Genomic DNA, 72,089 nt, shown 5'->3' on the forward strand with positions numbered 1-72,089 from the left:
GTGTTCAGCTGTCTTCCATAGATTTTCATGCAGTTAATGGATTTCTGCTTCCCTCTTGGGCTAAATTGAGAATATCTGTCTCTGAGTCTCACTATAGAAGTTCGTGGAAAATGTGACTTCTTTGGAGCCAATGCTTTTTAAATTATTATTTGTGTAAACAAGAACTTGATCAAAATGAGCCTTCTATTTTTTTTTTTTTTTTTTAATTTCACTGCTTGCCATACAAGTTAGTAGCTTACTTTTCTGAACTCTGGTCTGTTATGGTTCCAGGACTTGATGTCCACATTGTGTCTATATAGGCAATAAAATTTGCACCAGTTGCCAGTCCCAGGCAGGCACGATGCATGCGTAGAGAGCGACATGCTGGAGGACTGGTGTCTGCACCAGGGGTGTAAAACTAATGCCCATGTGTGCAACTTCAATCTACTATCGCGAGGCAAAGAGCTTTGCACCAGCAGTGAACTTGAGAGCGCGCCACAAGATGCCAAGTATAGATGCTAAGCAAATTCCCACTAAAAAGAAACCCTCTGCCGTAGCAAATCACTATTGTAGATGCCCTTTGAGGCTGAGACTCTGCCTGACTGTAACACAGCCAAATGAGGGAGTGAGATATTCTGTTAGTGCTGTGCATGGCCACATAAAATCTGGGAGCTGGCAGGAGCAGGTGGGTAATAAGGCACATGAAACTGTTAGGCAATGAAGGGAAAGAGAGATGGGGAATGCACCTTAAAAAAAAAAAAAAGACCTTTTGGTTTCACTTTTGTTGGGCTTGCCAGAGTGTTGAAATAATGCAAAAGAAGAGCCTATTCTCCTGGTTACAATATTCTAGCAAATTGCCTTTCCAGGACCAAGGGAATAGTGTCTTTCATCATAATTCTCCCTCTCAGACCCCTGCGTAAATGAATTGAAAGCTAACTTTAGCTAAAAAAAAGAAAAAAAAAAAAGAAGAGAAGGAAAAAAGAATACAAAGGTTAAGCCCAAGCACTATTATACTGTCCAAAAGCGCTGAAGAGATTGTAGCAGGTGGTCCCACCACCTGTGCTTGTCTACTTCCATTCCAAATAATCTCCTTATCGAATGCAGGGAGGAGCAGACACCCGGGAGGGTCCCACAGGAAGAGCAGTGGCTGAAAACCAAGAGTGACTAACCAGAGAGATAGGAACCTGCAGTACAGGGAATACATAACTTGGGGAAAGCGAAACAGCGCAAAACACTAGAGACAGATCCTTGTTGCATTTACAGCTCGTGTATGTACAGCGATGCTGCTGGCTTCAGGGGCAGCCCTTTGCATTTATGTCATGTTGGTAATGGATGGGAGGTAAGAGATCCTGCAATTCAAATGTATAAGCTACCATCTTCTAATGGCTTGCAGAGAGAAAGGCCAATCAAACAATGCTTTTATAATAGCACCTATTTTCTTTATCCTTCCTCAATTGCTACAGGAAATGCTTTAATTTAATAGAGTAAGCAGATGCATTGCATGAATTCCAAATTGCACGCTAACAACGTAATGATCCCTACCCTCTGCATTGCAGGGAGGACTGTGGTTTGTTTCTCAGTGGGCTGCACCTACAATAGCTTTTTATGACTGTCAGACTTTGACTAAAAGAAAAAAAAGCGCTGGCTGAAAAAGAAATAACAATAAAGACCTCTCCTGTCATGAATCTGAATATTCCCTTTCACTCATTCTTTTCTGTGCATGAAATTTCTTAGGTAAATATAGCTAGAAGGGGAAAGGTACCTCAAAGGAGCCTGCTGTTGCCAGCATGTATCCTGGGATTCAAGGGAGATCTTTTGAAGTGAAAGCGTTCTCAAAGTTGAGGACTTCTGTGTCAAGCTGCCTGCTGGGCATGCCGCACACCCTGGAGCTGACGGCTCTACCTTTTCACAAGCTGTTCTTCAGCAGAGCGAAGTTCTTGCTCTTCACGTGGCAGCCGGTGTTTCCTTTTCATCAGGTCGGCTCACTGTGGTGCAGCATTGCACTGACACGGCTAAATGGCTTCTCAGGTGGGAGCCAGCTTGGTACTGCTTTGCCACCTTCCACTTTGCACCCAGAAGTGATCCCTGAGTTCCTTGCAAATTTTACATCTAGGTCCAAAGGCTTCTAGAGCTTACTGTCTGCACCATGCAGTGCAGAATAATTTGTGATAACCTCTTCTGAGATTGATTGCTACTTTTCTTCCATCTGTTCCTCACTGACAGGGCATTTTTCTGTCCTGGAAGGATCAGCATGGTAACAGCCCTGATGCTAGATTTGCTGTTCTGGGAGGTCCAGCTGTTAGTCCTGGACTTTCCTTAATCCCTTCTCCATTTTAGCAACACAAGAGGACATGGACAAAAGTGAGGCCTATTGAAAACCATCAGAAAGGTTGACTGGCAACCTGGGTAAGGGTGACAGACCCCAGGTTCCACATTTTCCATCTTGATAATTAGCCATAAAAATGGACACTCTATGAGACCTAATCCCAGAACATCCAGCATAGCTTCTGCAAGCTTTCGTGGTTTGTCCTGTTGTAGCATTGCTTTGTATTGTTTTTTCAATGAACGTTCCTTCACTTTGGATTTAACGCTGTAGTCTCAAACTATTGTTCACCTTCATAGTTATTATTTGGCTGGTTCATTTTGAGCAACGGTTTTGAGATCCTCGAGTGAAATATTCTGATTTAAAAGAATAATACTGCAGTTTTCTTTCATGAATCAGAAATACTTCTTTCATTTCTTGCATGATTTTGTCCAAGACAGCAGTGTCCTAACTGCACCTATACTGTTTGCCGCAGTGTTTTGGAGAACCACAATGTTTTGGAACAACTTTTGTTATGGAAATATTTCCAAACCTGAATAGCCCTTTCTAAAAAATGTATTTAAAATCTGTAAGTAAATATTTATTCTTGCGTAGAAATTACTTGACATTTAAGATCTAGAGCAAGAGGCATTTTTTTGTTCATATGACTCTCAGAATACACAGGCTTTGTGCTAACTTTTCAACCAAAAATGCCACATATGCAGAAGAAGGACTAAGGTTCTAGAAGTGTAAAAATCAGGAAATGAAAAGCAATGACTCTCTTCAACTATGATGCCTCAGAAATGTGAGACATTTTCTATTATTCTGTAGGGTGATAACTTTATACCCTCGTATACTTACAAAGTGTGGGCAATTTTATAGTAACGTTTCATTCATCAATTTGGCACTTTTACAGTCTCATCTAGCATTGCACTTAACATGCTTTTTTAATATTTGATTTCCTTGACTAAATCCATAAAACAAAGACAGGAGAGATTAAAATAACAAGAACTATGTTGACCTAAATTCAGGTCAGAGGTTATGCTGGCTTCTGCTGTATACTTTTAGCAGAGAAGCAAGAAGTTTGTTGGTGAATGAAGAAGCAGAAATGCTTGTGTTTTCCCCTCTCGTGAAAGGGTTATGTCAGAACAGGACAGGCCTGGAAAGACTTGCTGTGAAGAGGTGGCAGCAGTGGTGGTGGCAGCTTCTTCAGACCTTCTCCTTCCTGGAAGTGTGTAATCCTGTTGATCAGAAGACTTTTGGTAGGAATACTTAAGGTTCCTGTCAATATGAATTTTCCTTAGGAACTCTGAGCAGGCTTTCAAAACTGGGTGGGAAGAAACAATTCATATGGCTATGAATCTACTTTGAGCACTTTGATAACTGGAGTAATTAACAAAAGCAGCAAAATGCCTGTGGTAAAAATTTAGATCAGGACAGCAATAATTTTTGTTTCAGTGTTGTCATTTCCATATTGATCACAACGCTGGCCAGAAAACAAGGGAAGAAGAACCAACTTTGTATGAAGTTTCTGCCGACTCCACTCCAGGGCCATAGCGATTCTTCCCATTTCAGGAAGAGCATCCTTTTCCAGATGATTCCTAATATTCTTCTTTCTTCCACTCAGGTAAATTGAAAGCTGTTCTGTGGCAATAAAGGCTCTGTAATGATACTAGAATTAATTTTCACCTATATATAAAAGCCATCCAAAGATGTCACCTGCCAGAAATGCTGTGCTAAGGTTGCAAAGCCCAGAACTTAAACGTTAGGAAATGCCTTATTCATAGCTGCCAGTGGAACCTTAATTCAGCTTCTTTCTGTGTTAAGATACAGTCTTTAATTGCATAATCACATACTATTTTTTCCAAAGGGCCTCTGCCTCATTCAGGGCACAGGACCTACAAGAGGGCTGAGTAGAGGTTATGCAGGCACACATAAATCTGCCACTTCCTAATTTAGCTGTCCTTGACTTTGCAACCTAAATAATTTTGCTTTCAGGGAGATACATATTTTTTTTCTTAAATCATACTAGAGGAGCATTTTGTAAATGGTTTCCTTTGGTGGTACTTTGGACATCAGCTTGCGAAGGCTCCTAAAGGAGGCATAGTTAAGAAATGGATAATCCAGTAAACACAGCCTCCATGCGTTTTAAACATGCATAGACTAACACTTCATTTGCTCTCAGTTTGGAGTGTCACATGGTGTTTCAAGTGCTAAAAGATTTACTATGGTTTATGGCTCAAATATTTCTAACTCAATTTGTCGTTTAGCACCAAACTCCCCTGTCCTGCAGCACACTCAAAGGCTAAAGGGCATTGAAGCATTTTCCTGCTTAACTGCCCATGGACTGGAATAGCTCTTGTGACCTTTCTATTGCTCTTGGGATCTTTTATGAAATTAATTATTAAAATGCAAGGCCACAGGTCTATCTGTGATGTAATGCTTGAGGTTTTCAGCCCCAAACCAGATTCCCTCAGTCACAATAACTTTTATACTTTAAACAGTTTCTTCTGCTTGAAAAGAGAGGTCCTTCAGTATAATTCTGATTTTTAAATCAACCTTATTACTATTTTGCTCTTCTGCAAAGCACTATTAAATGAGTGCGTTTCCATTAAATTTCAAAGTACATCTTAGTCTTTATGACTGGATGTTACTTTTAAAACACACAAGTCCTGGCAGGTATGACCTCGGGTGCAAACATAAGTTTATTTGCTAAGAATAAGCTATTTAGCTATGTAGCTTTGATTATGGTTCCATAATTAAAGTGCTTGGACACTACTACAGTCAATGGGCTGAAGCTACAGGTATAATGAGCAGGAAACAGAAACACAGATAAGAATAATGAAGTTTGAGGAGTAGGTTCTCATATCCAATTCTGCTAACCTCGTAAATGGCTGAACATCTTCCCCAGTCATTTTGAGTCAGCCTTCAGACAGGTAAGTGAGGAGGATGTTACCACAGTGGAAGACTTGGAAAGAAGAACAAGAAGGTTGATCAGGGAGGATTTGGGAAATTACCCAACTTTGACTTGCATTGAATGTTAAGTACAGCTTAACAGTTATCAGAAAGAGTCCTTCAGTCCAAGAGGCTTGTGTTTAATAGGTGGCCAACTCAGTGGGTTTGTAATTTGCGGAAAGAATTTGCTAGAGAATTGCATATCAGCCTATCGGAACAACAATTATTGAGTGGCAAACGCATTTTAAGGCCTTTTAGTGGCAGCTCACCAACTGATCCTACAAACAGAGATCTATTACAATCCAGGTTTTCATGCCTTCAGCAAATGCTGGTTTTGAGTGAGAGTTCAGCTGTGAAACACTGAAAACCTTCAATACAGATGAGCAATCTGAGGCAGCACTGAAAGAATCCTTCATTTTTCTCTTTCCAATTTCTCCCCATCTGGGTTTACTAGATTACCCAACAAATATGAACTAATATTCTCATCTACAGAGAGTTATCCTAGTGTTTGGAGGAACTAGGGATTTCATAACAGTTTTATGAGATGAGTTTAGAGTTGCTTTTTGGAAATGTGTTTTTAAACAGAGGATGTATTTTATCTTTCTTCGGAACACATTTTCTTGATTTAACTGGCGGGGGTTCATATTTTTTGAATAAATTTAAGCAGTGTGGATCCAGGGCCCAAATTCTGTTGACCTCAAATATAGTCCTGGTGAAGGGAATGCTGAAATAGTGAAGAGAAGTTCAGTTTTCTGTTGAAGACCAGGGTCTGTGAGAAATATTTCAGATGTTATGCTATCCTGATTTAGAAGGCGAAGGAAAGGCTTCTGTGCATCGTATTGATGTGATGTGACTGAATGAATGCAGATGCATCATGATCTGAAGTCTGCTAAACTTGTGTTTGGAGGGCTGAGAATAAATAAGAGAGAGTCCGTTCCTGGGAGAAGCCAACCACTGGTTCTGGAAAGATCCCAGCAAATCACAGCAAAGTTATGCAACTAATCTTTATTGCTAGGATGTGGTACAAAATAAGTTGATTTATCAGTTTATTCAGAATTTCTGAGCATGACAGACATTAGCGGTTATCACCAGTGTCAGGTCAGGAACAGGGCCCAGGAGCTGCCCTAAAGGCTCAGACAAAAGTGCATATAATTTGTGGCCCCTTGTGGGAGGAGTGTTTTATGTTATGTGGAATATTTGAATTTTCTGTTAGGCTGCTCCTTACGCAGTAGACATAACAGAGAAGCATAGGACCAAACCCAGGCCTAGCAGGGAAGAATGACTACAGTATCTTTCAATACCTAAGACCTTATACTCCTGCAAGACTGGAGATAGTTTCAGGAAAACTGGATTCCCAGGGAAAGCAGAATCTCAAATCTGTTTTTCTATTGATTCAGTTGGGCAAACAGTGAGGAGGTGGCAGCTAACCAGTTGCCTGTTTTCATTCCTGTTCTGAGATGGCCATTCATTTTCTCCATTCATTGCAGGGGGACCTTAGGCTTTCACCCGTAGGTACTCTATACCCAACAGAGGGGCACCTCAAAGATTAGGTATTACGTCCCCCCATCTGTAGCCTCCTGCGTCCTTAAAGGGATGTAGCCCTTAGTGTAGGAATTCTTGAAAGTATAAACATATTACTGTCTCTCAGATAGTTGCTTCTATAATAGGTGGCCAACTTTTGTAGTTACTGCTGGTCAGAGCCCAAGCAACAAAACTTCCAGCCCACAGGAGTTTAAAGGCAAAATGCTGTAGGTCGATCTACAACATACATCTATGCTTCAGGCCAGCTAGCCAGACCCAGCCTAGGTGGTATTTCTACATGACAAGGCATTAACCCAAGCACAGACCCAGGCGTGAGCGTGCTTCTGTGCTTGGGGTAGTTAGCCTCACTCAGCTTAAGCGTTTGGTGTGAAAAATCTGTAGCACAACTGTTTTTTTTAATTGGGTGGAGGGGGAAGGGAAGGCAACGTGTTCCCCATCTGCAGACTGTTATTCGAAATTATTTCTAGTACTTGAAAACTGATTTGACTAATACTTAGATAGTATTACTCATCCATTTCCATCAATTATTGAAAAGGACTCAGCACAAATAATGTTTCTTTTTTCAAGCTGCTCTGCTGCTTGAAATAAAAAATGGATGTAGAGAAATGCCAAGATCTTTGAAAGAGACCTAAGAACAATGGAGTCCTCCCGAAAAAAATAATCAATGGAATTTGTTCAGTTCCTTTAGAAACCTAGCCTCCGCCTTCAGAGCTTTCTCAACAGTCTGTGTTTTTCCCAATCACTAGCAAAACAAGGGCAAAGGCTTTCCCAAGGGAAACCTGCTTAAGCCTGTTGCAACGTCCGTGAGGAGTATGGGTGCTGGTGGAGAGTGATACAGGGAGGAACTGTGCTGTCAACAACAGGAAACTGGTGAAAAACGAGCGCTGCCCCTGGGGAGGTGAATGCAGAGCAGATGGCTCTAATTGTGAGTCACACTGTGACAACTGACAAGAGAAATTCTGCACTCTTGACACTTTAAAGATACCAAAAATACCAGAGAGCGCATTCCATGGCTTCTTGAAGACTTCCATATCGAGGTAGCTGGGGGGGGAGAGCTCCAACTCCTCCTGTTTCCATCACTAAACAGCCCATAAAATTTCCCGTTGATAAGCTTCCAAGCAGCCAAGCATTCTAATACTTAGATAAGTCACTAATGTTAATAAAACCACTGAAGAAATAAGACGGAAGAGGTGCAAAGGGGATTCATGTGCAGGGCAGCACTAGTTGCTTTAAATACTGATCCTTTCAATTAAGGGTGGTTCTGGATAAGAAAGGGGAAAGTAACATCCTTGTTTATAAGCACTGATAGATTTTGAAATTGCCTTTTTTTTTTCTTCTTTTTTTTCTTTCATCCGGAGTGACTCCAAGCATTTTCCTGATGTATTTCAATTATTGCCCGGATACAGGGTTGCAGATTTATATTGTGCCTTCTTTAGCGGAGTTACAAAAAGTCAAGACCAGAAACCATTTATAGTTGGTTGCCTATTTTTTATTTTGGGATGAATGCCTGGCTTGGGTAGGTCTGCAGATGTCAACAGAGCTACCCCAGAAATAAGTTTTCTTTGCTGTATTTGCTTGCTTGGTGCAACTGCTTTAGTACCAGTAGTTTAGTACCATACTCAGGTAGTTTGTCCCTTGAGCATAGCCTGGTTGTTTCACATGCACCCTAATGACATAAATCAGCTCCTTTACTTGAAACTCTGTGACCATTAATATCTGGCTGAGGCATTATTATTCTTCTTCTGGTATCACGCAAAAATTTTCCTTGGATATTTGGGGAGGTTGGGGGGCGGGATTTCATAGGGATAGAAATATTTTTGGGACTGTCTCATTCTGACTGGATTCAGATACCTGATATTTTGTCATGCTCTCCTGCTTTTCAAATTGTTGTTATTTGTGAAAGTTCCTAACAATGGAAAAGTGCATCTAGTCACTTGGGAAGGCAGCTACGCTGCACAACTCTTCCTCCTACAGCTGTTAAGTTGCTGCTCAAAGTTGCAATTTGAAAGTTGTTACTTGAATAAGTGCTCATGCACTGAGGTGGTCGGTTTGCTCAGGCAGGTCACAGTTCAGCACATCTAAGTTCAGTTCAGTATTTCTGAGTTGGAGCTATCCGTATCATTTTCTTTTATTATTATTTTGCTTTATGTTATATAAGTTATCTGGACTCTGCAATTTTTTTCTGTGGGGTAAGTCTGCTATATAGAGATACCCAGGATGAACTGAATAAGTTGCATAGGGTACTAGCAGCAGTATGGCTTTAACGTGGTGCTCTGCTAAGGTTGGCTAATTTGCTCCATTAAGTGTCTCTGTAAATTGCAGTACCTGAGGTAGTCATGGCATTTCGCGTTGCATCAGCTGGATATCCCACTAAATAGCCTTCCCCTCAGTACTGCTGTGTTAACACTCCTAGGGTTACACCAATGGGTACTTTTGTCCAGTTCTTTTATATCACCAATGCAGTCTGAGATGAGAATAGTTCAAATCCTTGGGCATTTTGGAACAAGAATTTCCCTTTGTAACTGCTGTCCCAGACTGACATTTGACTTACTGCTAGCTTACTGCTTACTTACTGCTAGCAGATATTTTATATAAGGTCAGCTGTTACTGCCATTTTTAAGATTTTGTTACCTCTGTGACAGGCCCAGGGTTTACCACTATTTGGAATAAATCTAACAAAATATTTGTGTTGTCATGCTTTAGAATTTGTAAGTTGTATAACACCCATGTACACCAGGCCACATTTTCTAAAATCATGAACCTTTTTTTTTTTTGTATCTAACTCACAAAAAACTATGCATCCCAGGAGTCTCCTAAGATGTGCAAAGCCCTGCCACCATTCTGTGGTATCACCACTGCCAGAGCAGCCAGCGAGCAGGACTCAGGAAGCCCCCTACTCTCATGTTTGGTGTGAATTTCAAAGTTTGTCTCTTGTGGTGTTATTTTTTCTTGCAGACAGTAGTGAAGGGGAAGAGGAGCAAGCACCATGTGATCTTCTCTTCTTGAATCCTTGGCAGGGATTTTGAGACCACAACTCTTCTCTCTTTTTAAATGCTTTTGCTTGGAGAAGTTGTACGATGTGGTGGAATTTCTTTCTTCTTTATATCTGTGTTGGCTAAAGCAAGACAGAGGAGCTTGAAAAGGCTCGCCCTCTTCAAGGAACGCTATCTGATTCGTAAGCATTCCTAGAGGTTAAGGCTGGTGACTATCAAGAAAGAAAATACTTCACGCAAGGGTAAGTCCTCTAATTGTGTTTGTGTTGAATAGCTGCCAGATCCCCATGTCAGGATGTCTGCAGTCACGGCTCTGATCTCACCATTCCTTCCTCGGCTGTTGCACAATTGTGTTGCATGTTTGTGGTAGGGGAGAAAGTTGGAGAGCTGGGCTATGAAACCATCTCAGGGAAGGAAGCCATGTTTTATTTTAGTTGCTTGGTTTGGATAAAAGCCTGTAGGAGATTGAATAACTTAAAAAAACCCATAATGCGGCCCATTCATGGAAACCAAACCTGGTCTTCTATACAGATATGTGAAATACGAGGTTTAATAGCCAGGGTGGAAAAGGAAATGTCAATGAAAATGTGTTTGCTGGTGTGGTAGAAATCCTAATGTACAGACGTGATAAGTCATTACTTGTTCTACCCCAACTCTCACCTGTAGTTGCAGGGTCTGTTGGGCTTAGGCTTGTAGATGCAATGAGGGAGCTTTTGGAAAACTGGTTGTGAATCTGCTCCTCTGATGGATCACTTCAAGGATCTTTTGTGTCAGACAAGTGAGACAAAACAGTGACAAATAACAGGCTGTGAAAGAGGAAAGAAACCCAAAGATACTGCAGGCCATGAGCTTAGCAGAGGAGAGAGAAGGAAAGAACATCTTAACTCCTTCCAGCCACAGCGGAAGAGTTTTGGGGACTCTCAGCACATGTAAGGGTTGAAAGCCACTCTGGTTACAAAAACATTCAATTCCTGAAAGAAGACAGCAGTTGCCTTAGCCACAGAAATGTTGGTTAAAAGTAATATCCTGATTAGTCTCCGTGCCATAAATCTTTCTTAGATGATAAGGTCGTGCATTACTGCTGTTTGGTTAGAAGAAAGCAAATTTCACAGAAGTCTGGTTTTACTACTGAAAAATAGTAAGAGGTTGGGTTAATCTATGACCATCATGTCGTCTCACATAATAAAATGTGATGAGCTGGTAGTGGTGCTCCAGGAGGATGTCAGTTCCACTTCCTAAACCAGGAAGTGGAGAATTATCCAGAGCAATAAAGAGCTTGTACAAATAATACCGGGGAAATCAGAAGTTAATCTGAATACCAGCTCACTCAATCTAATCAGTATGAATAGCTCCCTGCCAACTGCTCCATTACCTGAAACAGGGGTCAACTGATAAACATCAGTCAGTCCTCTCATTAAAAAAACAAAACAAAACAAAACAAAAAACCTAACAACCCCCCTTCATCTCAGAATCTCAAATTCCATCATTCCTGATAAGCACTAACCAGTTCCTCATCTCTCATTTGCAGTTCATATCCTGAGCTACATAGATTTGCTGTTAGAGATAAGGATATGAAAAAGTAAAGTGATATTAATATGCATGTTGCAACCTGTTAGCCTCTCTCAGGCTGCTGTGCCTGACGTTGTAAATGGAGGTGGTCAGTGAGTCTGCACAGGAACTTGGGATCTGGCCATATGCCATTTGTTTAACAACATTAGCCCAGATGAGTATGTTCAGGGAAAACAGTTTGAGTCATCTGAACGGAAAAGCAGATGATTGAAAAAAGAAGGTGGAAGAAGAGAAAGGGAGCAGTAACGCCAGGTTTTTGAAGGATGTCACCCACCTGACATCAAACCAGACAAGTTACAGTTTGATTCTTGCACCATGCTCACCACTGTTAGATATTTGTCAAAGTTGTAGCCGAGACAGTATTTTTCTGCCTTTCCCTTTTAGCATGGGCGAGATTCTGCTGGCCTAAAAACCAGACAGCGCCAATCGATAGTGGCACTAAGACAGCAGTCAGTAAAACATGGTTCCTGAAGCACTATTCTGGTGTTCCAGTCAAACGTTTATCTTCAGCCACTTAGGCAGTATTTTTCTAAATTTTTGGGAAGGTATAGGAACTGACTTTTTTGCTTTTCTTAGGAAGTGAGAGAAAGAAGGGTTGAGTCAGCTGCACTATAATGCAGAATTCTGCTTTACAACAGGTTAGAGGCTTCACGGGGAAAATTGTTCTTTTCTGGTTTACAGACTTTTTTCTTCATGTGTTTTAGATTTACAGATAAACTAATCAAAACTAATAAAAAGTAAAATAGAACATAACCAACATAAAATCCTCAAACATGCTTTCAAAGGTCACTGACACAACTATATTTAGTTTTAATATATTTTTAATTTCATTGTGTAGTAAATAAGCAGAGATTGTTTCCTCAAACCAACCCAGGTTTTCTTAGCTTGTTTTCTTGACTTCAGATTTAGCTAAAAATATTATGAACTGTAAACATCTGAGAACTATACGTCTTTTTAACACTCAAATTGTTATTCACTATCACCTTAGCTGTTAAGGAAAAAAATAAAACCTGTTTGAATGAGCCACAGGTAAATTAAATTTAACTCACTTCTATAATTGCGAGTAGAGGTCTTCTGGAGAAGAGGTGCCTGTAGCAGCTTATATATGCTTCTATTTATGGAAAGTCTACATCCAAATTAGAAGTAAGTCAAAATGATTTCAGTAAATTGTTTTCCTGTGAAGAAATGATATTGTCATTTTTGTCACCATGAAAAATAAAGAGAAACCTATAAAATTGATTAATTTAGGTCATTATTTGTGGAAAACAGATTTACTGTTTCATTTTATGTTTCTCTGTGAGTTATCACTCATTTTTCTTTCCAAGCACACACCCTCCTTCCACTATTTTCTTTTCATTTCAAAGGGGGAAATAATGGGGTGAAGGGGGTTTTATTCCTTTTTTTTTTTTTTATTTGAAATGCCTAGACAGTAATGAAATAAAATATTCTATGCATCCTTAAAAAGCCAGACACCTGCTGTTGAAGGGGAAATAATGCCCCAGCCCCCCCCCAAAAAATAAAGAAGAGAAAGAAAAAGAGAACAGGTGCAGTTAATGGGCCAGACTAAAGTATCATGGGAGATTTTCAAAGCCGCAGATGAATTTAGCTGCACCACTTCCGAGGAATATAAATGAGTGTTGTTTACTTTGGTTTTCTGAAGTTTGAAATTATCCTCTTCAATGTAGGCTTGGGGGGAAGTCCACTTGAAATAATTGTAGACATCTGAATTTAACGTGTTACTGCCACCTCATATGACAAGGATAAATGCCACTCGTGCGCTGATTTTCCACAGACAAACAGTACGCCAGAGAATATTACCAAGCATTGTCAGCGAGGAGGAATAGCCTTGCCCTACATCTCCACTTTTAACTTCATTACTTTTATTTCAAAATTGTGTTTGAGTGGGGAGCAACGTCTGGGCATTTGTCCCAGGCAGGCAACATTATCTCTTTTTTTTCCTCTGGTCTAACAGAACCTTTACTCCTACCTACACTCCCTGTTGCATTTGTTTATCTAAAACTGTGCTGGAAAATTATGAGTTTATAAAAATGTAACACTGTGTCTTGATGCATGAAATCATTATGTTATTAATGAAAAAGTCTTTTAATCACACGTAACCCTACTTCAAATGTATACGTTCGTTGATACACGTACATTGATTGTAATAAAAAGCAACTTTCAGGAAGCTTTGGAATACACAAAAATTAGACAATACTGTACAATTAAAAGCCCATCTAGCTTATTAATGGATAACTCTTGCTCATCTCTGGGCCTAATTCACATGTTGTCCTGATCAAAACACACACACCAAATTAATTTAGTTAGATGACATCTATAATCCTATTCTAAAATCTTAGTTCTTTGTGAAGGCTACCAGTTTGTAAGGTCACTGTGGAAAGACAGTGAAAACTGTTTATTGAAGTGATTGTTGCTTATTCTAATATCCATAATAAGGGAGCTTTTTTTCCCTCATGTATTCTACCCTTAGTAGACCATTATCTTGCTTTATATTCAGTATTTAAAATTGCTTTGGGAAAGTGCCTCTGTAGTCAGAAATGCGAACTGCTTTTGTTGGACTGTTTTGTACTTATTTTTATTTTCCATGCAATACTTCTCATGTGTATTCTTCTGTACAGTGACCCACTGCATGTAAATTCAAAGCAATAACCATGTTATTTCTTTTGTTCCAGTGACTCACTTTAGTTAGGAATAAACTCTGTTGTGTTAGTTGTTACTTCTAAGATAATATCATGCACTGCATTCCAACATAATAATGGATTTTAATTTGAAATTATAGAAAAACAGAATGATTGAAAATAACCCATAGGTGATTGAATGAGCTACATGTAGAGTCATCCTCAGGTCTGGATTCATCTGTCTGTCTTTTCTACAGATCAGGGGTTTTGTTTGTTTGTTTGTTTGTTTGTTTTTTAAAGACAGTTCTTAATGCTTGAACAAATCCCTTTTTCTTCCCCTCGGTAATGTGGTTAACTGTCTGGAATGTGAGCCACTAGAAATTCTTCCCCACAGAAAAATCTCCATTAAGCTTTCAAACAGAGTTACTTCATCCCCACAGCTGCATGGATAGAAGACTTTCTAGTGCCTAAATACTTACTGTATATGTCATCCTTAAATTTAATTATTTTTTTTTTTCCCAGCCAGAGCTTTAGGAGCAGGTGCTAGCCTTTTGCTTCCTTTCTGCTTCCTCTGTGGGGAACGGGCTGGAAAGAGCCAACTAATTAGAAAATTCTACAGGGAAATTAATTCTGCAAACAGCTGAGGAATGGCATTTCAGTATAATGCTCACTTTGTCTGTCAGCAGAGCACTGGTTGGCTTGACAAGTGGCAGTTCTCCCAGATGTTACACATGTTGTGATGAGACCAGAACTGCATCATACGTTGCCCATTTACTGAAAGATGTGGTGCTCTGGAAGAGTAAATACACTAAAACTAACCTCTAGGACATGCTATGTTGCTGTCACAAGGCAACAGCACGGTATTTTTACATATGCTTGAAGTGTAGCAATGAACCAAATTGTTTTTAGCGAGCTTAGTTCCAAATGTTGCCTTTGCTTTCATGTAGGGCTGAGGCACGGGGGAGGAGGGTGAAAAGAGCCATACTAAACTACTGGGGGTGAAAGGGCTGGATTGTCAAAAGTTAGGCTTGCATATTGTACACATCTAAAAATATGTGCAGAACTGTAACATGTCTGAGCAAAACGCTTATTTAAACAGTTGGCTGGTTACGTGCACATGAGGAAAGTCCGATTTGCATCCGCAGGCTTCCCTGTTCAGAGGTGCTGGTGACTGCAAGCTGCAAAGGTGGTTCGCTCTGAAGGAGCCTGTTGTGAGAGATTCATGGAAACAACACTGTCTTAGTGAAGATGATGACAGCCTACTCATTTCTCAGACATCTCGCCAGTACCAGTTGTGTCACCTTAGCACTTCTTGCTTATGGACTAAAACCCCGTTTAGCCACTTACCCTATCTTAAGTGATGTGCCAGGCTCTCACCTCGCTTCTCCTTAGAACAGACCTTTTTAACCCACAAGCCAAGAACAGCGTAAAAACCCCAGCCCTCCTCCCAGCGACATTCCTCATCTGTTCCTTCCCAAACCCCCAAATTCTTCCTCCAGCTAGTTGTAACATGAGGTAACCCTCCGTAGCAGACTTTTCGTGCACACCGTTCCCAGATTGACGTGGCATACCTTGCTTCGGTCCTGCCAGGAGATGGCCCTGGGCTTCGCTTTAGCGTTCAGCTCTGCAGAAGTGTCCCCCAGACACCAGATGTCTGGAAATTTGCCCTGGACTTAACATAGAAAGAGGGACTTGCGAGCGCCCATTGAGTAATATAGAACGGCTTTTCTTATCTTTTAGGTCCAAACATGATGTTGAAGCTTGCAGCATTATGAATACCTCTTTGTGTGGCAGCTGGTTCATTTTTCGAAGTCTTATTCCCGCAGTGGGGCTTGTATTCTTGAGCTCTTTTTTGTATTCTTCATCTCTGTCATGAGTACCTGAATGCTTTTTCCTTCCTGTGTCTAAGAACTAATTTGTCATATCTAAGAATATAAAAAATAGTACATTCATGTAAGTCCTATGGAGATATGTCTCTTTTCTGTAGCTGAAGATTTCCCAATGCATTTTCCTTTTTCTTATATTTGCTCTACTGTAACATTATTGACTTTTTCTTTCTCTCCCCCCCCCCCCCCCCCCCTTCCCTTGTCCTGTACTTCACAAATACAGGAATATTCTATATTCTGTCTCAGTCAAAAATCTCATCACTTCTCATTTGCTTATCAGTCTGTTCTCTCCAGCATAATTACATTACTTAATACATTGCACAGTGTTGGATTCAAGGACTGTTTTTAATGGCAAACAATCTATATCCTATTACCAGTTCAGCGTTACCATGCAGACGTGATTTGAGAATTACTTGGTTATTAACTTTTTTTAATCAAAAAACTTCAAATTTTTGCTATGCTTATGCTGAAGTGTGATCATCTTCCAGCACTACACTAACTAAAGGGCTTTGACTTCGAAAGAGTCATTTACACAGATGAAGATCACGCTTGCAGATGAAAATAATAGCATTCCATTCTTTGTCTTTAAGAAAAATCAAGCCAGTTTCTATACTTTCTAAATTTACTTCACCTGATAGCAATTATAGTTTTCCTAATGAGATGTAATTGCTTAAGAAACCATTGAAGTTAAATCACAGCTAAATATTAACACCTTCCCCTTATCTAATTAATAATTTAAAAAAACTCTTTGCATGTTTTAATTAATTTCTAGAGCTGCATACATTAACAAACTGGAAGGACTAAAAGGCATCTATCTCCAAAAGAGAGGTGCGTGGACTCTTGAATGTAAGCAACTTGATTCTAAAGTCTCTTTGAGCTAGAGACATTCTAATGTCCACATATAGAAGATTTATTCTGCAGTCATGTTTTCTGAATTAATTGACTTCTAAATTTTGAGATCCTAAATGCAACACTACTTGGCAGTTTTCCAAAGTGCATTGTGATTTATCTGATGCATGTATTATGGAAATTTGTCGAGTGGTCCATGTTTAACACAGGCCTGTTAAACATTTAAAACAAGAACACAATTAAATTATTAAATACCATTATCACATATTCTTCCCAGAATTACATCTTTTATTATGGAGTGCTTACTAATTACAGGAACACTGTCAGCTGAAATTTTTAAAGTGATTGTCAAATGGGGAATAAAATGGAAAAAGTGTGCTATTTATTGCAGGTAAATGTCTAGCTAGATTACCTTTATATATTACCTAGATAAAAGTTCTTAGTGATTTAATTTTCTATTTATTGTCATCCAGATGTTCAAAACACTGACCCAGCTGGCATGGAAATTTCATTTTTTCCAGCTTATGATAATGGATTAAATCATAAAAAAGAGGCATATTACGTCCACGGAGATTCACTAGGATGATTTGCACTAAATGGATTTTTATATGGGATAATTTTTTTTCCCCAAAGTTCAACGAGAGTCAAGATTATATCTGTATGTGTTTAGGAGCCAAAAAGCCTAAGTAAGGGAGAAAGACACACCTGTCTGTAGAAGTTATTGAATAATTGCATGTTTGCGCTATTTGCTTAATGGTATAACTGATGAATCTTTATGAGTTCTCCTATAGAGTACAACAGAGTTAGAGCAGCGTGGGTAAGGATGTTTTCATGTGATGTGATGGTCATCAGAAAGACCAGGAGGGGTCAAGCTAGAAGGAAGAGATGTCCTTGTTTGGGGGCATGGAAGTGTGTGCTGATGTAAGTATGGACAGGGAGGTTAGGTGAATCGGGCAGTGAATTTAAAAAAGCCTTACAATTAATTAAAGTGTTTCATTATGTTATAAACACAATCCTTGTTTCCTTTGGAGTAAAGTGAAATGCTTTGTTTTGTCTTTGTGTGTTCAAGAGGACTGAATTTCCATTTTGGTTTCAAGACACCTACCTTCTTAAAAATTTAAATTCTATTTCAAAATGGTAATGCTGGTTTAAGAACTCAAAACTTTTATTTATTTACTTATTCCCACTTCAGAGCAAAGTAGTTCACTTAGTTTCGGGAGAAGTTGATCTGAGTTTGCAAAGGGTTTTAGTATGTCCCAGACTACATTTTTCAATTAATTTTGCGTTCATCAAGAAATTTAATTAATCTCTAGCTATAATGTTTCGTTTTAATGATTTTTTTTTTTTTTTTGGTATGTGTTTGCCACACATTGCAAGAGTTAATAAATAAAACCAATTTGATTTATGACTTGTTTTGCTTGGACAAGTTTATGAATACCAATGCTGTATATGTTTTTAATTAAATTCTTTCTTTCCTCCAAGGATGTCACTATCCAAAATAAATTAAGAATTTTGTTTAGAAAGTTTACTCACACCTTGTATTATTATGTATACTCTTGAGACAAACTTGCATCTGGGGTCAATATTTATAAGAACCATTTCCAAAGTTCAGAATGGAAACTTTTAAACTTTCACGCTGCCCCTAAGTTTTAATATATGCCTGGCTTAATATTGCATTGCAATATTAACATAAATTCTTTATTTTGTGTAATAGACACGTCTCTGCAATCTGTAAGCCTTTTCCTGATACATTTTTGCAACACCTGCAGATAACATTCCTTGTTGAATTTCTAGATTGCTCAGTGAGGTCAACATTCATAAAGCATTTTATCTACTACACTTTAAAAATTTTCTTCTGACTGCTCTAAAAATGCAACTGTTATTCTTTTCTCTGAAATCACATCAATTTGTTATTTGTAGGCATGGCCTGGAAAGGAAGGAAGGGTAAGGAGACAGTGGGAGTGAATCAATATTTTATTGTAGTGACACTCTTGTGTTACTCCAGCTAGTCAGTTTTATGTCTAACCTTCTGACTGCAGTGCTATCCATCGCAGTTGCTCAAAAATGAAAGGCTACATCGTCTTTGCCGCTAGTTCATGTGATGTAGCACAGATGAGAAAATAGGTAGATATTTACATCACCTTTATTCTCTGACCAAAGGCTTTGACAATTTAAAGCTGCGCCGCCTTTCCCAAAGATCAGGCACGTGGGGCGTGGACCTGTGTACAAGGCAAGACATGCCAACCTTCTTCTTATTGTGTCTTTCCTCTTCCTCTTGCAGAAATACTGCATGCCTTGGACATAATGTCTTGGGAGCTCTGGGGACATTAGGCCTTGGAGATTTTATGGGTCTGCTAATCTAAGCTACTGAGAACACTTTTGCAAATGTACCTTGAGATGAGAAACACACAGAGGAAATTCCCTTCAGAACCTCACTGGTGGTTTTAAAATAGCATGAAAGGACACGTGTCAGCGGTACAAGGAAATTAGGTGGAAGTCGAAGAGCTAGGCTACCCTTTTCTGAGTCAGGTAAGCACACCTTAGCAAACACCTCACCAGCCTTACATCAATTCATGGGAAGTATCTGGTGCTACTAATGTCAATGCACATTTGTTAGCCTTGAGAACTCTCTTTAGATACAAGATTTGGCACTCGTAGCTATTAGGGATACATCTCTAAATGTGAACACAAGCAGATACCTTAATATTTAAATGGTGTCTAACTGATAATTAGGTTATGCAAATGGTCATTATCTAAACAGAATATAGAAAAGCAAGAGGATTTTACAGAACGTTTTGTACCTTACTCTCCAATTTTTCTTAATTTTAATTGGTCAACTAATCATTCCATTGTATTAATCAACAGTATCCAGAAAGACAAGAACTTTACTGTGCTAAGGATTAACCTAATGGTGCTATTTAAACATCTGCACATTGTGGCCAGAAAACCATTCTATTAAACTCATCTGAGGGCCTGCAGTTGCTGTAAGACAAGTGTGTTGGGGTGGCTAAGGGTACCAGGCCATGTCCCTCATGGCTGAAAGAAATAAAGTCATGGCATGTGGGTAAAAGCCAGAGATTTCCAGAAAGGAGCACGATTCTTTTGCCATCAGTCAATAAAATTTTTACTGTTGGCTTCCACAGAAGCAATGTTAGGCCAGTACTGACTGCTTCTGAAATCCCACCCTTAATACCAGCCATCCTAAATGTCAGCCTGCTTGCCTGCCTTCCAAATGTTGGAAAAAACCCTGAAATCTCTGCCCCTCAGCCCCAGTGAAATCAAAAGAAAAGAGGTTAGTTGATGGGGTTTTGTTCGGGTTTTTTGTTTGTTTTTGGTTTTGTTTTGGGGTTTTTTTGTGAGCCATCTAGAAAAAAAATGAGTGGAAATCAGATGAACATAAAATGATTTTTGACACATTTGGCAAATGGTAGTGTTTTCAGAAGTTTGCTCACAAAACTGTTGTGTAAGCAGTCACTTGCTCCGTTTGATTAAGAGGGTTTCTTGCCAGGAAGGGGAAAAAAAAAAGATCACCAGTTGGCAATGTTCATCCTTTCCACTCATATTTTCTTTGCCTATGACTCCCAAAGCATTTGGTGGAAATGGCAATGTTGCTTGTATTTTTACAACTAAAGCACAGGAGATTAAAGTGAAGATATGAAAACATGAATGCTTGAAAAGTTATGTTCCTGGAAAAGAGAGACACAGATGAGCTGACAGAGAAACCTGATGCTCAGAAGTATACTAAGAACCTTCAGATGCTGAGCATTTATGAAAATCAAACCACTTATTTAGGAGCCGAAGTTATGCACTAAGTGACAGCCCCAAACTTTCATAACATGCTAGGAAAAGAGTGGAATAAAAAGAATGTAAAATATTCAGTTATCTATCCTAACTACTAGACTGTATATTGCTGTATATATATGTGTGTCTTTAAATTTGGGAAAAAAACTGTATGGCCTGAATTGTTTTTTTTTTTTTTTTTTAATAATCAAAACCCAGAAACATAATCTGAGAAGCAATTTTTATGCCTTTTGTTTGTTTGTTTTTTAAGTGGGTTGTTGCTGAGGGATTAGAAAAAGCTGCAAGTCTCACATTTTGCTTTACATAGTCAATGTTTCAATGACTGACCAATTACTTATTATTCTGTTCCATTCAAAAGATTATGCCATATACAGTCATGTAGGATTTGTCCAGAAGTTGACATGTCCTTTCATTGCTAAAAAATTTGGTTTGGAATGGAATGAAGTCAAATACAGGAAGGAAATTATTATGGAAACTGTAAGAATTTGAGACCTCAGCTATCATCAGACACAACAAAACATACTGACCAGATGAAAATTGCCAAGAAATATTTCAAGAAGGTATTTGGCTTCTGAAAGCTAATTCTACCATCAGAGTACTTGCCAGACATATGCAGAGCATCACATTGTTGTATTTTTTCTTACATGAAGAGTAGTTATAGATGTAAAAAGGGTAGAATTTTGGAACTCAGGCTGTTACTGTCTGTTTCAAGGGACTGAATGTCTTTACACACTCAAAAGCTCCTTTATTAAAAGAAAGATAAACTCCAAAGAACATTGGTAAACTTTTTTTTTTTTTTTTCCATTTAAATGGATAAGATTATGATGGATACACCTGATTACATTATCAGAGTCTAGGAATTTTAAGATAAACTCAGGTTCCAGGAAAATTCAAGCTATTCACAAGTCAAAATAATTTTCAAATATATCGTGTGAAAGACAAATAGAATTACACATGCAGTGCTCATTCAGGGAATTTTCCAAGTTAGTTGGAGACATTTGAGTGTGGCACTGATTGCATGTGTTTAACCTTCACATGATAACAGTGTTGCTTTCAGCTGGAAGTGATGAAGTCATGCATAAAACATTTGCATATCTCAAACATATTAATAAATCAGACTTTAATGAAGCCATTTTCAAAATTTATTGTCATTTTTATTCTAAGTTAAAAAGGTATATTGTACACAAGATTTTCAAAATAACAACAGTATTCTTTTCCTAGTGTGACAGAACAAACTCACATAAGTAAAAAATATGGAGTATTTACTGCACAAAAAGAAGAAAATGTGTTGGCCATGGCTAATAGTTGTTCAGAAAATGTTAGCATAGGGGAAGACTAAGAAATGTTAAGCATCTCGGCTGTTCTTAACTGTGATTTCAGTGAAAGCCACCTTTTTTCTGAATAAAGCTGGTTGTTATTTGTATCTGCATCTTCATATCTTAATATTACTGTACAGAATGTTAAGTGAAAGCTAATTCTAATTAGCTACTATTTAATCAGTTAGTATTTGAAGGGATCAGCTTTGCATGAAGGAAGTACAGGGCTAAATCTGCAAAGAATACAATGCTGGCTAGTGCAACACCTAACTTTAAGGCATCCTGCCAGCTACCAGGAATTTTTGCTTCAAGATTAGTCACATCTATTCCTTAATGAGTGGAGGGGAAGAGCTAAGTCAGCTCAGAGTAATGCCACAGGAGACCAGCAAGCTGAACTCTTTCAGAGAAAAACAGCAAGATGTCAGCTGTGTCCCTTGGAGTAAAGAATTTAACTCTACTTAGGTTTCTCCACTGTGAACCTGGTCTTTGAATTAAACATCTCCAAACTGGCCAAAGGAAGTCCCTTCCCGATATTTAAAGCATTCACCTGAGCAAGGACCTGTTTTCAAAAATCCCTTCTGCTTTAGCTTGAAAACATATTTCTCCAGCTTCCAAGTTCATTTTGCTGATTTTTTTCCTTAGTATATATTGGATACTTTGAGGGATGGGGAAGAGAGTGCAGTTGATCAATCAGCTTGATAGTTAGTTATTCCTTGGCAGAGAAGAGAATGGTATTCAGGTTCCTGGTGCAACGAACGTTTACTTTATTTGTGCAGAGGAGTTCTTCAGCAGGAGGGGCTGGTAGCTGGTAGTCATAAACTGCCAGGATTACTGAGGGACAGCTGTGTCAATCAAGTAAATTAGTGCAATCAGTATTCAAACACAGAATCACATATATATCTATATCTATCTGGAGACAGAATATCAAGCCAGAGACCTATGAATATCATCTTTCTTCATGTACACTACAAAGAAAACTTAGTATATAGGACAAAATAACAGTAAGTACTTTTCTCTTTTTCAGAACTTTGTTATTCTGAAAAATTACGGAAGATGCCATTGTCTAATGAGAAAAACTTTATTAAGATGAATAAAAGGAAAAAGGTAAAACCAGTAAAATCCTTTCCTCTGCATACTTCTTAAGGGAAGCATAGAGAAAGCCACATGCACAAAATGGCAGAGGGATCAGATTGTTTTATCTATCTCTGCAGTGAGTTGAGCTGTAACCACCTGGCAGAGAAAAGAATCACTGCTCAACCAAACACGTATCACATGGAATGGTAGCACTCTCCTGCTATTTCATGAAAGTATGTAGTTTAATGTTTGTGTGAACGTGTGGCTGGAGGGGCACCCTGTTTATGACAGGCTATGGATATCTGTGGAACGTTGCCCTGGAAGAATTTGCAATATTTCCAGCAGGAAACCCAAATGCCAGGCAGATGTATTTTGGTCCAGACCTAAACTACTGGACTCTTCAGTTTTATTCAGACAGGCAGAAAATCTTCACTTTATCCAGTTTAACATTTTTAAGACAACGGTCATGAAACAATGACTTTTCAGCCCTATTGACAAAGTCTGGAAGCCACTGGGAGGGTCATGCAGATCTGTGTTTCCCTGAGGGCACACAGACTGCTCATTAAATCTGCTTGGTCATCTTGCTTATGCATTGAACTTAAAAAATCAAAACAACAACAAAGAAGAAACCCAACCCATAAAAGCATGTAGCACTCCTGCTCAGAGGATGTTTAAGGGAGTTAATCCAACTTGATCTTTCTCCCACATACCCTCTATGGGAGGAAATATTTATGGAGGAAACAAACTGAAAAAGATCACAAAGATCCTGCCACATAGATTTCCTGGTGTTATTCTACAGAGGAAGAGGCAAAAGTTCTTTCCTCAAATTCCTTTCCCCATGTAAACAGGGGGAAGAATATTGTCCTTTGTCAACATTTTGTTTTGCTCATTTACCGTTATCTTCTAAACGTTCTATGAAGATGCAATTTGTTAATCATGACCATGTTGTGTTCTATAACAGAAATGATCCTTTGGGACCATATTTGTAATATGTGCTGAAATGTATTGTTTGCTAAGTGGCCTTATCTATAATTCAGAGAGTCTTTGCGTGCTTTGGAGGACCATTTGGCAAACTCTGTGCAAGGACGTAATTTAGTTATCTGGCTGCATTAAGGATGAAATCAATTTAAGATGAATTAGGACTTCCAGAAAAGTGATATGAAAAAACCCCACCTAAGTTCTTGGCTTTGGAATAAGTAATTAACCAGTACTGGAAGAGCCTCGATGAACATGCAATCGGATATCCTTTAGTGGATCTAGAGGAGCAATTTAAGAAAGTATTGTCCCCAGCTTTCCATTCCTACCTCTCAGCTGGTTGTTACTTTCTCAAAACTTTAGATGTGGTGTCTACCCTAGCAAGTGCTTCTAGCCTGCTTCAGTGACAAAATAGATTAATTTAAATCACTGAGATTATTCAGGGAGCAGAGAGCAAATAACTTTCAAATGATGTGAGACTTATTTCAGTTTGAGTCCCTGTCTCCTCCTCTTATTGCTCCATGGCAATAAAAAGGTTGTAGAGGGGCTGTTGCAACCCAAGTACCCAAACGAAGGCAAAGGTCCAGCTGAGATTGCCTTCAGTTCCAGAAGGTTCAGGTTCATAGCATGAACTTAGAGACTAGTTATTGAGAACACACTGCTAAGTCTTCGCTAAGTGAAGACACAGTTCACAAGCATTTATTTCAAGTCATTTGCAATATAGTGATAAATCTGTGCAATTTTATTTCCAGCTCAACAGGACATTGGACGTTGCTAAACTGTTTAATATACGTAATGTGATACTCTGTGATAAAAATGATCCATTAGTGAGCTGAGTGACAAAAAAGCGTGTCTGAAAAAAGTCCTTAAGGATAAGCCAAGATCGTTTGCATTTATTTTAATGATATCCAAATGGTGTTCTAACTAAAGATGTTAATAATTATGATGAGCAATAAAACTCTAGAAGGAGTTAAACTTACTGGCAGGCTTTATTCTGCTGCAGTGTTCTGTTTGACATAATTCCATAACCTCTTCCCTTCAATAAATGTCAACTACTTTGTTGTATTTTTTTAATTTCTTAAATGTCCTAGCTGTGAAGAGAGACAGAGCATGAAAATTGTCAGAGATATATCACGTTTTGCATTCACATGCTCATGGTTTTGCTAGGGTGAATGAAAGGCCAGAGAAGATGCTGCAGGAAGACTTTCAAGCAACAGTAAATACGGAAGTTGTTTCCAACTCAATGTTCTGAAATGCTTTAAAAGCTTTAATCAAAAGGCCATGGTATGATCAACTCTGGTAGAGGAATAAGAGTAATATTTCCACAATAAATATTTTATTTTTGATGGTACTTTCTCTGAAAACCACCAATGGGGAAGTGGGGGGATTTGATGACAACACAGATTTAAAAAATGCTATAAATTTATCTAATGGCAGAAGTTGATGACAGTTTTCAAAGATAGCCGACCAGTCAAGAACTGCTGCAGCCAGATGAAAAACCTCCATTGCTTTTACTCTGAAGCTTGATTAGTTAATGAAAAGGTCTGTGTGATACAGTAGTATCTGGCACAAGGGAACCAGCCTCAAAAGCCTTTGAAGTCATTTCTTCTCAAATGTCCTTCAGCAGGGAGAACCACATGTTAAAACAAGTTCTTTGTGGTAGCTCCACATCATCTACCCACCACCATCTGGCTTTCAGTGCTCCTCCTTGTGGCTGGTTTGAGAGCATGGTCTTCTGTTTATGTGGTACTAGAGACACTTTTGCAGGCCATGGATTTGTAAGCATTATAAATATCGAATCATAGCGGCCTGATCCATCTCCTACCAAAAAAACTGGAAGACTCTTAAATCTTTTCTGGGGCTGAAACTGAATGAGTTTGTGAACAAGTCACAGAAAGCACTGAGCATGGTCAACACTTGTATCCTGCCTCACAGCGTTTGATACGGGACAAGCAGAAAAAGGCAAAAGAAGAGCTCTCATTTCTGTGGGTACTTACACTGTTACTGACACAGAACCTCTAGATGCAGCTTTGGTCTTGGAAAACTGTTTTTTTCTGGAGCGTAAGAAAGATGGAGGTGGCCCTAAATAATTCTTTACCCTACACATCTTGGAAAAAACTAAGACAATAATAATGTGCCATTTTGCACAAGGATGAACTGGGGTCCATATAGATAATAAATAACAAATGAAGCTCATTGTAATGAGTGAAATTGGGTTAAAGACAAAGCTGTCCCTGAGTGTCTTCCTCCTATGGTCAAGACTGACAGAAATAAGCGAAGCTAATAAACTTAATCCTCAACCCAGCTTTAACAGTATTTCCAAAGGCCGTTTCAGAAAATATAAACACATTAAAGAAGAGCCAGAAACCTAATCGGCTCAGCAATCACAGATTTCTCAGTTGTGTGTTGAAGACATAGCAACCTAAATTACCCTTGAAATGACTCTTTTTCAAGTTATACACTTTTAGTAGTACAAGAACTTATTCCAGACAAGGACTTAGCTTGGGTTTATGTTAACATATAATTTGTAAAAGTTTGTAATAAACATGCCTCACTGAAACTGGCAGAAATTACAGGAAGGAAAACACCACTACTAACTTTGGGCTACTTGCTTTGATTCAGACCTTATTGTGTTATGTTTGTCATGTGAGCTTCAAAACTGCAGAGAAGTGATGAATTGTTGTGTAACCAAGACCAGAATTTCCAAAGCAGCCTCCTCTTTTTAGAAACTCTCTTTTGATTAAGAATTTTGACTTCCAATATAAATATTCACCAGAGGCCTGATGCTTAGATGGGGAAGTGTACTAACAGGCTTTCATTCAGACAGGAAGAAATATGCAATGCATAATTCAAGACCTTAGGCCTGAGCTGGCATCCTGTTATACACCCACTGAAGTCGATGAAATTTTAGGGTGTACAGGAAGCGCCAACTGAAGCCTTACAAATAAACACTTAGTAGTATTTATATAAATGTGGTAAATAGAAAAGAAAAATACCAGTATGCATGCTGGTGGTCAGTCTGAAATTACCACTCTTCTCAGGCCAGTTTTTATATCCTTTAGTATAATAGGGCCATCATTATTTTTCCAATGCTTTTCAACTCGTGGTAAGAGATAGTTTCCCTTCTGTTAGTCACACAAACTAAAAGCAGGTCTGTAATCTCAGTTTAGCTGTATTTGGAAACTAGTCTTGTTTGTAAATGATGAAAGGAAACCAGGCAGGAACCTATTTACCAAGTTTCTCTGTAGAAGCATTCAGTTTTTCCAAGGTCGCTCTTTTCTCCACACTGACCAGCTTCTCTGCACTGGATAAAGTTTTTGAATCCTTCAAAATACGAGTTTACCATTGGTACAATTCAGGAGCTTAAAAATTAAAACATGCATCAATGTCTTTGAAAGTACGTTTTAGAAACTACTGTGATATTGCACTTTGTGTGCACGTGTGTGTGTATGTTCTATTATTTAAAACATGAAGATGGTTTGGTCAAAATTGCTCATGACATTGTTTGAGACACAGAGCAAGCTCAGAATTGGAGAATCCATTGCTCTGAAGAGCCAAGACTTTAAATAATTTAAAACTCTGTTTCTTGTTCTTCCAAAATGAAGCTTAATCTATTAGTTAGCTGTCCAGGAAGCTACTGTTCAGAGGTGATGGACGATCTTGAAAGAAGTGGAAAAAAATTGTTGGTATAAATTAAATAAATATTTAGTTGTAATAAATGGTGGCATTTTAGTAATTAGTGAGAAGTCGTGTGTTTATAGATTTTTCATAACATACTGTGTAAGTAATGAAAACAAAGCATTGATTATTCAACATACAAAAGCCAATTTTAGGGGTATAACAGATGGAGAGTGCCAGAGCCAGAGGAGAGTGAATATTTTTTAAAAGCTATGTGATCACGTAATTAAATTGAGTGGATTAAATATGGGAATTCACAAACATTCAGGTGAGTTAGGTTCTGTTCTCATTGACACTGGAGAAATAATGAAATTTCTGTTTCCCTACATGTACACACTGTTTAGAAAACCATTTATTAATGTTGAAATTAATAGCATCACGACCATGCATTCAGCAAGCCCAAAACCATAACGTGACTTGAATGACGCATAACAAAGTGATTATGGGGGCATACAGAACAGTGCAACTTCTTGCAAACTGCTGAAAAATTACAAGTATTACCTTGTTAACATTTGTCTCGTGGCACGACCAAACCAGTAACACAGAAGAATGGCAGGAAGGAGAGTGGGAAGAAGAGGGAATGACTGACCTTTTCATGATTACAGTGCTTGACAAAGCTGGAAATAGTTCCACCTTCTCCAAGTCATAGTCTGAAAAGACTATATTCTCTCCTTAAAGAAACAAATTCATTTAAAGAGCCCTTAAGAACAGCACCAAGGACTGTGTGTATGGGTACATATATGTGTGTCTATATGTGCCAACCAAATGGCTGTTTCTTTGAGGCATTTCAGCATCCTTGATGCTGGATACTGCTTTGTTTTAAATCATCTCCACCATGAGTTTTTCAATCAAATCAAGACATTTATTTTTAAAGGTGTTTTCTACTAAATGGATAGCCAGACGGAGGCTATGTCACAAGCAGAGCCAGCCAACTCCTGCCTAAAATGTGCAAGGCACAATTTTGTACTGGTGCTTGCTCTTTGATTTGCTTCCTGTAGCTTACTAGATACAGAAGAAGAAAGAGCTGTAATCAGCTTTCCCACCTAAGGTCTGAAACAGATGACTTGATAAATTCAGGGAAAATGAAGTGACCAAGAATCATCTGTCGCGTCTTTTCCAATGATGATAACTGTAGTTAGGCTTTCCATTTTCCCAGAGATACCATACATACCTGTTGAACCTGCTCGAATCTTTTGCCGCACCAATGGAGATAAAGCAGGCACTTGACTGGCTTTATTGATTCCTGGGGTCACACAGTTGCTCTGTTTCCTGTTTTACGGTGGGTTCTTTTTTTTGTATTAAGTTCATATGTAAATGGGACAGCTTTCATGTGGTTTTGGAAGTATGTGACCAGCCATGCAGTCTCAAAGAAACAGCCAGTTTTCTTTCCAGTTTATATTGCTGTAGGTATGTATGGGCTTGAATATCTTCCTCTTTACAAGCACCTTTCTGTCAAAGAAACAGAAGGCAGCTTTCTTACTCCCCAGCCATCCTGCAAAGTCCTGCATGAAATAGTCTCCAGTAGCCTACAGGTCTCACAGCAGTAATTCAGTCAAGTGCACAAATTCCACTCTTACCCCTGTGTCTTACGCTGATGTTGACAATCTCTTTGGGGAATGACAGCGAGGAGACTGGATGGCTCAAAATATTATTGATGGGCTGCTGAAGGTCTGGCTACAGTTTTTGTAGAGTCCTGAGGGAACTGACTATGCACTCTCTGTTAATCTTCTGTTAATTCATCTCGTGGTTGAATCCCACCCCTAATGTTGAAGAATTCAGCCTTCCATTTAGCCAATTTGGTCAAAGGCAGACTGGTGGCAACTGAAAGCTACGACCAGCTGATGGCTATATCCAGTGCTAGTTTGTGAATATTGCTTTAGAGGCCTTGGTCCAAATTTTACCTACAAAATGTCAGTATCTCCGAAAAATTCCTCCAAAATAACTGCTAGCCAAAGGTTCAGGGGCAACCAAGGGTTTGAAGACAAGAACGGTGAACTTGTCTCTTCCCTAGAAGTGTTGCCTGTACGCCAGCAATGAAGTGCAAAGGGGCACATTTATGTTAGCACCACCCAGGCTGTCAATAAAGAACTTCTGTCCTCAGAAATACCAACTCGAGTTCATAGGAATTTCCCACTCTTCCAAAACCACTTTCCCACCAGGCAGAAGGGATCACAAAATCAAACAGCATTCCCTCCTTCTCACATCTCTGCAGTTTGTAAGCACTGTGCCTGTCATAATGTTCCCAGGAGGTTTCCTTAACCATAATGTCTCATCTCTGCAAGCCACTGCTTCCTTTTTGCATAAGAGTTCTTGGAGACTTGCTTCACTTATCAAAACTAAACCACTGAAAAGCTGGTAAATAACTAATTTCTATTGGGAAGGTGAAATCCCACTGCAGATGAACAGATTTGCTTAACCTAGAAAATAATTCTGGAATAACTATTGTTTTGGCAAAATTCTAAAACGTAACAAAGTTTGATTGTTCTTGGCTTCTCCTAATTTGCTTACTTTGGGGTTATAGCTGACCCTTAATATGCACATGTTAGTCCCATTACTGTTAACAGGAGTTAAATATACACACATATCTAAGAGAGGCTTGACCATTTACTCCCAGTGTTCCAAGGTCAGCTGAAGTCTGGACCTTTTACTTTCTCTATGCTCCATTAATTGAGAACAAAGCTTATGCAAGACTTCCTTGGGGAACATGGGGTCTGAGGTTTTTACAGTCCACAAGGCTAAAATTCAAATATGAACCACAGCTGTTTGGATAGGAGTCTTGGACTTCTTTGTTTTGAACTATAGTGACCTGCTCAGCCTTACCAACACGTGAAACTCTGAAATCCCTGCACAGCTAATGACTGGGATGTGAAAATTGCCTGGCAGGCACACCTGGGTAAAGTGACCAATTTACAGGGCTCTGGGATTTGCAGGTGGAAGGGCTGTTCTTTGTCTTCGACTCTCTCCCTGCCCCCCTCATGTTTCTATACGCATCATTTCATGCATATACATCCATGCATATGCGCAGATTTGAATCTATGTTCACCACCCAACCAGCTGACCCAATGTTCTTGTTGCAGGTGGTGAAGTTCCTCCCTTCTTCCAAGTACAGGTATTTTTATGAGTCCCTGGTAAGAGGTAAAATAAAAAGGGAAACGGAGTGTGGGATAAACTAGTCATTCCATTTAAGTAGTGATAGACCTCCAGTGCCCTAACACTTTTAAATGCATTCTATATACCCATGGTAGTGCATGCATTTTGAAGCATATAATACTATAAAAGTGCCAGTTAAACCTTCCCTTTGATTTAACTGCAATTACACAATTATTTAGAATATCCGGAAGGAGTAATTTTGCAGAACTGAGACATGATATGCTGGATAATAGTTAAGCTATTTAAATGGACTGGCAGTCCACCTTCCAGTGGCCGTTGTGGCTTGGATCTGGTGATAATCTCAGGGGAGGCTGCTTGGCTGATTGTGTTTTTCTTGAGGTCAATGATAGATCATCTTATACGACCTTACGTTTAGAATCCAATTCCATTATCTTCTTTGCAAAAATTATATGTATTCTCTATATTAATGTCTGATCACAGCAAGACAAAGCGTATCTTGATCTGTTTTGAGCGTCCGACCTTTCACATTCATTTTGCTGTTGCAAAGCACGTCAAATACGATGGAAAGACTGTGGAAAAAACCCACAAGTCTTTATGTAGTGATATAATGAATATCTTTGTGCATCCAAGATAATAGGAATTCCAGCATTCATGCTTACTATGAAATATAGCAAGCAAAGACTAAGTAAACTCTGTTTGTTTTAATACGGAAATAATTTTGACTGCATCTTTGGCTTTGTATGACATGGAAACTGGTGATTGTTTATGCTTTGCTACTTTTTTTGGTCTGCATTAAAATCCCACATGAGAAACAAATTTTTCTCTAGGAACAAAATGTTACTTTTTTGGGACTGAGTTCTAATTAGTTGGGTAGTACGTCTGTTTCTTTTCAGTTGGGAAAATGCAACGCATATAAAATCCAGATGGATAGCACATGATGCTGGAGCCAGCCCCAGCCAATCAGCCACGTCACTTGATTAAAAGAAACCTATAAGAATTTAAGTAAAAAACCAAACCCAACAAGATAGTCAGAGCAGCAAACTGGCTGCAATATGGGATTTCATCACAGCTCTGAGATTGCTTTTCTTTTGGTTGTTGGCTTCCCCATGCCTTATTGAAAGTTAACCTGCAGTTGTATTTAATTTAAACTTGTGTAGGATTTGTGATTAAGACCCTGAGTACCAATGGTGGAAGGCGTGTGGTAAGCGGGATGGGGAGGAAATTCATCATCAGATTACATCTGGCCACAAGGACCACAGCTTTAGGGCACCAGGCTCTTTGAAGGAACGCAGCTGAGAGAAACGCAACAGAAATCTGCCCCTGCACACACCGTAGTATTGCAGCCCAATTCCTTTTGTATGGATGTTGTCTGTGACTGAGCAGTCTTTCAGTGAGCAAGTAAGCCCGTATTACGGCAATTACTCACAGCCTTGCTGTGTGCAGAAGCTCCCGCGGTTTCACCAAACTTGAGAGTGAGATTTTCGGAGAGGTCTAGGGCGGGCTATGAATTCTGAAGGAGAGGCAGGCAGGCCTTGCGGAGGGATGGAGCAGCATCTGGAATCCCTACGGACAACTGCAGGAATGTTTATTATTCTTTGTTTATTATTTTGAGTGTGTGCTCTCTCCCTCTTCCTCTCTTTGTCTCCCTTTTGTTATTTGTGTAATAAAATTCCTCTAGGCACATAAAGTCAGTCATCTGGAATTGTGCAACTCCTTCTGCCAGGAAGCTGGAAAAGCCCCTCTCCTGTGCAGAGAGAAAAATATGGACTTATCTCAAACATTGAGAAATTACAGAAATGCAGCATTTGTCTTTGGGTTACACTTACATAGCAAAAAGATGTGGCAAATAATTGTGCTTCTTGCTGTTAAAAATTCTGCTTTTATCCTGTCCGAGGTGTTATGTTTATTTAAAGCTTGAGAAATAATTTGTACATTTTAAAATAAAGCATGCAAAATACATTAAAAAGGCTCAGTGTCAAAGTTGTTTCTTCTGCCAGCGGGTGCGGAGAAGGAAAAGGAAATGAGTAAGTAGAGGAGCGTCTTTACAGCCACATGGCTAGTGAAATTTTCTATTTATTCTTTGGGGAAAAAGCAAAGTAGCTGCATAGCTGCTGGTTGGATAGGTGCCGGTACTATTTTTATTGGCAGGCAACTCTGAGTGGCTGAAAGGTGGTCATTAACACCCTGACACAAAGTGCTGACAGGGCGATTATAAGATTAACACCCTATGTTATATTAACAGTGTCAAAACCTCCCCTTACCTGTCAGTGAGAAATAACGGCATGAAGAAAAACATTATAGACGTACAGAAATTTTAACATTAAAATGCCACACAGCTACTAACTTTTTCAAATTGGTTGAAATATCTAGATGACCTACTAAAGTCCAGTAAAATGAAAGAACTCATTTTAAATCATAGTTTCACAGAATAAAAAAAAAACAACAAACAAACCACAAAACCTAAGCCACCAGGCTTACTTCCTCTCTTGTTGCTGACTTTTAGACCTGATCTGTCTGGGTGTGAGTCTTTCACAACTGATGCCACTAGACTTTTGGTTTGAAATCTTGGAAACTCAGGGGTTTCCCTTAGGACTTGCTGAATTTGACAAACAGAACTTTTCTGGAGAATCTTACTGTTGATACGCAAAATTCGACTAGGATCTTCCTACAAGTTCACCGGTTATCCCAGACAGCACTAGAACCTGGTTTAAGCAGTGAAAGCCTCAGGACCCATCCGCATTTGAAAGTGTTACGACTGCTCCCTGTTCACAGGCAAACCCTCTAGCACAGCTTCAGCTAACCTGGTTTATACTGCCCAGTCTTCTGCCAGTTTGATTAAATAAAATACGCTAGGGCAGAAAGCTCTTCCTGTGGCGCTAGACCTACACCTTCATTGGAAAAAGAGTTAATTCATTGCGTTCCTGAATAGTATTACAATTTTAATTTTTAAGAACTAAAATGGCATTATGTTTTACTACCTGGGGAGAAGAAGGGGGAAAGAAAGAAAGAAAGAAAGAAAAATAACGAAAGAGAACCAAATTCAAGCAAAGCCTTTCCAGCTGCAGCCTGCTAGGGGAGTGCCCCTGCATCCATTTTGGCCCTGCATGAGCAGCACCTTTCCAGCAGCGGTGCTGGCAAAGCTGTGAATGGGAGCTCAACTGGATGGAGGCTGTGCCTGCAGAGGAGCCCAGGCCTTTCGCCCCTCTCTGCCAGCATGACTTGGGCTCCGCAAGCTCTGCCGTAATTCCCCGTACCTGCCCAAATATGCTTGGCCACTTGCCTGGCCATTTTTATTCCACAATTGTCCCCCTCCCAGTGTATGTGCTTTGTAACATCAGTGCTACGCCGTATGAGGTGTTTACCTTCAGGTCTCTAGGGTGCCTACCTTCGTATTGTCCAAATTTTGCTAGCTCATGCATTCTCTCAATATAGTTTTTTATTATATTTTCTATTGTATATGATGATAGTATATGCTATATATTTTTGTCTGTAATATCTATAGGTGGAATGCATAATACATATTCTTTATATATATACTTCAGTTTCTAAGCAAGATCAAGATGCAGTCAAAGCACCCAAAATGCCAGGAAGTGTTTATGTGTTGCATAAGAAAAATTCAGTAGTTTCAAGTAAGATTTTGGGGGTTTTCAGAGAGTTGCAATGCCATCGCATCATGGTAGCTTAAAGCTTATTGAAACCCCTTAATGAAGTGTATGTAGTTAACTCGGGACTTGTTACAAATTACTAAAGCACCATCTGAAAAGTTCACATGTCTCGGAAACAGATCCAACAGAAACATTTAATAACTAAACAAGGATAAAGGACGGATTTATGACTGCTGTTTAGTTTGGGGGCTGTTGGAAGACAATGCAAAAAATTCACACTTTCAGAGCTTCTGGTAAGTGAACGCTGTGCCTGCAGAAAATGGAGTATTTATTATAGCAACTGATGAGAATTGCCAAAGGTAGGGAGTTTCCAATAAATAGGATTCTAGTTTTAGGAATAACCTGTTTAAAGTATTTGTATGTGTAATTTTATTCCAGCATCTCTTTTGGCTGAAACCAAGGTCTCCAGGGCAATTCTAAACTTTCAAGTCATCTATAGAGTCGAGTGTTTTCATCTACAGATCTTTTTTTGCTTCAAAAAATGAAAAATATGACATAATTCAGAGAAAATTATGTTTAATCATGTTTTATTAATGATACTCATGCAGTTTTCCATGCTGACAAGAGTCTCAGAATATTTTCTGAAATGTTAGAAATGCCTGTAGAGATTTTGGGCATTTCACAATATTTGAGTGATTTTTCAAAAGAAGGAAGTGTCAACCCTCCCCCCCCCCCCCCCGCCCCCCCCATCAAGATAGTTGGGTATTCAGTTGTCTCGTTTATAATAAGATTGTGTGGCCACTGAAAAGACAGCCAAGTAACGAGATCCTGCATATATTACCATTTTCTGGGAATTTAAGTAGTATATATAGGCTTTGTTTACCAAATGAATGGCATTGTATTACTCTCTATTGACGTTAGTTGTAAAATGCTTGATGACACTGTTTTAGCTGTTCAGCAAAGGTATATTTCACTCTGCTTTATTTTATTTTTATTAACAGCCCTAAGTTACTCTGCAGGAACCCGGTGTCCCGTTTATCTCTCTTTGGAAGTAAGCAAAACTCCTGTTTCATAGGAAAGAGAAGATCGTGTAGCTCTCCTGTCCACTGGCTGAGACGGAGACGAGCTCTTCGAGTGTTGCTTCTGCTGGAAGTATTAAGAAGGGATTATGGGCTTGGTGGAGCTAAAATCAGTGATCAGTACATGCCACAGATTTGCTGGGTATGAATGGGAGCAGAGGAAACAGGCTGTATCTGCTAATCCTTATCCCTTTCTTTCTGCACATCTTCTGTGTGACAAGGAGGGATCATGGGTCACATTCTGCCCCAGCCCCATCCCTTCTTTCACAGTTGCAAATCAAGACACATTTTGGCAAAGCCAGGGTGGCAGTCAACAAAAAAAAGCCACAACACAATGAAAGCCACCAAATAGTCAATAAACTATGAAATCATGTGTAGACATGAAAGTGGGAGGAGAACTACCTAAGACCTTATTTACAAAGGAGTAAAGATATAAAAGATGACCTTCTGTGACCACTAAAGGGATAACTTCATCAGGATATACTTGTGCCAGAACATGAACAGACTCTTACCTGTCAATCATGCTCAAGTGCCAGAAAATTTACTGTAGTCATCTGCAAGGGGTGGGGGGTTTTGTTTGGGTTTTTTTTTTTTCATATTTTGGGTTTTTTTAGCATGTTGTTTGTCTCTGATAGGCAGTTTGTACACACTACAAATTCCTTAAATTTATGTTCCCTAATTTGGATCTCATACCTTTACACACTGGGAAGAAAATTAATACCTACTCATGAGGTAAGGTTCATGGTCCTGCAACCACTGTGCAGGCCAGTCAAAAAAAAAAAAAAAAAAAAAAAAAAAAAAAAAGAAAAAAAGGTAATTTTAAAACGGCCAGTGTAACTGTGCATTGCTTTAGCATTATGTGACAAGCAGTTGATCATCTTAGTGCTTTAAAAAAAAAAATAACCATATATAGTATCTTTGTCTCAGACAAATTGCTGAGTGACTTAAAACCCACTTACATTAAAAACAAAATTCCTCCTTCTCCAGAAGAAGCATGTATTGTTGGGTGCACAGAAATCACATCTTCTGCAATCCCTGCATTATTCTTCACGTGAGGTTTACTTTATCAGCTGTAATATGTGCATATTGTCCACGTTCTCCAAAGGGCAGGATATCAAAGGACACACTAGATTTTTATTTCCAGCAGGCTGGAACATGAAATAGGGAGATATGTTTGATGGGGGCAATTGACACAGAATTTCATATATGCTGGTTTTCCCCAGAAAGGCAGCATGTGAGTGATCAGCATTAGTCCTAGAAGAAATGGAGGGTAAATATTGCTGTAGGTGCGGTAAAGAAGTAGAAATCATGTACTCTGTGTAGCTACTATACATGCATCAGTCTTGATGCAGGGTATAATTTATCAGCTAGTTACATATTGCCCAATGAAAGCATTTAATTAATTCTGATTTATTTAATTTTAGAAAGCTAGTAAAAATGTGCAACTTTGTCCTAGAATGGTTGGCCTGTGTTGTGCAAGGTCACCTATGTGCATTAAGAAAGCAGGGGGAGGAAGTGGAACACAGCCCACAGATAAGCCACATTTTAACACCAAAAACTGTTGCCTACCTATGTGTCTTCTCATCTGCATTGCTTTGCCTTCCTTAACATACGGCTAGGGAAAGACTGCTTTTTAAGGCATTTATATCATGGTATACAGAAAAACACTTCACTTTTTCATCTCTTTCAAAAATACTTCAGTGCACTAAAAATTCGGAGACTCTTTTTTACATAATTGCTTTAGGTGGATCAAATTTATTTTTTTCCTCTTTACTTTCCAGGCTATTTTAAGCACATAAACAGAATGCTCCTGCTGTCCTTTTCATATTAAAAAAAAACCCCAAACCCTTACATGTATCAGTGACATCATGGTGAATTGCAATAGCAACAAGAAAGCAAAAGAATTCCTGCTTAGACTATTGCTGTTTGGAGATGAGTCAAAACAGGACAAAGTATTGAACGGTGACTGCTGTCAGCAGCTGCCTTTTGCCAAAAGCGTATAACCTTCACAGATCCGGAGCGGGAAGCTTCCGTCATCGAAAACATCCCACAAGCATCGATGGATGAAATCCAAGCACTGCCCAGAGGGTTGCTTGGTGGCACGGCACTACTGCCGCCCACCACATCGTTATCAACACAAAATAGCTACATAGATACGTGCCCCGAAGACTTTCCCATCCCTCCTCTGCAAGTTGAAGGCTAGGTTGTTTGTGTATAGCAGGCAAAATACTTCCATACTTGGGGAAAGGAACAAAGTAGAGTGTCTATGGTAGCTCCGTTGGCTTCGTTGCTATTGTTGCTATTTGTTTATTATTGTTTGCCAAGTTTTATGGCTGTTTAGAACAAAACAAGCACTGGTTTTGAAAGGTTGCTTAATGACAGGAACAAGTTTCAACTTTATGCCCTGCTTTCATGCAATCAGAGGTTATGTTTATTTAGAAAGCTAACATTTATAGAGATTATGCACTCTCAGTGGTTCCATGCCAAAAAATACAAGACTAAACTGGGTCTTTCCATCACTCGCTCAGTTTTGACCTGTGATTATTTTTACAGGAACTGGATCTTTTAAGCAATAGCCTCTGGTACAGTAAGGGGAAAGCACGGCACCTTGTGCAATAATTTGCAAATGGTGGCTTGAGCAAAAGGATATGCAAAACGCATTTGAATCACTCAACTGTCCAGACTACCTCAAATGCTATTTGATTAGGATAATTGCCAGTGAGAGTGAGAAGGGTCATCAAGCAAAGCTGGATAATAGGGGGGAAGGTCAGCAGTTTAAGGAAGTCAAATTTTTATGCAATGTGAGATTTTGATTGATTGAGCCATCCAACAAACTTTTTCAATACTTTGAAAATGGTAAAATAAGAATTGTTAGAGTTGGCAAATTGAGCTGGAAGAGTCACTGCATAATTATTCAAGTTGTAAATTTGCTTTGCTTCTGTGTGCTCCTTATCATCCTGCCCTTGAAAATCTTTGAAATATTGCTGTTTTGTAAGTGACCAGGGTCCTAAGAAAGAAATGTTTGTCTCATGTTTGTATGCAAGTGCATATTTAAAACGCTTTTAAAAAATCCACTCACAGCAGAAACGGAAAATTATTGTGCTCAGAAGGATCTACCTGGCCACTGTCTTTCTATTAACAGATTACCTTTAGGCGTAAATATCCAGCCTGGTAAGTGCCCTGTTTATCAGTCAGTGAGTAGAAATGACAGAGAAGCATGTGATTGGAGAGTGCTTGAAAAACTCTGACTTTTCTTGGTTGAATATCTTTCCTAGGAGACAATGGTTTTCCTACGGAACCATTCTAAAAATTAAGAATGTATGAAAAAAGAAACGTCTTTCTGCTTTCCAATATTTTTCCAGCTGAAAAACAGTAACAAAGCTTAAGGATGTGATTCCCCTCTCCCTCCCCCCCCCCTCCACATTCTCACACTTCCTAAATGTTTTCCAACTGGCAAAACAGTCAGTGTTACTTTGTGTTCTTTCCTGCCTTTAGAAAGAAAGTAAGTTTAAAGTACAGGAAAGCCCTGTTGAAAACAGGGCTAATATTTCTCTGTTTTAAACTATTCTTGGAGAAAAGAATGGAATTGAATTATATTTCTTTTCATAAGTACAAAATGAACAATTCACCAGTTCAGAAAACATTCTCCTCTGAAACATCTTCCCGAGCTTACCAGAAGCATATTTTTAACTTGCAGTTATTTTTCACTCACCTTTTTGCAGCAGTCTTCATTTTAGCCAAGTCTATCTTACAGAGTCACACTCTCAACAGATTTTTTGGTATTTTCCTTTAAATAGAGATCTGCAGGCTGATTTGCATCAGCAAAGTGTTCATTAAAAAGGATTAAGCACGGTTAAGTGCCACGGCCCCATGAAAGAAAGCGAGGCTAAACATCATGCACCTTGTCTCCATTGACAGTGACAACCCAAGCGTCCTAATTTGGGGGCTTTTTGCCTCCCATACATCAGGAAACCTAAAACTTTCATAATATAGCACAAATTACCACTTCGGCAGGTGAGTAAATAATCACCGTTGACTTCTTCCCTGCACAGCGTTTACCTCAGGGTTGTGTGTTGGTGGCATAAAATTGTGCTGTAATTGAGGGGCAAGGGGGTTGGGAGGTGGCCAGTCGGTTTTTCCTCCCAGTCAGCCATTCCCATCTTTCCACCATTCCTTCTCCAAGCAAGATTTAAGTGCCTAACTTGCTTTGTCTCGTCCCTTTATGAATGAGTGTATATGTTGTGGACCCACGGCTTCTTTCGGTGGCTGCAGGCACGTAACTCCCTTAGTATGGGGTTTGGGAGTGCTGGTGGAGGTAGACGTGCCTCAGCCCTGCTTGGGGAAATCCATCAGCATGGGGAAGCTCCCCCAGACCCAAACAAGTGGCAGAAAAACTTGACCTGGAAAGACAACAGGGATTCCTTTCCTTTCATCTCCTGTGTTTGCGTTTTCATTGAGGAGGAGGTAGTTGGACTAATTTCTGTGAATAGGTTCTCCCCATTTCAGAGGCAGAGGTGAAAGACGTTAAGTGAAAGCGGGATCCAGAGGTGGGTGAACCTGCTCTGCGTCTTTACAGAGCATGCACAACTGCCTCAAATGAGGAAAATGGTGCAAGTTATGTTTATTTGCTGAGCTGCCCCATTTCATTGTACAGGGTTACCCCTCTATGCTCTTTCCTCTTAGTGCTGCAATTAGCTGTCATGCTGCTATAAATGAAGATTTCTCTTCAAACAAAGGATAGAAGGGTTCTGATTTTCAATATATTTCTGATCACCTACAATCCTACAAAGTTTACGGAAGTGGTTGTAGAATTTAGCAGCCTTTCATCCTGTAATTATACGTTGCGTCTCAAGAATGATACTAAAGCTGGGGATGGAAGCTTCTCAAAAGACTTAGTAAATAACTGAAATGTGTAAGACTCTCTTTATTCAGAAAATCTGCCTGGAAAGCTCATAAGAAAAGGCTTTCCTGCAAGATTTTCTATACTTCCTACTTGAAGACAGGCTGGAAATCTGAGAAGAGTCTTTCTGTTCCAGCTAAAGTGGGTAGGTGCCAGGGTTTTAGGAGGCTGAGGGAGAGGCGAGGGGAGGAAAAGGGAGTTAGTTACACTTCTTCTTCAGAAATTCAGGTTCATCTTGAGTTTTCAGAAGAAGTTAGGATTCACTTTTGTTTTGTCTGAACAAATTTCTTCACTTTTATTTTGTCTAAACCATCTGGCTGAAGTACAGCATGGGCTTGGCTTGCCTGAGAAGTCCCATTGAATTAATAGGTCTATTCACAAAACATAAATTGAAGCCTGTTTGTAAATCTCTGCAAGAGCTAATCTGCTCCATGCACCTCTTGCCAGGCACATGGGAACCTCTCCTGCACTGCACGAAAGGCCAGCTCAGCCCACATTATTTGAGATGTGCTTGCACTGGGCTTAACCCAAGTCTGAAGCTGAGCTGTGCTTCCAGGATGATCTTTGGTCCAGGAACATCAGTCAATATTTTGATGCGAGGCGGTACATTTTCCAAAAGAACAGACTTCATTTCTCCCTGCTGGTCTTATTTAAGACATCTACTTAAACCCACCAGTTTTTAAAGTATTGAGATAGCCTTTGTAACCGATGAGCACTGAACAGCTTGGAAACTATGATCTGAAATAATTGGCTAGTTCTCGAATGGGATGTCACCTGAAAATCTTAAGCAGAAATTATGGCATGAAAGGCAAAGCACCTGGCAAATCCTCTAATGTGTTTTCACCTCTGAAAAGGATTACACATGTGTATAGAAAGGTGGGCACATTGTGCTTGGGTACGTGTGATACAAAGTAAGACTCAACTAGAGGAGCAGATGTGCGATTTGAGTAACTAAATAAATAGATATATGAGGACGTAATGTTCCAATCACAAGCAAAACAATCAGATTGCATCACTGATAATGGTCAAAGATATTTCAAGTGCAAAACTTAAGCACCTAAGAAAGAAAATGGGAACTAAATTGCAGACACTTTCTGAACCAGCCATTTTTTCCCAACCAAGCTCTGGAGCTAACTTTTCAATAGCAAGAAATGTAAGTTAGGGATATACAATGCCAATGAGCTCAGAACCACAACGTTTTTCCGCAGAGAAGGGTGCCATGATCGCACAGGGTAAGTGTGAACACTCAGGACGTGTTCCAGAAGGTCCAACCTATATCGCTCTTGGACTTTGAGACCAGGAAAGCAGAGGGACCAACCACGCTCACTTGGGAGGTACACAATGGTCCACATGCCGGTCCTACAAATGAAAGAAACACCTGCCCCCACCCCAGAAAGTGGCATCAGTAAGATAGTAGCAAAAAACATCATCTGTAAGAAAAAAGGTACAAGCTGACAGATTTTGGGTTGGCTTCAATGTGACTACAGTGTAAATGACACATAAAGTGACTTCTACTGGTGATTCGCTGCCACCCTTCTCCAAAACAGTGATGGGTGCTGCATTTTTCAGGTGCCTGGCTTGAAATAACATAGATTTTGTTTTGTTTTCAATGCCCTGAATACTTCCTCTCTCAAAACCAGTCCCTGCTAAGGTGTCTTATATCTGACGGCCACGGCCAAGGCTTTTTCAGTAGATATGCTCTGTCCTATAGTGTGCTACCAAGAATAAACACTGTATGAGCATAAGTGCCAAAAGAGAAAAAAAATCCCTCCCTTCCTTTCATTTTTTTCTTTCCTTGCAAGGCCAAACATGCTGTCTTTGGACAGATTTCAGTCCTGCTTTAATTCATTAAAAAAGTGAAACAAAATCACCATTTACATCCTTGACAGCTGGCAGGTTTTATGTGTTCTTACTGCTCCTGCCAAGTCAAAAAAAGTTTTCATTCAGCTCTGTCATGGGTCTTTGGAGTGCTGGAAGTGTGAGACATGTCAAAATGTACTCATAACAATGACATACAGTACCTGAAGGCAGGAACGTATTATGCTAATGTACTGGTGTAAAGGAAGTTACAATTCTCCTTTTTACTTAAAAAAAAAATAAAAAATAAAAAGCCAAAACAACCAAAACCCCCATGACAACATCACAAAACATACCAGTCCCGAAAGAGGGAGCATTTTGCTCTCTACAAAGCCATCTGACATGTTCCAAGAGCTTTCTGTTCATCAGATTGCATTCCAGCATGTACTAGGGGAAGGAAGAAAAGAAAAAAGAAGCAAATATCTGGTGTTTTATTAGCATTTCTTGGTTCCTATTGCTTCTGTGAGATAAGAGTGATCTTGCAGTTCAGGTGCTGGGAAGGGCTGCCAAAAAGTGCTACGGCCTGATCCTGCCACTGCGGCAGACCCAGTGACATGGAGGGAGGCACTTTCCCACTGGGTATCAGTGCCCTGGACAGGAATAGTTCACACTCCTACGTGATTATATGTGCAATATGCTGCGCAACAGGACACCGAATGGAAACATTATAGTGATTGTGAGGCAGTGTTAAACAGTGCCTTGCAACTACTTCAGCAGAAATAAGGACCACGAATGGTCTCCGACTTACATTTTCTGCAGGTTTCCTATGGCCCTACTAAGACACTAACAGAAAGAAAACCCCTTCCAAATAAAAAGCAAACACTCACGTGGCAGAGCCGAGGCATGATGCAACCCCCCAACGTTTTATGCCACAACACGTGTAGACCACAGCCTAGATCACGCTGCACAGAACGTATAACTTGTGGGCATACAATCCAATTCTCTGCATCGAAGCTGTATACAGTTAATGAATTTCTTTGCTGGAAAGGAATTGTGCAGAAAAGCTTGGCAGCTGTTTGAACTCTGTGGCATTAGGTAAAGTTATCTAGATTACAATTCAACAAAATCTTAGTTGCCATTTGAATTTTGATGGGGACAAAGATAAATTAGAAATTGGACCTGCTGATATTGCATTTCCTTGTCTCACTGCCCACCCCAGGGAAATGCTAATATAAGTTAAATCCGCCTAAGCACAAGTGTCAGAGGCAAAACTTTCAATTTCCACTCTGCACAGCTGTTTACATTAGAGAGAAACACTTTTGTTTTGGGGGGGGCGGGGGGGGGGGGGGGGGAGAGAGAAGAACCCCGTGATATAATTACAACCCATGAGCACACCACTGCTATCACTTCCAGAGGCATTTGGGAGGGAGCTGTTGCAACTTTCAGAACTGAAGCCTCACTCAGGAAGGACAGATGCCAGGTCATTATTCTTGGCTTTAAGATAGAAAATAGCTTATGGGCATAGATGCTTTTTGCTGCTTACAGTACATTTCAAAGAACAGCTATCTTGTCAATCATATACTCTTTGTATTACTTGTCTAGGTCATTTTAATTTTGCTGTGGTTAGTTATTTTAAAATCAGTGTTATTCTATGATCAGCTACCCCTTATCTACGGTGGTGAGAATAGCTTGGGGTTGCGACTTAAAGAAAGACCACAAATATGACTAGTCTTGGCTCTGAAACTTTGAGACCCATAGGCACAGTCTTTTCTTACAAAATGCAATCATTATGGCATGCATATAGCCCTAAGCTATTTCACTTATTAAGCCAACAACTGCTTAAAATGGCAAGCTGCTCTTGGAAAAATCAACTTGCTGCTTTTTGCCTGTACAAGATCCCTTTTGATACACATAAATTTTTAGAAAATCTAAGCCTAGGGCAATTGTCTTCCTCTGAGATACAGTTACAACAGGATAATAAGTAGACTCCCTGTTACATTTCTGTGCTCCTCTTCACCCACAGTATTGTGGATGCAGCAGGCAGAAATGACTTCTTGTCCGCAAGCGTTACTTCAAAAAAAAAACCCAACAAAACCCAACACACCAGTGGAAATGTGGCTTTGTGTGCATATCTGGTGTGAGGGAGAGCAAGAAAAACACTAGCCTGAAGGAGCAGAAATAATGTGGTGTCTTTTACCAGAACTGATTCTGGGAAGTTTGGAAATGCAGGTGTCTAAGATGTAGGCACATCAAACCTCCTCATCTTTTGGTCACTCCTTTTTAGGAATGCGTGTGGCACCTCTCATTTCACAGGACTCCTTGTAAAGTCCTTACGCAATGCCTGTGACCATGTGAAGCTAAGGGGATGAAAAGAAGCAGCAAAAGAAATGGGCTAAACTGGAAAAGCAGGGATTGCTGAAATTTATTTCTCCTTTTCCTTCCATTGCCCTTGTGAATGTTGTATGTAGCAACAGGAGAATAATCTGGCTACGAATACGAAAGTCCTCAGCGAAAGGAAAACTGAAGTACCGCTATGAATCACTAACATTAATTATTAATAAAATTAGCTCTATGCCAAGCCAAGGCTCACCAAAGACCTTATGACTACACTGTTGTGACTGAGCAGACACTATCTACTCTTTGGGTAAAGTGTGTAGGGAGTTGCTCCTCTCCTTCAACAGCATTGTGAAAGTGTATTTTCAAAGAAGGAAAGATAGAAGTGGAAAAATATGGTGGCACTGGGTCATGATGTTATTCCAGGATGTTGGCTTTGGGCCTCTGATCCAACAGAGAGGTAGGCGACCTCCCCATTTCCTTCTGTATATTAAAAAAAATAAATATCTTTTGAATCATGATACTTATTTCGATCTCTTACAATTCTAGATTAAGTGACAGGTTGCAGATTTCTGTAGTCCCCATCAGATTATGGTCACAAAGTCCAATATGGGGTAGACAAATGAACACCCAAAAAGTCTTTGTGTAGAGGCAAAGCTCTGAATGCTGACCGACCAACACGGTGTCCACACTTCGCCTCTCCAGTGGCTCTGGTTGTAACAGCACATCATTTCTGAGAAACAGCACCGGTAGTAGTCCTGCATTTCCTACGCCGAAGTCGGCTTTTGGTTCCCCCTCCCCAGCAGGTTGGAGTGCATGTCACGGCGAAGGCTAGCTGTCCTCCACCCCTTTCACCGGGCTCTGATGTATGGTTGGACATGTGCGGAGTGCTGGCAGCGGTGGGGGCTCTGGAAGCCTTCAAGATAAAAGGCGCTTTCTGAAAGTAAATTACTTTTATTACTGAGATGATGTGAAACTGTTCATTTTATTAGGTATCTTTTCAAATCATTTAATTATCATATTAGTTGTTTTCATAGCTTATATTCTAAGGGCACAATTGTGTGACTGAATGAAAGATTGCCTCCTGCCAATTTCATTGTACAAACAGCCTGGAGCTCTCTCTGCCTTAAATACATATCCAGAAGTGGGCTGAATGTGTGTGGGAAGTGGAGAGAGACTTTGGAAACAAAGGGAGCTCTTACCCAAGTTCTCTTTTTAAGACTTTTGTTCACACATTGGCATTTTCTAAAATAGCTAACGATCCTTTGAAGACTGAAAAAAAAAAAAAAAAAAAAAAATAGTTCTGTACTCTGCTCAATGCTGATCAAATGATTTCACAGTTGTTTACAATCAATAAAATTTTGCTTTAGCCATATCAAGGTAAATATCAAAACCCACAAAATTCTGTGATTGCACATCTGGGAAAGTTCTGCTTTTCCACATGATACATAATGCAACGCTGGAATATTCGGACTGCCAAAAAGCGTATCTCCACACCATATAAATGGTGCAGTTGCAAAAATTATTAACCTACAGAACTTAAAGCCAGCAAGGTTGTAGAAAAATTATATAGGGATATAGAGAAATTGGTAAACAGAATTGTTATCATGCATGATTTTTTTTTTCTTTTTTTTTTTTGCTATTCCTAACTTATTCTCCCTTTGGATCAAGGAGTTATATATGTAGTGGCACAAGAATTCCAAAATATTTCTAGAAAGGAAAAAAAGCAACCTTCAGAAGATGCAATCCACTATAGAACACTTCTATATGTCAAAACTGTATTCTTCCTTTTCCTCCTTCCAAAGAAGAAACCACATTTTTTCATCAAACATTTTGGTCACAATACAATTGCAGTTCCCAAAACTGCATTTTCCAGGTGAAGTGTTCTTCTCACAAGAGGTTTGGTCCATCCTCTCCCTTTTTCCCTCATCTGCTGGTATACCACACTGGCAAGAAAAGCATCTCCAGTGTGCTGGAAAAACCTGTGACCACCACATACTCCAGGCCCTATTCAGAAAGCCCTGGAGGGGGTCAGACTGGTGAGCTCCAGGTCCATATTCCCAGCCAGATGTTCCACAGGGGGACACAGGCTGTCACCACACCAGCTGGTGACCCCAAAGCACCTGCAGGGAAGCTGCCGTGCCTTTCCCAGCCACCGCAGCTGCAAGAGCATTGCTGTTTGCTGAGGTACTCAACTGGTCCTCATCCAGCTGTGCTCCGCTGGACACTTCTTAATGAAATGAAGGAGGGCTGCTGATAGCACGGTGACACTGACGTTGGCCAGCTGACAACCGAAAGCTGCCTCTACACACACCCTTGATTGGACTCGGTGTCCTTCCTTTGACCCTCAACTCCTTCCTCTGAGAAATGAGCTATTTCAATATATCTCTCTCATATTTTTCTTCCAGCAAAGAGGATATTTCTCCTTTATCGCTCATACTCCAATTTGCCTATCTTCTGAAGAAGTGAACACATCTAGTGGGTGGTTGGTGAGTTTGAGGGCATCCGGTGGAAAGGGTTCAGGAAATACTACTGCTCAGGTAGCTTGTGATAGCAACCTGCTCACAGTTTGTTGGAGGATTTTCTTTCCAGTATCTGAATAAAACACATGTGCGGAAAAGCCTGATCCTATTCTAGGACTGTGTCCTGGTTTCAGCTGGGATAGAGCTAACTGTCTTCCTAGCAGCTGGTACAGTGCTATGTTTTGAGTTCGGCTGAAACCAGGACAGACTGTCCACAAACTGTTCTAATAAGGCTAGAAGGACACGTTCTCAGGGCTCGTCCTCTTGTACAGTACAAAAGGGAGAAAAAAACCTTACTGAGCACGGAATTTCCCAGGAGAATATGGCTGAGCTTACCTGCAATTAAGTCATAGTCAATCCCGTACCTCTCTTTGCCTCAGATTCATCCTTCCCAGTCCATCTGTGAGGATTATACTTCACGCACTTGTTTAGATGGTCATACCAAATAGAACACAGTTTGGGAACACGGGATGCTTATTGTTCCAGGATGATTTCTAAAGTACATCACTAGTGTGTTTTTATGTTCCTTTAGATGTACCAGAATGGTTGGTGGGCACCTGAAGTTGATGCTGAGATGGCTCCTGTGCTCAGCCGAAGCCACCCAGGGAGGGACGTGGGCAAGGGGAGCGGTCTGGCAATGGGCCAGAACAGGTCTACAGCTACCCAAGCCAAAAGGCTTCAGGAGCACTGCTGCAAGAAAAGTTTTTCTACTTACAATAGTCAATTGTATACCCTTTGCAGTTTAATTTGTTGCTCTCATGCTTTTCTGGGGTTCCCACTGCCAGCAGTGGAGAAGTAAAAAATGGCTGCAGAAGACAATCATGGGGCGGGTTGCCACAAAGTGCCACACACTATTATCAATATGCAGCAGCAAAGTGCTCCTCCAGGTGTCTGCATGGGAAAAGTCTTAAATGCAAAGCCTCTGTGCTAGACCGAGAAAAGCTCCCCAAATAATTGGGGAGCAGGGAGAAAAACAAATTTTCTCCCTGAATGGGATATTATACAGCATGTTTCTGTCTGAACAACAAAAATGATCGAGAGGAGAACTGAGGAGATTAAAGACACAAAATCAAAATGCTGATCATTCTAAACTGAGTGAAAAGGTTTTTGTCAACCTGGGGCCAAACTTACATGCTACCGCTTACAATCAGACAAACAGGGAAAGTGCCAGATAAAATTACATTGTGAGAACCAGAATCTTAATTATGTTTTTAAAATGGTGATGGTTCAAAATGTAGCAATTTTTTAATGACGCTGCTCTGAGCACCTCCCCATCCTAAAGAGTGCTGCATCTAAAAACCCAAGGCTCAGAATGGGAATGTCAATGGTGGCTAAAGGGGAAAGATTATTCTCTTCCTCAGTTTCCCACCATGGAAAATGTCTACTAATGAACACAAAGAGCAAGGCAACAGCTTGCAAAAATGCAAAGTCAAGCTTATCTGTGGCCTACCTCTACAGCAATCTTGTTTACCCATCAACAACTCAGGAACGATTTCTTCTTCATTCACATTCCTCAACAGCAGCCTTTATTATATGGTGTACCACATCCTAACATTAATTAGCACTTCGCTGGCAGGCTAAGTATCATTTTTCAAAAGAACTGCAATTAACAAAATAAAACAAATCCCCTTTTAGTTCAAGCAGCATTGCTTCTTTCCCTCTCTTCAAAGTGATGGTGTCAAATTGTTGCTTTCCTCTCACAGCTTGCTGTAAACCAGCAACAATGGAAATATTTTCCAATGCACGACGGTTTTCACTTGCATACCACCGTTCACCTGAACATTTTAAGACACTTGGCAAAAGCAAAGGGTGGGGAAGGACATTGATTTTCTTTGATTTTTCTTCACTTTATATAGGGAGTTGCAGGCAAAGACGTGGTAAGTAACTCGCCTCGGGTTACAGAATGACTCATCAGCAAAGTCAATAATAAAGCCCGGTTTTCTGGACTCTCTTGATTATTCTTTTCACAAGATAATCCAACAAATGCAATGATTTCACTTCAACTCGAAATTTGGTAATGTGTCTTTCTTGGAAAAAAGTGCTCTGTTTGTGTTGGGGAAACATCCTGGTTTACTCATTGTGTTGATATAGTAAATCGCCAGCCTGTCCAGCCTTTGAGACCAATGCCAATGACTGTCTGAATGCAGAGCTTGTGAATGACTCTTACACAGGCATCAGCTTGAAAGCTGTCTAGCAAATTCACAAATGTGAAACTGTAATACTACAGCAGTATTAGTCTGCAACAGCTGGGAAACCACAGACGTCTTAATGGCAATGAACAGAACATAATCAGTTGAAATATTCTGTATTTCTTTGGTGGTTTGCAACATGATCTTCTCTCTGTGGAGAAAATTCTTAATAGATGGGGCTTAAAGAATTATTTCCCTATTTTTTTGAAACAAATTCAGTGGAAAAAAAAAAAAAAAAAAAGAAGAATTGTTCAACTTGAAGTTTTGTATATAAAACCAGCTTAGATTTGTCATTAGAATACCATGGCTGAAGTGTCAACAAAGCATAAAAATATTGACTGGCAGTGGTAATCCAGCTCCCTGAGGGGCAGCCTGAGATCCTCATGGTGCCATGGCCTCTAGGCAGGATTTTCTGGCTGGATTGGTTCTTCTATGGATGGCAGAGGCTTCCCCTCACCAGGGCTATTGCCAGGCTCAGGAAGGAGTGTGGAGGTCTGAGACAGCCCCCCCCAGTGCTCCCACAAAGCCCCATGACAGACTTGCTGGTGCTTTTTGATATTGCTGGGTGGGCCTTTCAGTTGATGATATACTCAGAGGTGGGAGAGAAGGCAAGCTTAGAAAAATACAGTCTGGAACACAGATTTCTCTTTTGGACAAAATTGTTTATCTCAAAAAAAAAAAAAAAAGGAAAAAAGAAAAAAGAAGGCCTTTCCTCCCCTATATTGTCTCTATAGGGTCAGCCCCTTCTTACTGGGGGAGACAACAAGGCAGCGCCTTCAATGACTCGTCCTCACAAGCCAGGCAAAAGACTTGAAAGACACTTCCAAAAATCACCCGAAATAACCTCAGAAAGGAAAATCTAATCTGTCACATTCAGTTCAGCCCTATTTTGGGTGAAACATGGCAAAGCCATGTGGCAAGCAGCGCTGCGGAGCACACCCTGCGGCAGCGCCTTTGCAACATGTCCCAGTGCCAGCAGTATCTGTGCTTTGTAATGAACTTTTGGGGTCTCCACGTGGAAAACAGGGCCATTGACAAGTGCCGTCCCCACCTCATTAAATACTCCCGTGCTGTGAGAAACTGTGAGTCCTAGTGTCTTTTTAGCACTTGGGAAGAAGGGTGAACTTACATCTCTCTTGATGATGACACTGGTCTCTCGGGCAGACCTTGTGCTGCCCACCTTGGAAACTGTCCTGACTTTTTGGGACCCAGGCTTGTATAGCACAGCTGGGATTTAATCAACCCTGTCACACAAATCTCTTGGCTGTGTTTCTAGACCAGGGGAAAAAAAAAAAAAAAAAAAAAAAAAAAAGAAAGGGATCTGGGAGAGCCATCACAAAGGGACTAAGAGCTATACTGGAGGTATCTCCCCTGCAGGCATTATTCCTCTGAATAGGCCAGAGTTTAGGGCAGGTCAAAAGAAAGCTGCTGATCTGGAAATAATGGTGCATGTCGGAAAGACCCCACTGCCGTACCTGGCCCCCCAGCTGTGTATCCCCACCAGCCAGCACCACAAAAGGAAACACAAACAAAGATTAGCTGCAAAATTATTATTATTATTATAGCTCCCTGGAAGTATTATTATTATTTTGATTATTATTATTATTGTGCTCAGGTAATTAAAGACTGCAGTTTAGCATCAGAGAGCTGAAGCAGCGGTTTCAGAGATGCTCTTGGGAAGTGTAGGTCCATGCTGTCTCAAACTGCTCACCGTTGCACTGTTTTCCAAACAGTCTTGCTGTAACGTCACCTCTGATAAGGCATTCTAACAATGTTTGCCATCAAATGTCAAAAATAAGTCATGTTTGCAAAAAAACCTAAAAATGACACTATCTTACATAGCATGTTTAGATGTTGGACAGCCCAATGGAGATCACCCCAGCTAAGTTTCAGTGTACGTTCCCTTCTAAGCAGAAATTATAACAAAAAACCCCTCCTTTTACTTTGTTTCATTAGATCATCAAGGCTTTGATGCATCCTCTAAAACTCTACCAGGAAAAAGTGTGTTATGTTCTGGGGTGCACAATGTGGTAGGCATTGTGTACCAGAATGGTGGAACAAGCTTTTCAACAGGCAGATTTTTTCCTGTTGGCTATAAATATTCCCCATCAGCCCACTACTAATGCCTTAGAAATGCCTCAGTAATGCCTCATTAGAGCCTTCCAGCCAAATGGCAGATGCGGCCACCAGGTGTAATTCTAAATTTAGCAGAAGTTATTTCACGCGTATATTGCCTTTTAAAAACAACTAGGAAGGTCCAGTGAAAATCCATTTGGTTAAAACTTCCCTGAAACAAGGATCAAAATGGAAGACCCAGTTGCACAGGGCTAGGGGCAGGGAGACTACCAACCTCCTCTTTCAGTTGGCTGCTCCAGAGCTCACACAAAGTGGAGAAGGGTCAGGAATGGAAAAACACTGCGCACTGTTTTGGTTTGACTCATCCCTGTCTTAAACTTTAGGGTTTTGACCACATACCTGGTGGGTGTAAAATGTCATGTAGAGGAAATCGGCAGAGGCAAGTGAAGTAACTCATGGCCCAGAAGCCCCAACTGAAGCGAGGACCCCCTGGACAGTAGGCACTGGGAATGGTCTTGTTTGCCCCTCATCCCACTCCTCAAGTTTCTGTTCACAAATTCACTAGAGAGAAAGCACTCAGTCACGCGGTGCACCCCACTCAAATCCCTCCCATCCTGGGGTGTCTTCTTATCCAAACACAAATCTTAGACCTCTAAATACATTTCAAGTCTGCTCGCATTGATACACCTGTACTGTACTGCGTGACCTTATTACCTATCAGCCATAAATAACTGAGGATATCAGAAATGGAAGACCTCCATATAATTCAGTGTTATTAAAAATACTAGTAGAATGGCACAATAGTCACTTTACAGTAACACTCGTAAAGTAACACTTGTAAAGCTCCCAAGTCTGTGGAAATGGATCAAGGACTAGAGGTATGTATTTAATAGGTGAAAAAAAAATCCCAGAGTATGTAGCCTGCATGCATCCAGGAGAGCCAGAAGACTTAATCCATAAACTCTTGTAGGCATGAATGGAGGCACCTTCCTCTTCACAGAAGGAGTGTTTGTTAAATAGAAGGAATATTGCAAAGCATCCCTTGACTGGTTTGAATTTTGCACCCTTTATGTTTTGTCACAGTGTGCTGCCTGCAGGTTGGTTGCCAGACTCGGTGAAATAAATCTGGCTATGAGGATGACTGCTGGTTTTCAGGCGTATCCTAACTCAGCGCAACTAGGAAAGTTTAGGCAAAGGTGTCTAACGCTCCATCAGGAAAGCTTGGCGTGTATCTACCCACAATTACAAAGGCACAGTACTTCAGTGTAGGACCAGAGCATAGCCTGAAAAATTACCAATCACGTATTAATATATAAATATTGTTTCCAAGGATATTCATAATCATAGTTGCTTTCCCTATGGATAAAAAAAACCTTTAATGCGTCTTTTTGCTCCTGTTGGCATTTTAAAGCCATTGTAGCTTTGGAAAAGTGACTGAAGAGTCTGTTCATAAGGTGCATCACCTACAAAACTAATAGATATCTTTCAAATGCAAAATCCTCATTATTGTCAATGCAAGCATGGTAATATGTGCTGCCATCTCAGGTCCCATGAGGAGTCTGCCAGGATGGCTATAAAACCAAACATTTTTGCTAGTAAAGTCATGTGTGGTGATTATAGGTACACAAGCTTGGGGCATTCATTGCTTTTCTATATACCTTCAACCTGCAAAGGAAAAACAGGCTTTAACCACCCTAAAGAAGATTCCTCCAGACCAAACGCGAAGGTACACAGTGGGGCAGTCACGGCCATAGTGAAAGATCTGTATTTCTCTGGCAACTATGCTTCCTGCAGTACCACTCGCCTTTTGAATATATTTGAAAAAACACGTATTAGAACGGTATGTCCCTGTTTGCTTTTCGTGCTCACAATTGCCAGAGCTCAGGTTACAAGTACATCAAGTCTCCTATAAGAACGCCAAAGAGTAAAAACGTGTTGCTTCCAAGTGAATGTGGGCTCTCCAAAAAAACCTCGGACTATTCCTAGCCTGCACCATGTTTCCCCTGGCGTGATATTTTCCCCTCCACAAAAGGCTGGATTCTATCAATGGGTGAAAGAGGGGGATGATGTGTATCTGTTCAGGTAACCCTCTGCAATGCAGAGGGTTTCAGTGCGCTGAGTCCGTGGGGCTCAGTGGGTACGAGACATCTTTTGTAGTGGCAAACCTGGCTAAAGCCATTCCTGGTGACTACTGGATTCCTACTCTTGTTTCCTTTCAAAGCAACCTAAGGCCCATCAGCTTCAAGAATAAGAAAAAAGTCCCCTAGCCTTATTTCTGTGTTTGATGTATGTGTAACTTATCATTACATTGGGAAAGATATCAATTCACTTATGTAAAATTAACCTGTTGAACATTAATATTAAGCAAGCCCAGGAATTCCTGTCAAACCTAATGCGTTAATAAGGGTACAATTATATATACTTCTGGTCTCTACCATTTGAAGTTAATTAGAGCACAAGCCTTAACAGCTAGTGGCACTGCAGCCACTACAGCTGTCTCACTAAATCCAATGCTCCTGTGAAACACCTAGTTTAATTTAAAGTCATGGAGCCACGCCATAGCCGGCAGATACAAAGAGAATGTAAAAGATGGTTCTACAGCAGTTATATTTTTCTGAACTTTTCCACCCCTTGACATTAACTGTAATTTCTTTGATTGCTACAACTCAGATAGTTCTTCCCCCCATCCCAGGTTGGGTTTTTTTTCCCCCTTCATGCTGCTGTGAGAGCTTTACTCACTGTTACTGTTTCCTTTATACCACCAATTAGTCAGCCAGCTCCCCCTTGTTGTGTGGGGTTTTCATGTGAGTGTGAGAAAGCAGGCATGAAGAAACCTAGGAAAATATGAATGCAAAACCACAAAAAAATGGCAGGCACCGCAAAGGCCAGGTGCAGGCTCTGAAACTGTATGGAACTTAGTTCCAAGTCATCGTAGCATAAACTTGTGGTTGATATTGTCACTGTTGTGTTGGCAGGCTCATTATGGTCTGAACTCTCGGCATTTTGTATTTTTTTTTAAGTACATCCTAAGAGATTCAAGTTCCACCTACTAAAGATATTTAGAAGAAAACATGTAGCTGTGGAATTTCATCGGGAACCAGAGTGCCGCTTGTTAATACATAGAAAAAATATATTTTAAATCAGATCTTAAGTTCTTTAGGCAGAATCAAAGGAACTGCATTTTTCACTGTAGTTATTGGTGCACAGTTACCCTCACTGCGTCCTGCAGAAAAAGAAGACAGTACTCAGGTTTTAGCCTTTTCTTCTCCCTTCTGTGATGCTTTTACTCATCAGAGCTCGCTGCCCACCCTTCTCCTCTGGCTGACCTTCCTCACAGCATACGTGCTGTTTCCCACCAGCCCTTTTCTCTCCCATCCTTACTCTTCGTATCACCCGAAGACCCCCTGCCCAAAGCCACCGGGGCGAGGACCGCGCCAGCCGCGGCTTCCTCCCCTGCTAGCTGAGCCCTGGGACAGGCTTCGGTGCCCTTTTTGAACTCACGGGGAGGGTATTTGTGCCCAGCCACCCGCAGCAGTTGCCAGCAGTGACCCACAGCCCTTTCACGGTCCCTCCCTCCCTTTTTGCTCCAGCTGCCGGAGCCGTTATCCCTCCTTCTTCTTCCTCCCCTGAGAATTTGGGACCACAGCTGTTTGATCAGGTCATGGTCCCATAGTCTCACAGGGCTGCCTCTGCAGAGCCAGTGGTAACTAGTGTGATGAACTGCTGGTGGAGAGATCAGATTTTCCTTTTAATTTCTTTTCCACCACTGGGGAACTCTCCCCTGTTCAACTGAGTGGCCATCAAAGCTGCGTGGTGGCTGCTGGATGGCTGGCGAGGCACATGCCAGCTAAAAATCAAGGTATCTCATACTCCTTTTCTGTTGCTTTCCCCCTCCCATTTACCCTTGCAGGCACACAGAAGGAAGAACAGGCGAGCAATGTTACGGAGTGCTGGTCACACTACTGCTCCTTCAATCACGTAGAGAATTATAAAAGCAGATCACTTCTTTGATTTAGTGTGAGGTACCAGAAAACTTTTGGATGGTCACTGCTGCATGATCTCATGCAGACAAACCACCTGTTAGTGGGCTGTAGCAGCCATAAATTGATCCTAGGGATGCTTGGATAAAGAACTGTCTTCTCTGTTGTCCCAGGAGAGCTGATTTATCTGTATAAAATATCTATTTACTCTGCAGAAATTGCCATTAAAATATTAACTTAGTAATGTTTTCCATTAGTAATTCCTTTCCATGCTCCCGTGTGCGTGCAGATGTACGTACCTACATAAGTACACACTGCAGTCTGTTGGAAGAAATGCAAGCGTGTATAACACTGAGACATAAATGCGACTGTTAAGGTTTGGTGGAGATCATAAAAGGTAGGAAATGGTAGAATGAATTCTTGAAAAAAACACCCAACCCAACAACCAGCATCAGGGATAGATAGCAAGGAAGTTTTAAAGTCAGTTGTATATTATACTTGTTTATGTTTCCAGCTCAATTCCTTTTTTTTTCTTTCATGGATAACATAAATTTTGAAATCCGACATCCAGAGTTTTGATTTTGATACACATTTAAGAAAGTTATTAACAGATTCTATAGGGAATCAATGTTTTTATATTTTTAAGTGCAAAAGTGGGTTTTGCCATAGTCTTTTTTGCTTTATTTTTAATTTTTTATGGATCATTTTCAGAAAAGAAATATTGGTGGTTTGACTTTTTTATTTTCCCCCGCTCCCTTTCTCCCTTTTTCTCTTTTTTTGCCATCACCTGTAACAGAAAAATCTAGTAGGCTTGTACCATCTCTCTCCTTTTCCTACTCTGTACCTTCTCTTAATTTCTTCAGGTTTTGAAAAGCCATGGAGTGGTGAGAAATGGGATTTTTCAAAAGTTAGCGAGCTGCAGAATGACGCATGGAAAAAGCAGAAGCCCACTCTGCCTGGCATTTTTCAGTTCATAGTGATAAGGAGCAAAGAGTCTTGAAGACAAGTAATAATGACAATGCTGCTGCTGCTAAAGTAATTCCTTTTTGAATATTGCCAAATAAAAATAACTGCAGTGGTTCAGAGCATTTCTCAGGAACAGATTCCTCTTCTTTTGTCAAACCCTAATACAGGCTTTTGCAAAACAAGAGTGTTTCACTGGAAATGTTAAGCAACATCTTGATGGTAACACCGTAGAGTGACTTTACAAAAAACGCAGACCAAGAGCCATGCCGGCCAGAAATGGGAACCCAAAGCACCTCTCTCAAGCTACGAGAAAGGTCTGGTGCTCTTGGAGCATATCTCTGCCAGAGAAAAAAATACACCTGATCCTTTTCTAACCGCACCAACTCTGTGCCGGCTCTGCAGACAACCTGGTGGGTTTTACAATGCGGCAGAATGGGGAAAGGGTGTGTATATGGGTGACAGCGAGAGAAAGGGAGTGAGAGGAATGGGCTTTCTGGACTGCTGAAACATCTCCATTTTCGTGTTCAAGATCAGGAACCTTTTATTGCACTTCACCTCCAATCTGGCAGAAAACCTCTTCCTCAGGCACGGCTCTTGTGCCAGTTTCGAGATAGATATTCCATTTTGTGTTGGTTTTGGATGTGAAGCCAATATTGGCCAAATCATGGAAACTGAGTTACAGCTTTAAATTTGGAGAGGCAACTGGTTCTCCTGAATGATTTTAAACACTTTCAGCCCTTTGGATGAAAAATGCTTATGCCTGTTTTACCACTAGTCACTTGGAGTAAGACTGTGTGCTCCAAAGGACCAGCTAAACCCTACTAGGTACACAGCTTCTTCTCGAACATCCTTCGCTTTACATTAAGTATCTAAAGAAAAGGTATTTATACAAATGAGTCATGTGCCAAGTGGCGTTTTCTTTCATTCCAAACAAAGCCACGTAAGATACGTAAAACGCATAGCTCCGTGTGCCATACTTTTCCCAGTGCATTTTCAGGCAAAATAACATGCTGGATGCCAAGACTACAAGTTGTTCAACAGAAAATCCATCTATCATTAATGCAGGTATCCATCCTCCAGTGGAAACGGTCTCCATCAACAGCAGACAGTCTTGGCTTTTAATATAATTCAGTGGCAGATAATACAAAGCAGTACTTTCACAACTGGAGCATGGATGAAAAATGACACAGGCCAGGAACATGACAAATAACAGGCCTGCAGGGTGAAGTTCTGACTGGCTTTAACTGGAAAGCTTGTTTTCTCTCGAGCACACGGGTTTGCCAACTTCAAATGACACTTACTATTTTTGGTAAGGTTGTTGCAAGCCCTCACACATGCTTCATCCAGCACCAGTTCAATAGTATATGATAATCATTTGGTATTAAATGCTGGCAACAGGGCCAGAAGGTTTCCTTCATGCATCCTCCTACCACTGCCAAGGCAATCAAATTAATTCTGTTAACAGCCTGCCAAGTCAACTAGCCCACTAAACTGTCCCGTCTTAAAAATGAAATCGAGACATTCATATCAAACCGTGCCGTTTCCCCACCGAGTGTGACGGCTGGAGCCCTGCCAGTGGGAACGACTGCTATCATCGTACGATGCCATGCGATGGCTCTAATGAGCTGACATTTCCTGTTGCTAAATTGCCACATCTGAAAGCCAAACCAAATAGTGTTCAACCTCTTCAGAAACCAGATGATGGTTTCTGACTTTTCCTTCTGCCTTCTGTTTCCTCACTTTCGACGTTTCTCCATCCAAAGCTGCCTAGATAAAGTGGTCTGAAGTGAAAAACTGCTCCTGCACCATATGGAATATATCAGACTGCTCCGCAAAAACGAAGCTGTCTCATGTTGCTTCCCCAGCCTTCGTAGTCTGCACTGCAAACCCAACCATTCCTGCATCAATTGAAAGCGGGGGCTGCTGTGAACGAGCACCCAGGGCACAGGTTGCCCCCACTGACCTGGCTATACTGTTTTGCCCCAGGTCCACACCTGAGCTTGGTTTCTTTCGATATATTTCACTCTCCTCTGGCTGCTTATTTCAGCAACAGCAAACAATAGCGGCAGAAGGAAGATTTCAAATACCCTTTCCAGGATCTCCAGGGAATCAGTGCAGAGCATTCAAGTTGCTGTCGCTATTACATCTTTTGAGTCTCTCATAATCACTATTTGGCACAGTGAAATGTTAAGGCTTCTCGTCAGAATAATTGCCCCAAATTTTTCATCTGAAGTTTCTCACCTAAAGGGATACTCTGTGGGGGAGTCAAATCACAAGTGCGTGTTGAAACCACTGTGGTCTTAAGACCAGCAGTGTTCACTGATGTAGACACTTCTTCTGAAGCTGGGGCACAACAGGTACACCCAAGGAATATTAATGGGGAGAAAAATTACAGGCTCAGGCCTCCCATGGCAATACAGAGCTAAAAAACCAGGCAGTAAACCTCTGTGATTCTTAACACATGCTCCTCAGCATAGTTAATGAGCTATCAGACAAATCAAGTTGAACAAGCAAGAATGAGGTGCTTTGCTAGAAAGACATATTTTGCTAGAAAGAGGACAGAAAATGGGAAGAATGGCAGAAAGATTGATTTTTTTTTTTTCCACCCATATAGAGAAGGCCACTAGGTACAAAGTAGTGCAATTTTTCTACGTTGTTATTTGCTAGGCTAGGATAGAATTGGAGAGGGGATTTTATCTACCTGTACCAAGCTGCCCTATTAAGACTATGAACTAAATAGGGGCCTGTTTAGCTGGCAGCGTAATTTTCTTCATAGCCTTCACTTTTGCTCTCCAAATGGTATATGAATTTCATATACCTCAAGCTGTACTTGCAGACTTTTCCTGAATCCACTGCACTGGTAGTCTTGGCTATCCTCCATCAACTTAACTATTAAGTCTCAAAAGTCTGTTATACATTTTATAGACTTGGGGGAAGCTCATTTTGCTAGCGTGCAGGCTGCTTGCAAGGGGCTAACACTCATCCGTTCAGTTTGGTTTGCTCTCTTCTGTAGTGACACATTTCATGTTAGCGGCACTAATAAATAAGTAAAAATTATTACACCTTTATCTTTGGACTAGGATGGATTTAGGGAATGAAAACTATCTACTACAGGAAAGGTTGTCCTCTGGCGGCAATGTGCCTTATCCAGCAATGACACTGAAAATTCAACAGTACTGGTAAGAACTGAGTGTGTCTTTACAATTTCCAGTTTTCTATGCCATGAACTGAAGTAAGTCTTCTCTTTAGGGATGCATTAGGTGACAAGAAAAGACCATCAAAAACATGAACAGTAGGAATGAGAACTCTTCAGAGTTTGGTAATTTAAGAGGTTTTCAATACAGGTGTTTTTCCCAGAAGGGAAATAAGATGGTAATGCCCCAAAGATATCTCAAATAGGCTTTTACCTAAGACACAGCCCATGAGATAACCTATTGCTTCCCTGAGAAGTCTGTGATACAGAAGTCAGTGCATTGTGGTTCAATATAATCACTACATACAGCACGTATTCCTTATAATTTTGAAAGCATCCACTGCATCCCTTCCCACATTAATATGGCAAAGATTTCCAAGGAGGCTTAAAGCGTAGGGAAAATTCATGAAGAAAATAGGTACTGACATGGATAAAAATCATTTTCCTCTTAAAGCACTGAGAAAAGCTACTAATGCCCCATATTGGTCCCCTCCCCAGCCCAATCACTTCCCTTTGCTGGGGATTTCCATTACCAAGACACTGCAATCTAAGTTACAAGTCTGCATGGTTGCACTGAACCAAACCAGCCTTCTGCCTTTGTGTATAATCAATTTTGAACTTCTGAAATTACTAATTAGGAGAAACTGATGCTTAGCCTAGGTACTGATCTATTTTGTGTAACCTGGCCAAAGGCCTATTGTATACAAAATAGATGTAATGAGCTGTGTCGTTCAATTAGAACTATATATTGCGCCAGATGACCAGAAGGTCCATAATTTTCATATACAACCATCACTCCTTCAGGCTTGTCTTTAAAAAGCTTTGTGTAGAAAAAAAAAACCAAAAAACAAAAAACAAAAAACAAAAAAAACCCCACAAAACAAAAAAAAAAAACACAAAAAAATGGCATAAATATAATAGTGTGCCAGGTATGCAATGCAAATAAGAACTGGGTAAATCATGTCATATTGAATAAGAACTGTCCCAAATCTCAACAGGAAACTGAAAATCAGTTCAAGGTGAGTGTGCTCAACTTAGACAGTCCTGAGCAAAGGTTTGGATCCTCTCAGAATAAATGTGTACATGAAATCCCCAACACTCTGGTTTTTAATAGTTTGGAAATATAGCAAGGATACAGAATTACATACGGTGTTAACTTGATGGTTTGCATTTCTGCCTCAAAACCCAAGTAGGAAAGGGCTTCAACCTTATGTGAAAAATTAATAAGTACTAATTGAACCCATTAAATTATTTTGTTCATGTTTAGTTCAAGCTCTAGATGAAAGCTGGCTAGAGTGCCATTGTGAGTGCTTGAGCTGAGCCATCTGAAAGTGGTATGGGCCACAGATGGTACTCAGGATTTTGAAAAATGCAGTCACTCTCAGATGCCAATATATGAGCTCAGGTCCTAAAAGTAGGTACCCAATTGAAAATTACCTAAGAATATTAGATTCATAAGTCTGAGATACATAAATAAGCATACAAAACCTGCAAACCTCCCTCCACCCCTCCCAATAACACATCTCATCCTAGTCAGGAACAAGGTGGGCTTTTCCATACATTGGAGCTTTTTCTGGAGTTTTTAAAGTACACGTACAGAAGTGATTTCCAATTTAAAGACCTCTTAGGAATGTGTATATGTGTCTCATTTTCTACCTACTTAGTAAATCATAAAATCTTGTCATTCCAGTTTAGAAAGAAACTATCACATTCCTATTACAACAAAAGCTCAAAGTATTGTTCTATATGAGGTGTTAATATTAGAAATATTCTATCTTTGAAGAGACTGTGCTGTTTAATTTCTAACAATCTGGCATATGTAGTGCTAGACACCATAACAATTTGTTTTCGATGTGATAAGTGGCAAAAGACATTTAGCAATTAGCTTCAGTCTAGAAATTAGTTTTGGTTTAAGGGCAATATCACTTGAAATCTAAAAGGCAATATTTAAAATATGAAAAGTATTATTTGCAATTATGTTAATACAGACAATGTGTTTTTCAGCAAGTGTGCTATGATATATGTTACTTTCTGTTGACACGTTGTTTGTTTTCTGATGCAACAGCTGGGTTCATATGAATTGCGTGTAATTACAAGAGGTGATCTTTCAAATTACTCTTTCTCAGAGAAATCCCAGAGAAGAAAACAGGTCCTTGTGTTAAATAAATGCCCACAGGATCAGCTCTGCTCTCTTTCGACCAAAAGGAAAACGCAGGAAGAAAAATTCAAGTGACTTTCCATTCCTATTTACGTGATATTTGCTTTCATTAACAGGCACACGTAGGCATACTGACCTGTTGCTGGAAGGGTGAGCACATTGAAAAGAACAAGAAAAGGAAGGTTACATCCTGAGAAGATGATGTACGTTAATTGATTAAGAGAACGTTATGTCATTTCTGAATAGGCTTAGTGTCAAACTCATGCTTCCCTCAAACTCTGGCAGCATTAACAGCATGCTGTTGATAATATAACTCAAGGTCTCGCTAACTTTGACAGCTCTGCAAGGGTATTTTGGAAGGATTTAGTGGTTTTGAATAGCTTATTTCACTAACCCATAAAGAAACACTTTCCTTCAACACAAGCACAAATGGTTATTTTCTATACTTAATAAGGCCAAGGTAAAGAAAACCCAACTGCATATTTTTAAATATTTTATCTTTACACAAACCTGGGTTATGCAGAGCACAGAGCCATATACATACGTTCTCAGAGAAGGTAATAACATTTGACAAATCTCAAGAACTGCCTAACTTGCATGTCAAATTTTTCAATCGGGAGTACAAAATTGAAAAAAAAAAAAAAAAGCCACAACGGAAGTGTTATTAAGGATAGGAACCTCCCCGTCCAATAAGAAGCTGCATCTTCTGCTCATCTCTAGGGATAGAGAAGCAATGGAAGGTCAAGAGCTTCTGTGCATTTCCTATTGTATCACAGTATAATATTAAAACCCCGTTTTTTCTTTGAAGTGTGTGTGGAACATCTATGCCTATAAATGGTCCTGCAACCCTATGCAGGGCCTATCTATTTATCCTAGAGATTTCCTCACTTATGCAGTGAGAGTGTGGGAAAAATGGAGAGAGTGAGCTGTAGGACTGAAGGAATTCAAACTTTTCCCAATGCTCTTGGTAAGTTTTTAGATGCCCCTGTTCTGTGGTGAACTTCTGATAGTGTACTGAAGTTTCTTTCTAGCCATTACAAAAAATTCCATGCAACCAGTGTTGAAAAGTTAGGTTTAATTTATTTTCTATTATTATTAATGTTACTACTACATGTAAAAGAGTCTCAAAATCCCTCGGTGTTTCACATAAGCTTTCTCACATGACACGGGAAGCACTAGCAGGCTAATGACTGCTATGGAATATGCTACTACAGAACGGAATTAATATCTAACATCTCTGGCTCATCTGCATTAACAATCTAGGGGAAGAAATAGTAAGAAGCAGAAATAATTAAGAATAACCATCATCTTCTACCTCCTTGTGAGTCTGTTTCACTAGTCACGGAGTTTTTTGGTTGTTATTTTTTCATCTTCTTTAGATTAAGGGTCATGGTGAAGTCCTGTCATCACCATGGTACTGTGCATATGCACCCCAACAACTCATAGATCAGTGTACACAGGAAATTCATTAAAAACACAATCATTTACTACTAGCTTTGGATTTCTTCAAAATTGACCTTCATCTCCATAACAGCCTTTAAATGTGTTCTGATTGGCAGCCAAGGCCTTTTTTCAGTGGCTTGGCGGAGATGGTCGTATCCCCCTTTCACTGGGGCTAAGAGTGGTTTCAGATGTTATCTTCCTCATATCCTGCCCCACGCTGTCCCAAGTAGATCTGGGATCCATTTGGAGCCCTGCACTTAGTCATCACGTTAGTCATAGACGACGAAAACATTCTGTTCCTGTTCGCCGGCCAAACACTAAATCTCTGCCCTAGAGGATACGCAATAAATACAACACCATTGTGCGCCGAGAAAGCCCTGCTCAGTTGGGTAATGAAGGAAGCGCATGGTGTGATTAATAAATACGCATGAAATGCTTTTTGATGGCAAATTTCTGAAGCTGCAGAATCTATATGTCCTCCCCCTGTTTTTCAAGCATGACCTTCAGGGGTGTTAGAAGAGAGAACAGAGACGCACCGAACTGGCACTGAGGAGTGGTGTGTGTCTCATTCCTCAGTCAGCTCCGTCAACACTCATTTATACTAGGCAAATACGGTATAAGGGGAAAAAAATTGATTCCAAATGCCATCGTAAAACATACTCTATTTTAATCACTGTGTTTTACAGAAAAAGACTGTAAGCAGACAGAGCCAAAATGCAGTCTCCATAGCTTTGACCAAGCACAAACACTGAGTGTGCTTCTCACTTCCAAGATTTTCTGTAGCCTTTGACAAATATCTCTACTCATTGTTTGAAAATAAAGGATAAGCATTGTGGTAAGACCCGTGAAAACCAATCAAATTAAATGCCATCCGTATAAACCTGAGAAAAATCTGAAAAGTAAACAATGCCTCCATCAGAGAATTGTTACAACACTTCACTGTTATAATTATTGTAATATTATAATATTTTCCTTAGCAACAGCCTATGGTTTGTTTAAGCTACATAAATTTTGAAGAGGTTGACATTGCGATGATTCAGTGGATAATATAGCTAGCGTCTTATTAAACTAGAAGTAAAAATTAATCCCATTTCATTTCATAAATGACACCTGATTAGGCTTGTCCAGCGTCTCATATGTCAGAGGACAGCCACCCTGACAGAAGAGCTGAATTGACTGAGAAAAATGACTGGAGAGGACCAAAATAACAACCGTAATAATTCATTCTTCTATTTCAGTTCGAAAAGGAGGTGACTATTCCTGTCTTGCACAGACTTGAAGAAAGTGACTTTCCCAAGGTCACCCAACAGCACGTGGACTAGAGTCCAAATTGCCAGGATCCTACCGAATACTCTCCCCATTAGGTTACAGAGGAGATGCTTCATTTCAACACTGTCATTTATTTCTAGCAATGAACACACGCTGCACCTTCTCACTTTAATGCAGAGTGTTTTCTCTTTGCATGTTTTAACTCTGGAGTACCTCGGTCCTCTCCCATCATCACCTATGCATTAGGGAACAGTAGTTCGGTGTGTATCATCGTTCACTTTCTCTTTCTTTGCACCCGTATTTCACAACACCGTTGGAATTAGCAGTTTGTAAGCATTCACAAAACAGTTTATTTCACTACTGGAGTTACTCCAATAACAGCAGCAACCCTATTGCCATGTTCTTAGTGGTGTCCCCCACATCCCTGGCACCTGAAGTGTGGTACATTGGTATTACACTGTGACTTTTGCAGCTGGGAACTGGGCTTGTGTTTGCCCTTGGTATGAAACCCCCTCGAACTCAGCCACAAGTCCATTCCTCTAAGTTTCTACGGCCATTCAGCTGTTAAAATGTTAAGGTTGGGGTTTTCTACAAAGCCTAGCTAGGAAGGTGTCTTCGGCTTTCGATGACAGTTCCCATTACAGTGATCTTTGTGATTTCCTAACAGCAACCGACCTGAGTCAGTGTAGAAAATAAAATAATAGATTGCTTTGGAAGGCTGTGAAAGCAGATAAGTCTTTGCTGCAGTATCAGTAAAGCTGTATTCTGCTCCCCCACTTCACCATCTGGAATGACAGTAAAGAGAGCTGAGAAGTTACCATGGTGGTTGCAATAACAACCAATTGCTTTTCTCTGTCTGGGAGCCATCTGATCTGTTTTGCATTCGAAGCCTTTGCTGGAAGGAGTTATGGCACTGTGAATATTATTGTGTTCTTAGTCATACATTTATTAGATACAAAATATTTTCACCGAGCACTTCTTAGAGCTGTTGTAAAGCACTTTGACACTTTTATATGCTGTAGCCAGTCATATTCTTTGCCTTGGTGACTGTGCCTCCCACTATCCCTTTCCCTCTCCCAAATAAAAGAAAATGATGATTTAATCTAGGAGACAAACGCTGAAGGCATCAGCAGATGTGCTTTTGCTTTTCCACACTCTGACTCAGGGTCTTCTCCAAATCCACAGATGAAGTCAATGCAGCTGATTTCATTGCTTCGAAAGGGGTTTGGATCAGACCTCTTTCGTGGTCCTGGGGGAGTCACTTTGCCCCCTCTGCTCAGCACACACTTTTGTGAGACAGGGATGACAACAGGAACCTGGCTTCCACCTGTTTGCTTGGGAGCTGCCATATAACTAACTGCATGTTGTCACAATGATGGATAAGGAAACAGTTAATGGTCCAGCCATTATTACTATGGGTTGAGAAGAAGGAATTTTTGTTTATATTTCGTTGTTGTTTAAAGTACTCGGAACTAAAACAAGGAAATATCTGATGATTAATGTTGTGTTTATATTGACTTTCTTCCCACCCACGTTTTCCTAATGCGAAGAAATACTTCCTCAGCACAGAAACGTGTTATTAAGAGGAAGGCGTCAGAGGAGAGAATAAAAGTCAAAAGCCTCTTTTGCACGAGGGCTCTGTTTGGCAGTTTTCAGGACTTGAGTGTGAGAAAGGAGCCATTTCTCAGGCCCCATTACGGCTGCTCCAAACATGCATGGCACCAGCGGTGGTTGTGTGCGGGACTGGCCGTGCTGCAAGACCCTGTGGGGCTCCTGGCTGGTCCCGGAGAGGGGACGAAGCTGTACTGGTCCCATTGGGGGCTGGCGGTGGCCGGGACAAGGAACCTGGTAGCTGGCTGCCCCGCTCGGAGGTGCTTTGCTGCTGGGGGATTCCTGGTCGCTCCCCACCCTGCTTCTCCGCGTGTCCCTGCCTGCTCACCGCGCTTGCCGAGTCCTCCGGCTTCATTGATTTATTTGTTTCTTCACGCAGAGCTCTCCAAGATCAACCCCGAGCCACGGGCAAGCGCCGGGAGAGGTGGCAGAGGAGGAGAGCAGCAAGCTCTTAAAAATGAGGCTCTCCAGCCGTCGCAGGAGGTGGCTGTGCCAAAATGTGAAATGATTGCCTATCCCCGCTTTTGCAAGGTTTTACGGCTCCGTTCGCACTTCCATCTGTCTCCCTCCCCCCTTCCTCCTCTTCCCCCTCCCTTCTCCTCTCTCTTTTTCTGTCGGATGCTTCAAGGAAAAGAAAATTTATGGAAGTGGTTCCAAGAGCTGTTTTCTCTGCCTTGGTGCTAGTCGGTGCATGCTCCTGGCTGGCTCAGCCCTCCCTTCTCCCTGCCCGGCTCCAAAACTCCTTCACCTCACACAAAAGATAGATCATGTTACCATTCATTAGCTGCCTCCTGGGCCCCAGCCCCCTGAGCTGGTGAGTGCATCCTTAAAAGTGCCAGGTACATGCAGCTCCCTGCCCTCTGCGCCTCCTTTACGGGATAAAATTCCCTTTCCATGTTCCCACCCTGGGAAAAGTGTGAATTTCAAGTCTTTTCCAAGACCAAAAAAGTAAATTATGCTGACTTTCTGCATAGGGACAAGTGGTAGGAAAACCAGGCTGTCTTCCTTTCTGGTCTGATCAGGAGATCATTTAATAAATTTAAGCTAGTAATTCAGAGCAGTGATACGTCCTCAGTTTTGAGGACCGGCTATCTGAGTGGCACCATGGTTGTCCCGCATCCCCAGGGTCAGCTTCAGGCGCGTTCCAGCAGGGAAGGCAGGACCCCCGCTCCCTCCAGCCTCTTTTCCTGCCTCAGCGTGCCGCAAAAGCACCTTGCCTGTTGTGGACGGCAAAATTAATTTTGCCAGGACTTCTGAACTTGCACTGGTCATCCGAGCCCAAGCAGCAACTGCAAAAGGCAGTTCCCCTCCTCTTCCTCTGCCCTCCTCATACTGTCCCACTCCTTATTCTCTTGCATCTTTCTTTGCTTCCCTCATTTTCTCCCTGGATCTCACTCCCAGGCTTTCAGACCTCAGTATCGCTCTGTATCTCCATCAGCGATAAAATTGCAAACTGTGCAAAACTTGAAAACCCTGATTCAGTCTCTAATCTCATTTTCACGCTCCTCTTCTTCTAAACCCAGATGGCCATTTTGTATCTAGAGCTGGATCCTGATCTCCACAGCAATTTCAAGAATTCAGAGATGTTCGCCACCTCCCTTCTGCTGGCTCAAACCCAGATCAAATCTGGATTTCATGGACTGAACTTTCACTTGCATATTTCCATATTCAGACACTGTTCATGGCATAGAGACCACCCTGCGGCCGGCTGTGAGAATGGGATTTGCAAACAGTGTATTGCAAAGGCAATGATACAGGTGCTTACTGAGTATCCTGAGACATTTATAACACAATCACAGTTGTTATTAAGAGTACTTAAATAAAACTATTTATTTCCTTTATGCAGTGTTAAATATTTGTAGCGACTGATGTTTATGGAGAAAGATAGATCCCCAAATGGCCTAGTCTGAATTAATAGTTAACATCCTGTAAAATATTTCGAGTAACAAATTCATAAAACACACTCCAGAAAGTGTTTATTTGACTAATGTTGGTATAAAAAAAAATGAGCTCAGAAACTAAGTTCTTGTATGACAGGAGTCAACTGAGAGTGATTTTCTGGAGGTGAACTGGAAACTTAAAAATGGAGTGGCAACGCTGACGGGCCCCGAGTCCGGTGACACTCGTGGTGCCATTATAAAAACTGCCAGGCTGAGAGGTACAGCAGCGGTATAAAAACAAGTCTGTTTTAAGGTTTGTTTCTTGGCCTTCCCTCCGCAATGATGTCTCACCTACAATATAGCCAGTGACTCATCCTTCAATTATTGCTGCTGTCATTCTGGTCCAAATTGCTCGGAGGAAGGGAAATACTGATAGAGACACTTCGGAAGATTAAAATAACCCTGTCTGCGATGCTTTATAACAGCTTTGCTATAAGGAACCCGCTTTCTCCACAATTACTTTGTTATGAATTCACTTGCAACATGTTCTTGGAACAGCACAGTTTGTTTCTGGAAACAGGAATTAGTGACAGGAGATTCATTATAGACAGGGAATATTTTCCTTAAAGAAAAGCTGTCAGGTCAAGTCAGGCTTTTATATTACTGTTTGTAAAACAAGGTGTTTACATACCTGTAAACCTGCCATATATTTTTTTTTTTCCCCCCTGATGAAAGTCACCTTTAGAAAAGTAGGTTGAAACAGTTCTTTGGCACTGGAGGCAGAGCAAGAGCAGAAAAGGCTGAGCCACCGCTCTTCTTCCCTTCCCCTTCTTCCTTTTGCAAGGTGTCAGCCCCGGGGACGAGGTGCCCGGGATGGCCGAGCACCCCAAACTCAGTAGCAAACCCTGCAAAATGATAAATAAAAGTGCTAAGAACTCACCCTGCTGTGTATTCCTCCTCTGTAGGCAGCTAGTCAACTGTTTTATCTAGATTATCGTCTCTGAAGGAAAGTATTTAAAGTTGGCAGTCGTGGTCAAAGTGTTTAGACAATTCAGTCAATGGAAAACCCTGAGGGAAAAAGAAAACTAAAACAAAAACATGAAGACAGAGGGACATAAGGGGGGTGCAAATCCTGTTTGATAAACTGTGTCTTTAAACAAAACCTGGCCTTTCTTACCCACGGTGAGTACCTAAGGACTGTTACTTTCTTGGCTTCAGAGTGTTTTGCGTCCCAAAGGTGAAGGAAAGCAGGCTTCCTAGATAAACAATATCAATTAATATAGAAATTAGATGCTCAAATCAGAAACAGGAAAACTGCAAACCACGCGGGATCTCCAGGCTTCTGCTTTCCTTACTGCGGGGCTGGTAGGGTTGGCACTGGACACTTTTGTTCTGGAGTCAACACTTCTGTCCTCTAATTTACCCTGCCATTTGCCCACCCCCAGGGAAACAAAATCTGCATTCAGATAAACACAGACCCACTCCCCAGCCTACGCAGCCTATTTAATTAAGAGTTTCGGAGTGGAAACCGCACATCATTTCCCCAAATTAAGGGCTGCTTGATAGGAACCCTCCGTCCTGCTCTGGAATAAACAGAGATCAGCAGGCGAGGGGCCAGGTCACCTCCCAAACTCCCATCCCCGTGCAAGCATCAACCATTAGGCTGTGCAAACACAGACCTGCGCCTTTGCTGGGAAAAAGAAAACCAGCTGCCTTTGCTGCTGGCCTGGCTCTGGTGAGGGTGGAGCTGGTTTTGCAGGCGTAGGGTTGGAAATGCCTGTCTCCTCCGAGGCGAAAAACCTGGAGGGCGAAAATCCTGGAGGGCGGCCAGGCTCCACTGGTCTGACTGCTGCGGGGAGGAAGGAGCTGTAAGCCAGCAATTAGTAATCCTGCTACTAACAGGAAAGATTGCTGGGAAGTATAAATAGGGTCGCTGTTTATATGCGAGTTAGCGTAGGAAGTCGTGTTGATGATGGTTGGGGTTTTTTTTTTTTGGTTTTTTTTTTTTTCGGAAAGCTGCCTTGCGTAGGAAAGGATGCGGTTTGTGAGAATCGCAGTGCCTGGGTGAGGAAGAGCTTCATGCACAGATGGAGGTTTGGGGCTGGTTTAGGGATTTACCTCACCAATACTATGCATATATATAATCATGCATTAATGAGTTCCATAGCATAAGACATAACTTGTAATCCTTTGGTATATACTGAGTTTCATGCTTACATCGTGGTGTGCAGGCGGAGAGTCTTGGGCTTTCAGAGGGATCGTTTATTATTTTTCCTTCTCGTTGTAGCAGCATTCAAATGTTGTCACGTACACGCAGATCACCCACAAAGATCCCTGCAGTTTTTGAAGGGATAGGAGCTTTTCCAAGCAGCATGAAAAATAAACTCATGAATGCTCCACAAAGTAGTCATAATAAGCACAGAATTAAGGAAAAGAAAGACAGTATAGGCTTTAGAAAGGGAATTAGTTTGTTTGTGCAAACGGTAGAGCAAGGAAATATGCCTCTAGAAGAACTGTCGGCATCACTTAATGATCCAGAGGCCTGAGATGAAGAGAAAATAAGGCCTAGAAAGTAACTGGACTTCTAATTTTCACTGACTGCACAAGTCTCTCTCGTCGTCAGTCACCTTCTGCTTCTCTTTTACTGGCACAGTTCCTCCGAACATCGAAGGGCTGTGCTGCTAGTGCAGAAGAGTACAGGCACGGTGACCCCCTCTTTAGGAGGTGGACAGAAGCCAGAAGGTAACCGCAAATACCGCAGTAGATAAGCTTTTTGGTATGCATAAGAAGATAGACTCCAAAATACAGAAAGTAGTAATAGGGAAAATTCCCTAACTTTCCTATCCATCTGTCCATCCCCAGAAAAAAGAATGGATTTCGCAGGGGGCAGGTTGGAAAAGGAGCCATCAGAGCACAATTACAAATTTCCCTGAGTTCTTACAAATTAAGAATGTTAATTTATTAATAATACTAAAAATGAGCTATATTAGGCTAGAGCACAATGACAAAGCATGCCTCTTGGAACATCACCTCATACATTTCATTTGAAATGTAAATTTGAAAACAGTTTCTTAAATATACCAGCCATGTCTCCGCTGGAACTCACAAGCATGTGTAGTTTGGCCAGTCCATCTAACCGCTGGATTAAAGGGAAAAACAGACGTGCTGTGGGGTGCAGGAATTATTAGTGATGACATGTATCATGTTTGGAGCAATGGGGCAGAATAACAGCATAGCACAAAGAGGAAATTATCTCTGACATGCCCTTCGCTTTATTTAATGGCACATCGTTTCTGGTCCAAATTATATAAGGTCCTCAACCGCTAGTTGACAGTACCTGGTGGAGACGACCTTAAAAATTTGCCAGTTTTGTCTTAGATAAATAGATACAGTTTCTTCAGCATTCCCCACACTTCCTCGTACTTACTTTAGAGAGTGCTCCTAATCTGAGGCAGTGATATTTAGCTCTCAAGCAATTGGCAAGTTTTAAAGGATCATTGTATGTTTTCATGCTCAAGTGATAAATCTGGATGCGAGCTCCTGGCACGGCCAACGGGAACGTGGATGTGTGCTGCAGAAGACAGGTTTACAACATTAAAACCTGGGAGAAATAATTAAGTGAGCCACTTTGGATGAAATCATAATTAAGCCTTATTGGGGTTTGAAAGTTTGGATTTACAATATATTTCACTCACCGTTTTTCATTTTCATGAACCTCTGGCAGTTTCTGCTTCCAGCTGGGACAAGAAGCAAAGTGGCTAAACACACTGTGAAGAAAACTGTGGGAAACCCATAGACTTTCAGGAGGGCATGCTGGCAGTCTCAGGAGAAACTTTGTTCTTTTGAGACACAGAGCTCTCTCATATTTCTCAGGCTGAAGAGTAAGAAGTAAAAATTAAGGAGCTGCAATACTTTGGAGGTTCATTCAAAGTAAAATGTTTTTCCACACAAGGAAAAGAAAATGCCTGAGGTTCAGCTGTGTTTTCCCTGAGGAACCCTTGCCTTGATGCAGGGCACAGCAGAAAACACAAACGTCCCATCCTGGGCAAGGATCTGAGAAAAAAGGACCACGTTCCTTCAAAAGGAAAGTGTAATGCACTGGTCTGGACCATTGATAATGATCACATGCCCCAGTATTATGTTCTCCAGTTTCTATGCACTGTGCAAGCAGAAACAGCAGGTGGGATGCAATAGGAAGAACGCCAACTGATAGCATTGCTTATAAAATTGTATTTCAAACAGCACTGAAAATGGATAAATTGCTGTGTTAAATATTTTGCAATACTATCCCTTGGATTGTTAGAATACGCTACTATCAATACCAAAAATTGGCATTTTGAAGGCTCTAGATTTCACCGTGGACTCTTGCAAAGGGGAAAGTATGTAGAAGTCCAGGAAAGAGACTATGAAAAAACATGTTC

The sequence above is a fragment of the Accipiter gentilis genome, chromosome 12, assembly GCF_929443795.1.
Source record: "Accipiter gentilis chromosome 12, bAccGen1.1, whole genome shotgun sequence".
NCBI lineage: Eukaryota > Metazoa > Chordata > Aves > Accipitriformes > Accipitridae > Astur > Astur gentilis.